The sequence below is a fragment of the Myotis yumanensis genome, unplaced genomic scaffold (assembly GCF_028538775.1).
Source record: "Myotis yumanensis isolate MYYU_CA2020_CCGP unplaced genomic scaffold, mMyoYum1.0.hap1 SCAF_6, whole genome shotgun sequence".
NCBI lineage: Eukaryota > Metazoa > Chordata > Mammalia > Chiroptera > Vespertilionidae > Myotis > Myotis yumanensis.
Window position 1 is genome coordinate 97156 of NW_027223757.1, and position 69091 is coordinate 166246.

The 69091-nt window shown below is 55.6% G+C and overlaps 2 protein-coding genes across 10 annotated transcripts; one reads left to right on the plus strand and one right to left on the minus strand.

The window, feature by feature from the left end:
- Positions 1–368: 368 nt before the first annotated feature.
- On the minus strand, positions 369–33445 carry FAM120B (family with sequence similarity 120 member B). 7 transcript variants are annotated; one of them, XR_011471790.1, is made up of 12 exons: positions 33387–33445; positions 23365–24689; positions 20362–20542; positions 16471–16569; positions 14999–15171; positions 12730–12822; positions 9518–9724; positions 8265–8373; positions 6664–6756; positions 3938–3986; positions 2789–3763; positions 369–1145 (listed from the first exon to the last, which is right to left on the minus strand). XR_011471790.1 is itself a non-coding variant. In XM_070417299.1 (11 exons), exons 2-11 carry the CDS (start codon positions 24667–24669, stop codon positions 1133–1135), a joined length of 2322 nt encoding a protein of 773 aa, XP_070273400.1. In that variant the 5' UTR covers positions 24670–24689; positions 33387–33445; the 3' UTR covers positions 369–1132. The 7 variants fall into 7 exon arrangements, 5 of the variants coding, with proteins under 5 accessions (XP_070273400.1, XP_070273401.1, XP_070273399.1 ...); XR_011471789.1 differs by having other exon boundaries at positions 2763–3763; XM_070417299.1 differs by lacking the exon at positions 2789–3763.
- A 12543-nt stretch (positions 33446–45988) lies between these two features.
- On the plus strand, positions 45989–54071 carry DLL1 (delta like canonical Notch ligand 1). Of its 3 annotated transcripts, none has more exons than XM_070417305.1 (11): positions 45989–46820; positions 46941–47234; positions 47706–47766; positions 47953–48210; positions 49949–50009; positions 50450–50580; positions 50691–50860; positions 50968–51184; positions 52056–52833; positions 53212–53326; positions 53417–54071. In XM_070417305.1, the coding sequence occupies exons 1-11, from the start codon at positions 46767–46769 to the stop codon at positions 53420–53422; spliced, it is 2145 nt and encodes a 714-aa protein (XP_070273406.1). In that variant the 5' UTR covers positions 45989–46766; the 3' UTR covers positions 53423–54071. The 3 variants fall into 3 exon arrangements, with proteins under 3 accessions (XP_070273406.1, XP_070273404.1, XP_070273405.1); XM_070417303.1 differs by having other exon boundaries at positions 53469–54071; XM_070417304.1 differs by having other exon boundaries at positions 53215–53326; positions 53469–54071.
- The last annotated feature ends 15020 nt before the right edge of the window (positions 54072–69091 follow it).

The following is a 69091-nucleotide window of genomic DNA, read 5'->3' on the forward strand; positions in this document are numbered from 1 at the left end:
GAGATATATACACATGGCACACACACACACACGGCACACACACACACACACACTCACATGGCAGAGATATATACACATGGCACACACCATCCTTGTTCTTTTCGGGTCTAGAACGTGAGCAAATGGCCCAAACGAAAAACAGAAGCAACGAAGCCGGTCAGTTTCTCACTGGTAACAGCTGACTGTTTATATTTGGCAACGCACCAGACCTTCCTCACAGCACAGCCGGGAGACGCTAGACCCAGTCGGGCTGCTTGTGCCGGACAACGCAGGGGACGCGTGGCCTCCTGGGCCTTGTCGCCACGAGCAAGGTCTGGGCAAACGGTGGCCACAACCAGGCATCTCCTTCCCCAGTGGAAACGCGACCCTTGTGACCAATGGCATTTCTTTTTATTTAAAAAAATATTTTTATTGATTTCAGAGGGAGAGAGAGAAACATCAACAACGGAGAGAGAATCATGGATCAGCTGCCTCCTACACGCCCCACAGTGGGGACTGAGCCTACAACCCGGGCATGTGCTCTTGACCGGAACCGAACCCAGGATTCTTCAGTCCACAGGCCGATGCTCTGTCCACTGAGCCAAACCAGCTAAGGCGACTAACAGCATTTCTGACAAATGTGAACAAGGAATCCAGCAGAGTGCTGTGTGTGCCCCAATAAACCCGGACGAGGGCCCTGGGCCAGGGCCTGGGCCGCCTCTGAGATGAGCCACCGTGGAGCCGCAGCTCTAACCTCAGTGCGACGAGCCCGAGGCCGCTGGCGGGACACTCCTATCCGTGGCCTGTGGCTGCAGGTTTCTCTCCAGGCCGGTCAGACCAGCAGCTGTAACGACTGCCCTGCAACCACCCCCGTGGCATCTCACACATACAACCACCCTCATCCAAGGCAGGCCGTGTGGGTGAGGCTGCGGGGATGCCACGCGCCAGCAGGCCGTCCACCCGAGTTCCCGAGTTCCCCTCTGACCGCTGGCGGGGGAAGGAGCCGGAACAGCTCTGTCCCCGGTGCCAAGTGCTGGCGATGTGAGAACCTCGGTGCCCGATGGTCCATAAGCAGGATGTGTCCGCTTCCTGTCGCACGTCCAAGTCTGAAGGGATCGTCTCCAGCTGAGAGGGCCTGGGGTCCAGCAGAGGGTCAGTTGGACCACCTGCAACACAGGGATTCATGGTGTGAGTGCCTGCACCTCAGCCAGTCTGGGGCAGTGAGGCCACACCTCCCCGCAGCCCCCGAGGGGCAAGTCCCCAAGGGAGGGGGGCGCCTGAGGAAGTGAGGGGACTGGCAGCTGCAGCTCCGACTGACATGGCCCAACCTAGGGTGTGTGTAGGGGTGCACATGTAGGGGTGTGTGGCTATGTGTGTGTGTGTGGGGGGGTATGTGTTGTGTGTGGTGGGGGTGTGCACACAGCAGCTGACCTGTGGATCTGAACCGGAGGCTGGAGAAGGTCTCCCAGGAGCACTCACTGCCTGACTGGCAGGAGCTGCAGTCTCCCGCCTTCAGATGCCCTTACCAAATGCCATGCTTCACGTGTCCAGCCGTGTTCACCTGGCCTGGCCTCACTCACCAGGTGCTCTCAGGGCTGTGGCACGTGGCCCAGTGCTCAGTGCCACCCCAGCCTTGGGTTCTCTCCCGCCCGTGTTTCCTGGGATAGTCTCTCCTCCTCACTCTGCGACAGCGTGTATCTGCGTGAGGCAGCGCGCGCCCCTCTGCTCAGTCCTTCCTGCCACTTCGTTTCTCTGGTTCACTCACTGCCCCGTCTCCGTCTCTGAGCGGGTTTTCCTGGCTGCTGAGACCTGTCTTTGAACCCAAGTGAATCTTTCATTCCAGCACCACAACCTCTTTTTGGTTCTATTTCTGTGAAAAAGGCCACTGGAATTTTGATTGCTTTGGGTAGCCTGGGCACTTTAACAATATTAATTCTTCCTACTATGAGTATGAGATATCTTCCCATTTATAGGTGTCGTCTTCCGTTTCTTTAATCAATGTTTTATAGTTTTCAGCATACAGATCTTTCACCTCCTTAGTAACATTTACTTCTAAGTATTTTATTCTTTTGGATGCTATTGTAAATAGGATTGTTTTTCTTAGTTTCTTTTTTAAGAGTCTTTTGTTAGTATATAGAAACGCAATTGGTATTTGTATGTTGGTTTTGTATCCTGCAACTTTACTGAATTCATTTGTTGTTCTGACAGTTTTGGGGGGCGTCCTTAGGATTTTTTCTATGTGAGGTCACGTCATCTGCAAACAGAGATATTTCCCCTCCTTGCACTGTGAATGCCTTTTATTTATTTTACTGCCCAATTGCTCTGGTTAGAATTTCCAGAACGATGGCGACTGGGACTGGTGAGAGCTGGCACCCGTCTTACTCCTTGGAGGGAGTTTCCCACCTTTCCATGTTGAACATGACGCTAGCTGTGGCCTCTGCACATCACTTGCTTTATTTATTTATTTTTCAGTCCTCACCTCCACTGGGGAGCGACCAAACACTGGAAATGAGTGCAGAGACCCGCCCCCCACCTTCCCTCGGCCGACAGCTACGCTTGCTGACGGCACAGACAGCTCCCTGACCCGCGAGAACTGAGCTGTTAGGAAGGAAGAGGATCACCCTGGGGCCGACCAATGTCTAGGGGACGAGAGCTTACTTCAAAGTTGTGCAAAGGAGCAGCAAAAAGACAACACTTTGAGGCAGCAGAAACAAAAGGAATAAAATGTTAGGATTTAGACAGAAAACACCCCTAAGAAAAATGAAAAGGGGGCATTTCCAAACCTGGGAAGTCAGGTTGTAGGTCCTACCAGATGTGCCTGAAGAGCAGCCAGATCTGCTAACGTCTGTACAGAGGAGCCGCAGGAAGCGAGGCTACTTCACACTTCAGAAACACAAATGCATGACACCCCTGGAGACGGCGCCCACGTCCGGGAAATGCCAGGTGGGGGCTCAGGACAAGACAGGCCGGGGCTCCACGCCCTGAGCCGCCCACAGGGCTCTTGCTTGGAGGAGGGCAGCCGGGGCGGGGGGTGGGGGGGCCGTGCAAGAGCCCTTCTGGGAGCTGGGGGTCAGTCAGGCAGTCACCCCTCCCCCAGGTTTAGGCCACGGCTGCTGTGAAGGGCCTGGCTTTCAACTTCTAGTCGTTACCAAGGCTCCAGAAGTCACCGGGCTCAGCATGCCACCTCTGGGGTTTCCTGGAAAGCCTGTCAGCGAGGACTGCTTGGGACTCGGTTCCTTTTAAATGTCTTTAATGCTAAGAGCTCTCCGGTGCCCAACGACGAAGAGCAGCAGACACCCCTCACTGGTGGACCCCGATCAGGCTCCTGACACTCACTGCGGGCGCCCTCCTCTCTAAGAGGGAACCCCCGCTGGAGGCCTGCAGCCTGGGCCGACCAGCCCGTCGGCACACGCCCGAGAGCACACACTCCCAGTAGAGTAAAGGGAGGGCGCCCAGCAGACACGGCCGAGCCCACCCAGAGTGAACCCTCCCGCCAGGAAGGGAGGAAGCGAGGACCCAAGCAGACAGTCGGGAGCGTGACCTGTGAGGACTGTGGTCAGAATCTGAGAGAGGACACGGGAGGAGCGACACCTCTGAGCACCAGCCCCCAGGCCCCCGAGCCTGCGGAGGAGCTAGGCAGGATCCCCCCCCCCCCCCCCGCGGGAAGGGAGGGCTGGACCCCGAGCCCTTCTCCTCCAGGCGGAGCAGCCATGGCTCCGATGACAAGGAAGGTGCTGCTGGGGTTTCAAGTCCAGACTCGCCATCCGTTCTCACCAACCTTTTTCTAGAGAAAAGAGACTTTTCTAGAAACCAAGTTAGCTTAGGGAGGGGCCTGTCCGCAGACCTAACACCTGGCTCCCTTTCATGTCTGGCCCCGGGCGTGGTCTATGCTGTAGCTGTGTGTCTCACGTCGGTGTCTGGTGGACGGCGCACTCCGAGGATGGAAGGGGTGACTTACCCAGAGGAGGAGCCCCTTCTCCACGGGTCCGGCTCCTGCTGTCTGCTTCCTGCACAGACAGGAAACCGTAGTGAGAATGGAATCTGTCTAAGGTGCACACGGGAGAAACCACCATCTCTAAGCAGGCGCCAGGCAATGCGTGGGCGTCTGGGGCTCGGCTCGCCTCCCCTGGGCCCGCCTCCCACTGCACTTTCGCCCACACTGACTCCATGATGGTGATAGAGGCAGCCTCGCGTGGAAAGTGAGCGTCAGCGCCACTCCCAACGCCAGGCACCCCCTGCCCGCGCCCCCCTCGCCACATTGGAGCTTCCCAGGGAGATGTTCCTGCCAAGTCCAGGGAAGACAGCACGGAGCTCTTCCTACTGCAGGGCCCAGGTGCCCGTCCGGTGTGGCTGCCCACCTCTGCCTCCCCCCCGACACGGCAGCCACAGGTGATCGGCCCCACACTCAACAGTTCATGCTTTTCCCACACAATCTGCCAGGCTCCTGAGGTGATGGCGCCCCGGGGGCCGGGGGTCTTTGTTGCTCAGGCCTCTCCAGAGTGTGAGGCTCTGGGCTGGGGCCTGGCCCCGCCCTTGTGATCCCAGGGGATCAGAGGCAGTTTTACAGCAGCCGCCTCCCTCAGAAGCACCCGGAGAAGGACAACCTGAAGAAATCACAGGCCAGTTGGTAGCTGCTGGCTGTGGAATTTCACACCTCACCCCTCACACCAGCAAGAAGGTTCAAAGGTCCTGGAGCTTTGATGCCCGCACCTCCCTGTCCCCTCCCTGCCCCCGCCCTGCCCTCTCTGCCCTGCAGAGCTTCCCAGGCAGGAGGAGCCCTGGGACTTCCCATGTGGCCAAAGGGAGACAAAACCCAGCAAAAACGTGCTGGCCGAGTAAAGATGTAATTCAATCTTGGCGATTAAAACGGAACAACTGGATGACCCGACCTGAAAAACAATGTCCCGGTCACAGTACGAGGCTGTGTGTGCACAGAGCACGTTTCACATAGAAACACCCAATGTTAGAAAACATGGGCACTGCCACATGCACTGAGCAATGCAGCCCCTGTACGTGCCACCTGGGTGTCCGCTTGCACATTGCCTGCAGCAACGGTCTCCCGGGCCAGCACCCAGCCTCACACTCGGCCAGGGAAGGACACGCGACCGAGCTGGCCCAGCTCTGCTGGAGTTGGACTCCTCTTGCCCTGCGGCAGGTACCCAGGTCCTATGACACGCACACGGCACCCGCAGGAGGTTGGCACTGAACACAGTGGGAGCTAAGGGCAGGGGCTGGAGGAGTGTGGCAGGACAGACAGCTTTCCCCAGGTGAGGGTGCCGTGGACAGGCGGGGTGCTCATGCATGGCCTCTGTGGGCGGGCAGTGATGGCCAGGGTGACCAGGCCAGCACCACGGTCAGGTTGTTTGCTTTACTGATTTTTAAAAACATAGCTTCATCCTGGCTATTTCGGTACAACTAACACTGTTTGCTTTTTAATAGAAAAAACTCTACTGAGCCCTCGCTGGTGTGGCTCAGTGGACAGAGCGTCAGCCTGCAGACTGAAGGGACTCAGGTTCGATTCCTGGTCAAGGGCACATGCCTTGGTTGCAGGCTCAATCCCCAGTAGGAGGCGTGCAGAAGGCAGCCGATCTACGATTCTCTCTCATCATTGATGTTTCTCTCTCTCCCCCTTCTCTGAAATCAATAAAAATATATTTAAATTAAAAAAAAAAACCTCTACTGAAACAGTTCAGCTTCTAACTATGAAGGGAAAAGCCAGGAAACTAACAGTGAAAACACCTCGGGAAAGACCTGGAGGACATGGTCACTGCGCTAGCGGCACCCACGGTCCTCTGGGCGCAGGATGCCGCCCGCGCAGACAGGCTGAGTCTGTGTCTCCGTGGGAAACCCTGACTGCCTGGGGAGGGGGTGGAATGCCTCCTATTCTGAGAGGCTGCAAACACAGGGGCCTAGAGGCACCTCCACCTGGCCTGGGCCACATGCAAACTGTTCACACTCAAGTTTTATTTTTCGATCACAGCTGACGTTCAATGGGCTGTTTTCATTGCTAAGTGTTTCTTTTCCATCATGAAAGAGCAGAACCAGAGAACCACAGTGTGCCCCAGGCTGGGCGAACTCCAGGGGGCACGGATGCTGCACGAGTCCGTGTAGGAACCCCGTGCCCAGAGGTGGTGTCCACGCGAACAGGGCCCGCCCACTCCGGGCCCATCCTCGCCTGCAGCCCTCTCCACCCAGACTGGCATCATCTCGTCCTCCCTGACTTCCTAAGACCCAGAGGGGAGGGAAATGACAGCCCCAGCCGGGGTCACTGTGCTTGCCACAACTGCCACGTGTGGGGGACACGGAGCGGAAGATGGAGAAGAGGTGCGTTCTGAAGGACGGATGTGGCCCCTGACTCCAGCCTGGCCCAGGTCGGCCTGGGTCTCCCGTCAGGCGCTCGGGCTCTGCTGTCCTGGGCAAGCAGATGCACTGAGCCTCAGCCAGAGGCCCAGGGCCTGGGCTGCCCGACACCTTCCCTGCAAGGTGACGAGGTCTGCAGGGTCTGGGGCCCTGACCAGGTGAATGACGGGTGGAAAACTGACCAGGAACAGACAGACCAGCTTGTGCAGTGAGCAGGGCTCTCGTGCGCCTACTACCCGCTCCCTGGCAAGCACACCCGTCTCTGACGCAGGCACTGACACTGTGGGCGGCGCTGACCGAGCCGTGTGGGCAGCGCCCTCTTACCTGGGCCCTGCTCTCTCCAGTGCTGTCCTTGGTCTGACCGGCTGTTTCCGAAGCTCGTCCTATGGGCGCCAGATCCCGGTCTTCCCCGCCTCCCTGTGGGGACACCAGGACGTGAGCAGGCACCAATGCCTGATCCATGACAGGCCACATGCAGTGTCCAACTTCTGTGTCTTTACAATCGAAGGGAGAGCCCGTGAAAACGCAGACGGGGGGCCCTGTGCCAGTGCTGGGGGGACGGAGGCCTGTGGTTGGACATGCGCCCCGGGGCCTGTGCTGGTGACGGGAGCAGACGGAGGGCACGCGCCTGTGAGGACCCGCGTCTGTGAGGACCAGTACAGGGCCTCGGTCGCCAGACCCAATGCTCCAGACACACATCCTCACCTACCCCCACTCCTCCCCCAGCTCCTCGCCATCTGTCCCGACCAGACTTTAACACGGGAGGTCTGACGAGGCCCGACGTACGTGTGTTAGAAACGTGTGGGGTTTCACGAGGACCCACAGAAGGAAGGTGCCTGCTAGCATGACCAGGCTTTGCACACGCAGAGGCTCCCCTAGCAGCCAACTCACTGGGCAGAGCCCTGCAGTCCCGGGACGCCCGAGGGCAGCCTGCCTGTGCTGGCAGGAGAAGCTCACCGGGAAGAGGAGGGTGAGGTCAGAGCCTGCCCCTGCCCTCAGTCCCTTTACTCCCCAGGCTCTGCCCTGCATCAGATCCCACACGGCACCTGGTAGGAGCTGGACGTGCCCCCAGGTGCTGTCCTGACCTCGTAACATAACGGCTCTAGGAAGGATGTGTGCGAGGTTGTGCCAAGCAGAACAAGGACAGCCCCCTGGGGAGGAGGCTGGGGTGGGCTCTTATCCACCGAGAAAGAAGGGGCTGCTCTAGCCACAAGCGTGGATGCTGATGAAACGAGGCCACGAAATCACTGAGATACGCTGATGAACAAGAGGCCCATCCACTGGTAGACACTGAGCAGCCAGAGGATGCTCTGGCTCCTCCACCTATCGGTCAGTGAGGGCGCGCGCGCTAGAGCTCTCCACCGCTGCTGGCGGAGGTTAGTAACGTTGACCCAAAATCCAATCACATGTTCATCTATAATTCTGTAAAAACTATCGTACTCTACGGAAACGACCAGATACAAGTAGGATGTATGAGAAATGAAAGCAACCTCAGAGCTGAGGTGGGGGAGCTAAGTGGGTGGGAGCCAGCTGTGCTGCTGGTGATATGCGCCCACCCTGCTGGCCGGTGCTGAGGGGACACCAGCCGCAGAGAACAGCACAGAGATGGGAGCACAGGTACCGCAAGACGTGTGACGGTCCACAGCCACCGACAGCTACGTGATTGAAGTAGCTGTTTCCTGTTTAACTGTCTTCTCTGCATCTGCTTTTGCTGTGTGCACGCTCAGTGTGGGGAAACATAAACTCGTGTCAAGCACACGCCACCCAGCAGGGCCTGTGCCCCAGACCCCAGAAGGGCTCCCACCCAAAGCAGCTCTGAATCACGAAGTCACCAAGGAACCCTACGACATGCCCTTTCCTAACAGAACCGAAGTCGAAGCCATGCCATCAGCCCGGCCTTCCTCCTGAGACCTGCGGCGACTCACCTGAGTGGAGTGGCTGCCAGAGCTGCCGGCTGGCGATGCGCCGGTCCTCCCGTAGGCAGGCCTTGCACACCACGGACTTCAGCTGGTGGAACTGGGTGAGCCGCGCCCTCTGCAAACAGACCAGCGTCAGACACATGGGCTGGGGACACTGCGGGATGTCCTTCGGCCCCTGACCTGGCCGCTCTCCCAAGTCCCAGCAGTAACCAGCAGTGATGTCTTCTCTTCTGCAGGTCGGACACTCTAACGCCTTCACGTCCTGTTGTGATACCTGGGTCACCCACCAGAAGCTGACCTAAAAGTCTGTCGGCCGAAGTGGTACGACTGCACGTGTGCGAGCAGCCGATAGAGGAATGAACCCCCGTCTCCTAGCCCACTTCACGAACATCCCGTCCTGCCGCCTGTTCTAAGCCAGAGGCTGTGCACTCAGCCACTCTGCACGGGGTCGAGATGCTAGAGAGAGCAGACAGAGCCATGGTGCAGACTCACAGCTCCGCCCCTCGTCCCTGCTGTGGTAACCAGCCCCGTGGGAGCAACCTCTTCCCTCGTGATCCTGCTCCTGTCCTCCACACTTGACGTTCTGGCGGCTTCTAAATTCTGAACTTAAATTCCCGAGACGCCCTGCTATGCGTGAGACACGACCGCGGGAGCTCCGAGTCGCCTCACTGCCAGGCCCATGCGAGCCTGGCCGAACCTCGTAGGAGACTTTGCACTCATGAGGCTGGACTGCAGCCTGCGCCCCAACCTCCCCTCCAGCCTCAGAATCTTTCCAGGTAGTAAGGGGCCACGACTCCTGCCTGGCATCCACAGAGGCACCTCTGCAGGAAACATCTGTTCTCACACGAAAGGGGGGCGGAGGTAAGCGCCTGAGAGTTAAACACGCGAGGCCCAGCTCTGCCACCTCAGGATGGGAGGGGCAGCACCAGCACCTCAAGGACGCTTTTAATTCTGCTTCCGAGGAAGGCTTGCTTTCGCCACTGTACACGAGGGGGGACCCAGCAGGAGCTGCGGGCGCACGTTGCCCCTCCCAACAGACGTCTGGGGTCCTAGGCCAGGAGACATGTGTGACAGAAGCTGGACGCTCTAGCTCCTGAGCGCCAGGCAGTGTGTCTGCGGCTCAGGGCCGGCGCTGGGGTCTCTGTGCCCGCCCTCCACATGAGGGGCGTGAGGACACAGCAATGGCACCCCTGTGCCAGGCCACGGACTTGGGAGTTTCACGAGCCACTGGCCCAGCCTGTGGGACAACCGGAACTCACGTTCTGCTCCACGAGGGCCTCCACCGTGTATCCCTTCTCGGTCTGCAGGTACTTCTCGTGAAACAGCTTCCCGTCAAAGACGTTCCAAGGCATGAGGTCGCTTGTGCTCCAGGGGAAGCCGCACGCGCTGTTGACCAGCAGTAGCATGGTCAGGCCGCGGACCAGGAGGGAGCCCAGTTGCACGGCTCTGGGGTCCACGTGATCGAGCTGTGGAGACCAGACCACAGAGGAGGTGACACGCAGCCCACCTGGGGACAGACCCGAGCCTGCGCTCACAACACAACCGCACCACCCGGGACCGAGGCTCGGAGGCAGGGCCTGTGGAAGAGCCGACACACCCACATCACACGCCCGCCCGCCCAGACGCCCTGTGAGCGGCCCCTTCCCCCGCAAAGCTGAGCCCTCGGGCAAGCTCTGGGGTGCACTCTGCGCCAAGAGCCTCATGTAGGTACCGACGGGCTCCCTGTGATGGAAACGTGACCCTCGGTTGTTCTAACCGTGAGTGTGATTACTGAAAATATCATTTTAAATAAATACTTATCACTGAGGATACAATGGCTTACAGGGTTGATGGGCTTTTACAATGAAGACTACCTTTCCAACACAAAGTACGTTGTTGCTGGCGAGTCTCCCTGATGGGAAACGTCCTGACTGCCCTGAGACAGAGCTAACCTGCCACCGGGGGGACCTGCTGGGCGACAGCCTTCGCCTCCCTCTGGCCTGTGTGGCACACGGGCCACCGCCACCCAGCAGGCGTCCACGGTTCTGGCCGTGTGCACGTCTGCTCAGCCGCCGAGGAACTCAAGTTCAGCAGCTGCCACCTGGATGTCACTGCCTGTCTGATTCAGTCACAAAACCAGGATAAGGCAGGAAATGTGACACTTTATCCCCTTCATAAGTAAGGTTTCACTTCACTGACCGACATAAAAAACACTTGATCTTGGGAAATTCACCATAAGCTGGTATTACCGGGCGATCTAACGTTGAGTAAAGGCGTCTGCTGTCCAGGACTGCTTTCCAAATTGTCCTAAAACCATGGCCTGCTGATGTCCTCTAGAGCCAGTCCAAGGTCAAGCTCCCTCCCTGCTGAAGAGGTAACCCAGGGGCGGGGCGGGGCGGGGCCACCTGTGCCCAGGTCCTCTGGCCTGAGCAGCTCTCCACAGGCAGGCTCCCATCAAGGGGGAGATGACACTGGTTTTTAAACTGGAAAGTTTGTTCTTGAGAAACAACGAACCTAAGTGACAGACAGTGTTTGCTCTTAGAGATCTTCAGTGAACATAAAGCCTCGGTGAGTCAACAGCAAGCGACCTGACCAGGCGGCACCCGTCAGCTCTGGCACAGGAAGCAGCGCTGGGCAGCCTTCAGAGCCGCCACCCTCCTCCCCGCGGCAGAGCCACAGCCCCCGCCACACGGTGTTCCCGCTGCAGGCTTCTCGCTGCCCCAGGAGTCCCAAGTGGGAAAGGGATGCACGACCTGGTCTCGGGCAGGTGTCAGGGCTGCAGGGAACGTGGGCCCAGCTCTGCCACCTCGGGACGGGAGGGGCAGCACCAGCACCTCCGATTCCTAGCATGGCTTTCCTTGGCCACTGTACGAGGGGGGCCTAGCAGGGGTGGTGGGCACACTGGGCGTGGCCCTCGGCTGTCCTCTGGCTCTACACCGGCCACACCACCAGCAGCAGTGATGTGCTCACCCCAGAACCACCCGCATGTCCAGGGTGCTCTCCTGAGCTTCCCTATGTCTGCAGGCGAGGGTCCTGTGTGGTTAAAACCGGTGTGGTTATATATTTTCAATTTCCAGAATATCTTTTCCCTAGAAAAGTATTTCTCAGCCACATTTGCCTTGTTTTGTTTTTCTAATTACGATGTCAGGTTTTGGAAAATAAGCTCAGCGTTCCTCCTTGACAAGCCGCTCAGGAAGAGAACCACACCGAACAGCTGACGAGGACTGAAACCAGTGGAGAAGCGGGGCTGGTGGGAGCTGGCTGAGCAGGCCCGGGCTCCAGCTGCTTATCAGACAGAAATCTCCTCATCGAAGCCACGTGGGGACTTTCACAGGCCACAGCGTTAAAGTCGGAGGCTCTGAGGTCACCTTTCTGGTCCGATGTTGCAGGTTCCACATGGAAGCTGCTGTGGCAGGGCCTCCGGGTGGCAGTGGCACAGCCGTCTAAGACGGCCCTCAGGGAAACTCCCCGAGCCTTGCTGGGCAGGCGCTGAGGACAGCGGGTGCAGGTCTGGCCTGGGGCTACTCCTCAGCCTCCTGGGTCTGGCGGAGTTGTCTGCAGAGAGCTTGTCAGGAGCGTGTGTGAGGGCAGAGGCTGCCCACCTGCTTAGCTGCGTCTGTCTGTCCTCTTGATTCTTTCATTCTGAAAGGAGAACTTCCATCTGGAAGGAGGCTGGAGTCAAAGCCAGTGGGGGGAAGAGGGGGGCGGGATGGTCTTGCTGCTTAAAAAGGGGGACCCTGGAAGCTACGTGTGCTCTCTAGTTAAGTCTGTTACTTTGATGACTTTCCCTCCTAACTCTGCAGATTCTACCCTAAATCCCATCTCCCTCCGCGTGTCTCTACACGAGCTGCATGAGGCACGGGGAGCCCTTACAGAACAAGGAACACGCTCCGTGCTCTGGAGCTGTCGGCTGAGCACTACGGACAGCTGCAGCTGGTCCAGGAAAAGCCACGTCGGAGCACTGAGCACCCCTGAGAGGAGCCCGGCCTGCTCAGCTCCTCCCTGTGCTGTGTCGGTGAGACCAGCGCCTCCTCACCTGTGGCTGCCCTTTCAGCATCACCACAGAGAGCTGGTTTTTCTTTCTTTAAATTGAACACCTTCCCTCACTCACAGCTTCCCTCAGCCTGCTGTCCAGGGCATTTTCCCAAACCGCCTCACTCCTGGGCACAGGGTCTTTCTCATGGAAAGGGAAGAGGCAAGAAGCTGGCTGGACATGAGGGCCCTGACTCCACTTCAACTCCGCCAGTAACAGGGTGGTGGGAGGCGACCCAGTGTCAACAGACAAGGAAAGTCCCACTTGGCGTCAACGTCCCCTTCATTTCATGAGAAGCTGCGTTCAGCCTCCCACTCCACCTCAGCTCCCCACCTGTAAACAGAGCAGGAGAGGGCATGGTGCCTTGAGCTCTTTCTACTCTGCTTGGCTGTTTAACGTCGCTGGGTCCCAACCACAGACAGGTGTCCTCAACACTGAGAAAGTCACCTGGGCCAGTACCTGTAAGTCTGCGAGATGCCCAGCTGACTTCCCTGGGAGGCACAGGGCCTGAGCGATGAAAGCATGCAGGTCCTCCAAGCACAGTGTGTCCACCTGCGAGGGAAGGAGAGCCAGCGTTAGCTCTTCCAGACACGGTTGCAAGGACTGGCTACAGGCACACGGTGTTCAGATCTCAAGCAGCAGAGGAGACGCAAGTGGAAGTGAGTAGGGCCTCTCTCCCACTGCCCAGGCCAAGCTGGACCGAGAGCCTGCAGACAGCACAGGGTCACATGGAGGATATGGCCTCACTGGGTGGCTAGGGCTGAGATGAGAACGCACCCTCAATAGCCCCAGGGGAAGCTTGTGTCTTCGAACCCCAATTGAAAGGAAATCAGGACCCCCCAAATATGAGTCCCCGCCAATCCTTCATGGAACGAAAGGTCTAGGAAGAGTGTGAGGGAGAAACAAGGAGGCAGAGATGTGGAGAAGAGCCAGGCAGGGAAGCAGGGAGGGGAGCCAGGAGCCATGATGGATGCAGACTCCATGGGCCTCCTACTCAAGGGAGGGGAAGGACTGGGACCAGCTGAATGACCCCCTCAGAGGGACCCGGGAGCTCCTCCAAACAGGACGTGCACCCTGTGGGAAGTCCCGGCGTGGGGAGACTGACGCTGCTAAGCTCTGAACATTCTGACCTACCCGTCACCTCTCTATTCCATTTTTACTCCAAAGTAGCTGTTGCCTTTGTATAAATAACAACTTGCTTATCTCAGGGGGGAAACACCGTCTACAAAGGAGTGGTTCTCATGACCAAGAAAAAAGGGTCCCCTCTGCAGACGCAGGTCCCAGCAGAGGAAGTAGTTTCAAAGCCACAACCCGCCCCTGCATTTCACCTGGGCTTGTTGGCAGTGATGCCACCTCCTGCCCTGAGCTGCGTTTGAAGAAGGTGCTTTAAAAAGGGCCCGTGGGGCACTGTTCCTGCCCTGCTTTCTCACCGCCCACATTGGCCGCCAGTTACAGCGGACACGTCTACACTGCAGACTCCTAGTGACACGACACTGCAGAGCGTCACGGGGAGAGCACTGGCTCTGCTAGCGGAGGGTTAAGCGCCCTTTCTGGGATGCACGTGCCCTCCCGGAGGCTCTTCCCAGACTAGTTTCTGTGCAGGTTTGTACACTGAACAGAATGTACTTTTATCCCAAATCACACCCAAAAGCATTTAATTTAAGCACAGCTCCATGGAAGTGTGAGAATTCTACAAGTGCACCTCTTAGCAGACTGACCGAGGGCAATTACGATCCTGTGAGTGACAGTCAGGACCTGGCTATTCCAGGGACACCACCACGGGCACGGAGGCCGGGAAGCAGGGAGGTCCCTGAAATGCAACTCAGCTATTTGTGAAGTGAATTCAGATTGGAAACAGAATCACACAACTTCCCATTCCAGGCAAATAAAATGCATGGTTATGCCCAACAGACCCAAGATTAGAGCCAAAGACAGATGGCCTGGAGGGGAGGTGATGAGACAGTTCTGTGGCTGAAGACAGACCCTCTGCTCTTGTGGTTGGGACAACGGAGACAGAAGTGAAGGTAAAGTAGGACAGCTGGGGCAGGGAGGTGGGGCTGGGAATGGACACTGCTGTGCGTGCGGAAAACTACGAAAAAGGCCAATCTTTTCATTGGCTTTTGTAATTTTCCTATGTAAACTAAGTGTGAAATGAATGAGGAAGGAGCTGTCCAGCCTGCTGAAGGGTCTGACAGGGACCTGGGCTGTGCCTATACTGGTGGCCTGGCCCCGCACAGTGGGCTGAGGACTGATGGTGATGGGGACGGCGAGCGCAGCCTTCTCACATGCGCTCTGACAGAGCACTCCCCATGTTTTCTGCCCTGGGATTGTCCCAGGAGCCGCAGGAGGAAGCTGTTATCTCGTTCTCGGCCTAGAGCGTGAAGGGACATGCTCGACTGGTTAGAGGAACGGCTGGCTGTGACTTGGGAAAGCTGAAGCGGCACAGAGCTGGGCCCTCCCCACACCCCGTGCCCAGGAACAGGAAGGGCCACCCAGCAGTCACACAACAGAAGGGGTCTCTGCGTCCTCAAGCTCTGGACGCAGAACCAAAGGGCAGGCAGGGCTTCCCAAGCCCGTTCCTTGCGTGCACTTGAGTCTGAAGGCAGGCCCGGCAGAGAGCCAGTGCTCAAGGACCAGCACTGGACAGAGGGATGCAGCCACCGCCTGGCTGCACCCAGAGTGCTGCCTCTCACATGAGACGGAGGCCACAACAAGGAGCCCAGGTTACCTGCACAAACAGGTAGGCAAGGAGGCAGCACAGCCCTTGAAAGGGGCTCTCCACAGCCTGCAGCTCTTCGCTCGAGGAGGAGAGGTCGAAACAGGCGAGGAGCACCTCCACGCGCCGTGCTTGGGTTTCGGGCTCATGGTTCAGCCACAGCAGTTTCAAGCTAGGCGTTCCCCCTGCATAAAAAGTCCACGGAGTTCATTTACATCAGTCTCTGCACCAGCGAGTTACAACATGTTTCCTCTACAGTGGTTCTCAACCTTTCTAATGCCACGACCCTTTAATACAGTTCCTCATGTTGTGGTGACCCCAATTTCATTGTTACAAATGGAACATAATTAAAGCACAGTGATTAATCACAAAAACAATATGTAATTATATACGTGTTTTCCGAAGGTCTTAGGCGACCCCTGTGAAAGGGTCGTTCAACCACCAAAGGGGTCGTGACCCACAGGTTGAGAACCGCTGCTCTAGAAAGACGGTACCAGAGCAAAAGGATAGGAGCCTCTCCCTCCTGACACCTGGGGCTTTAAAGCTTAGAGGGACCAGAGGCAATGTCAGCAGAGTCCTGGTCTGAAGGCAGCGCACACGCATTTCCCGGACACACTGCGCTTCCGTGTTCCGAGGGCACGGCTCTTCCTCCCTGCGCGGTGCCCGTGGGGTCAGGAACGCTTTCTGGAGTCTGTTCCCAAGCGCTGCCCTCAGCAGCGCTGGGCTGAGACACCAGCTCACCTGGTCCCTCTCTCCACCCCGCCCGACAGCCTCCAAACTCCAGGGAGCAACAGGACCAGCTGCAGAGCTGACACTGCCCAGGCCGTTCTGCTGGCTGTGGAGCCACGATGAGCATGGCTCCCCTGGGCCCCACGCTTTGGGAAATAAATCCCTAACGTATAACTTTAGTGTTTCATTTCTGTCTGTTACGCATGCATTTCCATTATTAACGTCAGAGAAAGAAGCCCCTTGCTCGTTAACGTGGATCACAACAACGGCATGAGGAAGACACAGCAGACAGAGGTGCTGCAACTTGTAGGAAGCAAGGATTCGCTTCAGCTCATTGTAGGCGACGTGCTTTTCCTTCCCTCTCGTTATATGTCTGAAGATACCTCTCGTGGAAAAGAAACTTATTTCCCAGTTAAAATAACTTTCCATGCATTTAAACATGCTCTCAGCAGTGGGAAGAAGAGCAGATTTGTGCAGAGTATCAGGAACCCAACCCTGTAGGCTCAGTGGGTCGGGCTGGGGTCCGGCGGTGATGGGCTCTGTCTGAAACCGAGTGGAGCCCAGCAGCAGGCTGGCCACGCAGTTCCCTGTGCCGCCCTCCCTCTGCCGTGAGCAACAGAGGCCCTCCTTCGGGCCCACTGAACTGGCAACTAGTGCGTGTGCAGTTCTGGAAAATGCATCTCCAGGCGAATCCGTGGCTGCACTCTACCGCACGGGGAACAATCAGTGACCTGCTCGACCGAGGCCGTCTGTACCTGGGAGGCTCATCTGCAGAGGCCTGACGAGGTCCGGGTGTGTCAGCGGGTTCCCAGAGTACACAAACCACTCCTGGACAGGAGGGCAGCTGGCGCCATCTGAGTAAAGACAGTGGATCAGTAGATACGTGAGGTCCAAGCGTCCCCAAACCCAGCTCTGCCAGGGACCCTTCCAAGCAGAGGTAGTGCTTCCTCCTGTCTGGAGCCTGCTGCCCCCCGAGCTCCCCAGCCTCAGACACTCTCCTCCCGTCCTCAGGCGGAGGCAGGTAAAGAGCACCAGGCCCCTCTGCGGGTTCTTCTGTGTCACAGGAACAGGTCAGGTGGCTACACAGACCCTCAGGGTGCCTCCTCACCAGGATAGCTTGGCAGTGGGCGGACTGTCCTCACCTACCCAGAACATCCAGGCGGCACCATTTCCACTTTTAACCGGATCACCCTCCTCAGAAAAGCTCCAGCTCCACGCCTCCAAAACCCCGAGCCAGACGCAAAGTGTTACCTGAGATCCTCAATTAACAATAAACCCATTTTCCTAGAAAACCCTGGAGTTTGGCCATTCTCTGGGGCACCACTTCATTTCAGAGGTTTTGATCTGTCATCACTTTGAAATTATAGCAGACATGTTTGCAAATAATTTGGTTTGTCTGAATTAAGATGAAGTCATCTTAATGCCTATATACCAAGAAAAAGAGAAGAGGAAACAGCCCAGAAGTCCTAAAAGAAAAGGCTGCCTCTCCCCCTGGCTGGGTTCTGAGGTCCATGAGCGAAGGGAGGCCTCTCGGAAAAGCTCTGCGGTTCTCATCTCCCGCCCGCTTGGCCATGGAGATGGGAGGAGTCCAAACCTGCCCCTGTCACCCCGACACATGAGGCCACTCTGTCACATCCACGTGCAGCCAAGACATGTCTCCCTGGGAGCAGCATGGGTGACTGCGCACACTCCACCTCCCCCCGCACAAACCTGCCAGGTCACGTGCCCCTCCCCCCCCCACCCAGCACCGACTCCCTCCCGATCTGGGTCTGGGGGCAAATGTGGGGCATATGGGGCAAAAGAGAGCAAGAAGCAATGTGGACTTCAACCTCTCAATTTTGGGGATTGTCAAGTTTGTAACAATCTTCTAGGTTTTTTAAAAATATATTTGTCCTACGAAGTATCACCTCATGCCTGTCAGAATGGCTACCATCAATAAATCAACAAACAACAAGTGCTGGTGAGAAAAGGGAACCCTCGTGCACTGCTGGTGGGAAGGCAGACTGGTGCAGCCACTGTGGAAAACAGTATGGACTTACATCAAAATTAAAAAATGGATCTTCTGGCCCTAACCGGTTTGGCTCAGTGGATAGAGCGTAGGCCTGCAGACTAAAGGGTCCCAGGTTGGATTCCGGTCCAGGGCATGTACCTTGGTTGTGGGCACATCCCCAGTAGGGGGTGTGCAGGAGGCAGCTGATCAATGTTTCTCTCTCATCGATGCTTCTAACTCTCTATCCCTCTCCCTTCCTCTCTGTAGAAAATCAATAAAATATATTTTAAAAAATGGATCTTCTGTATGACCAAGTGATCCCACTTCTGGAACTATATCCTAAGAAACCCGAAACACCAATCAGAAAGAATATATGCATCCCTATGTTCATAGCAGCATTATTTACAGTAGCCAAGATCTGGAAACAGCCCAAGTGCCTATCATTAGATGAGTGGATAAAAAAGCTGTGGTACATTTATACCATGAAATACTATGCAGCTGTAAAAAAGGACCTCTTACCCTTAGAGACAGCATGGAGGGACCTGGAGAGTACTATGCTAAGCGAAACAAGCCAGTCAGAGAAAGACAAGTATCACATGATCTCACTTATAAGTGGATTCTAAAGAAAACAACAAAAAAAACCTGACAAACAAAATAGGTCCAGAGGTATGGATGCCTGGAACAGAATAACAGATCTCGGAGGGAGGGTTTGAGGGGAGGGGACAGGAAGAGATTAACCACAGAACATATCTGTATAACCCCAGGACACAGACAACAGCATGGGAAAGGCCTGGGGTGGGGCGGGGCAAAAGGGAGAAAATGGGAGACACCTGTAATACTGTCCACAATAAAATTAAAAACATATGCATATGTATATGTCCTTGTAGTTCTGCCATGTTTTTATACTGCTGTTTAATCTACAATTGTGTGTGTGCGCTCATGGTCCTTAAAAAAACAGAATAACTTTCCATTCTTTTTTATGTATTATTTTTAAAGTTACCTTTGAGGTCAGTATCTAGGATTTCAATGAGTGAATGGCCTGCAGGCACTTTGCAAAGGTGCCACGCCTGCTGGACACTATGTGCCACAGGGCTGAGCGCCCATAAGACTGGCAGCCCTGCCCAGCCCACTGGGCGAAGTGAGGAGGATGCCCAGCAACAGGACAGCTAATCCCGTCAGAGGCTGCTGCTCGCCTGGGCTCTGCACCAACATCGTGAGCCACCACGATGCGGAGGAGCAGCTTCTCCTACCTCCTCAGTGACGTCGCTAAGATGATCAGGGGAGACTAAAACTCAGAGACAGCGTCAGAATCCAGACAGAATGGCAGAGGCCAGGGAGGGCTAAGGGTGAGTGACTGCGGGTTCTTCCCACATCTGGCCACAGTGCTGTCTGGCCACCCAAACACCATGACTTCAACTACAACACACTAGTACATGCAGTTTTAGTAAGTGGACCCAGGCAGTTCAAACCCCCATTTTTCAAGGAATCTGAGGATGCAGGTCAAATGTAGTTGTAGGTGAATTTCTGACTCAGTGTGGGGTTGACACCCCTAACTGACCCTTGCATTGTTTTGTTCAAGGGCCAACTGTATTCTAAAAATAATTTGAGGCAAACATTATTCTATAATGTAAATTCTTTTCATGATGAAAATCTTTTTAAATCATCAATGTGTAATCATTCATGTTCAGAAAGACCCATATAAGAAAACAAATTAAACAGTATTTGTCCCCGAAGCATATTACATAGGTTCTTTTGTTCCTGTTTTTAAATCAGTTTCTTTCTCATCCCCTCATGTCAGACAGGAGGGTGCAGTCGGCCTCTCTCAGGTGACTGAGGTGACAGATACCACTGCATTAAGCACCACGCGTCTCTAGGAGAAGTGCCCTTCTCCTCCCCTCACTCCCCAAAACCATTCCTCAGAGAGGGTTTGGGGCCTGATGGACTCCTATCCCAGGTTACTGCCCTGGCCACTCATGTCCTCTCCCTATACTCGCTGCTACTGCACAATGGACAGAAAGATGCGGAGACACATAAACTTATGACAAATACCCTAAAGGAAAATTGTTTATATTTTAAAATATGATATACTAGGTTTTATATAATTATTTTATGAAAATCTCATTTTGAGGGACAGGAAGTAGACACTGTCTCCTAATAGTAAACAGCTACTCTCTGCAGAGGAAAGGGTTTTCACATTCGAAAAAACAGTCCTCTAAGGCATAAATAGGTAACATTTCATAGAAACAATGCTCTTTTTTTTTTTTTTCAGAGAGGAAGGGAGATGGATAGAGAGTTAGAAACATCGATGAGAGAGAAACATCGATCAACTGCCTCCTGCACACCTCCTACTGGAGATGTGCCCGCAACCCAGGTACATACCCTTGACCGGGATCGAACCTGGGACCTTTCAGTCCGCAGGCCGACGCTCTATCCACTGAGCCACACCGGTCAGGGCAACAATGCTCTTTTTTAATGACTGCGGGCAACTGCTGGCTGAGTAGACTCAGAGGCCTGTGGCCTCCACCTCACTTTAAGTGGATGTCGGTGGTATCCCATCACAGCCTCCACCAAGGAACAAACCCTGTTTAACTGCATCTGTGTCTTCAGCGGCCAGTGTCAGAAACCGCCTGTGCCCTGCACGGTCACGAGGACTCACCATGGCCATCCGCCAGCAGGAGGGAGTAGACATGCTGCCGCACCGGGCGGTAGGCGAAGGCCTGGCTGGGCAGGGCCTGGTCCAGGGCATCCTCCAAGGTGTTGCTGCACTCGATCTCCCCACTGGCCATGATGTTGTACACCAGGTAGCTCTCCGCCTGCACGTGCTGGGCTCTAGCAACCTGCTCAAAATTTAGACACAATGAAACTCTCCTTGCAAACACAAGGACGTTCAAACAGAAAAAGTCAGCACCTTTATGTCACACACCAGTGTTTTAAGGCACACAGCAAGGAATAACAGGAATGCTCAACCCTCTCCCACCTGCACCTGAGCTCCCAGCTGCCCACTTCACCAGCAACTCTCCCTTGTGGGCTCACCTCAGTGTCGCCCTCTCCATAAACAAACCTCTGCTCCCCTCCTCACGGGGCTCGACTCACACTGACCCTGTCTGATCTCCCCACTGAACTATAAACTCCTTGGGCTGAGATGCTGTCACATTCATTCCTTTGCTCAGTAATCTGAAGGCAGGTGAAGAGATGGATGATTTAAATGATTCTACTTCTTATCAAATAAGAACTAAACTCAGAAGGGCTATAAATCTACAAACAAGTTGTATTTTCCTGTGAAGAACATTCTTATTACTGCAAGAAAAAATTCATCTACATTTCTACCCAAAATTTAAGTCTAAATAGTCTATAGCTAACGGCACTTAAAATGTGGCAGCAGGGTAACTTGGAATATCAAAACCTTGGTGAATCCGATTGTCTCACTGTTCATACACACTAGTTATGTTGATTCATTAATGCAGACTTGAGTCTTAATCTCTTTATTCCTCACTTTCTTCATATATAAAACTAGAGGTCCGGTGCAAGGGGTCTGGGACCCCTCGGGAGATAACGACCTGCTGGCTTAGGCCTGCTCTCGGGTGGCAGAGGGCACGCCCAATCCCTAGGTGCAGCCCCTGGTCAGGCTCAGAGCACGGCCGATTGGGGAGTTGGGGCACTGCCCCCTGTCATGCACAGAGCAGGGCGTATCGGGAGGTTGCGATGCCACCCTCAGTCACGCTCAGGGTAGGGCCGATTGGGGGTTGGGGCACCGCCCCCTGTCACACTCAAGGCAGGGTCGATGGGGAGGTTGCGGCGCCACCTCGTCACGCACAGAGCAGGGCCGATCAGGGGGTTGGGGCGCTGCCCCCTGTCACTCACAGAGCAGGTTCGATCAGGGGGTTGGGGAGCTCCCCCAGTCACGCACAGAGCAGGGCCCATCAGGGGGTCGAGGAGCTCCCCCCTGTCACTCACAGAGTAGGGCCGATAGGGGAGTTGGGGCACCGCCTCCTGTCACACACAGAGCAGGGCGGATCAGGGGGTTGGGGCGCTGCACCGTCACACTCAGGGCAGGGCCAATGGAGAGGTTATGGCTCTACCCTGTCACACACAGAGCAGGGCCGATAGGGGAGTTGGTGCGCCGCACCCTGTCAAACACAGAGCAGGGCCGATCAGGGGAATGGGGAGCTCCCCCCTATCAGGCACAGAGCAGGGCTGATCAGGGTGTTGGGGCGCCTTCCCGTCATGAACAGAGCAGGGCGGATAGGGAGGTTGTGGCCCCACCCCCTGTCACTCACAGAGCCGCAGGGCAATCAGGGGGTTTGGGTGCTGCCCCCTGTCACGCTGATCCCGGTGCCGGGAGGCATATTACCCTTTTACCATATAGGACAGAGGCCTGGTGCATGGGTGGGGGCCAGCTGGTTTGCCCTGAAGGGGGTCCTGGATCAGGGTGGGGGTCCCCACTGGGGTGCCTGGCCAGCCTGGGTGAGGGGCTGAGGGCCGTTTTCAGGCTGGCGGGTGACTGAAGCTCCCAACCGCTCCTTTTTTTCTTTTTCCTTTTTTCTATTCTGGGCCAGCTTTAGCTCTGAGGCCGCTGCTGAAAGCCGGTTCCTGGCCTTTACCTTCTGTATTTGATACAATGTTGCGGTCTGGCTGGCTGAAGTCCGGCTGACTGAAAGCCGGTTTCTGGGGTTTTGTTTAGCTTCTATATTTGCAACATAGTTGCAGCTTAGAGTTGCAGCTGAGAGGCCGGCAACTCAGATGGGGAACGTTGGAGTCCGCAGTCACTCGAGCAAGCAAGCCTCCCTGTTCGCTTCAGTGCATGGCTGCCGGCCGCCATCTTGGCTGACAGTTAATTTGCATAAGGATATGCTGATTAGCCAATGGGAAGGGTAGCGGTCGTATGCTAATTACCATGTTTCTCTTTTATTACTGTAGATAGGTTTAATAAAAGTGGCAACCTATCTAAGCAATAAAGCAAAATTTAAAAAAAAAGTGGCAACCTCACGAAACTACTGAAGATTGAGGTAACACAGGAAACGCATCTGGCTGACACATCCTGTGTGCTCAGTTAGTGTCAACTGTTGTTATAAGGCTAGACAGACTACAAAAATGTCCATTTCATTGCTAAAATGTCTTTTTAAAAAATTTATCTTTATTGTTCAAAGTATTACATATGCCCTCCTTTCCCCCACTTTAATCCTTCACCTCGTGCCAGCCCCCACAAAAATGTCTTTAAATCACAACAGAGAACAGGCTAGCAGCTTTAAGATTTAAAAAAGAAAAAAAGTATTTTAAAGAGCTACGACTTGATACTCTAGCCAACTGAAGATCATCAGAAGTGACCCATTTCCCTACGTGCCTGCTTGAAGCACATCAGCTCCACTGAGGTCTGGCTCCACATCCACCTCTTCTGGGAGCTTCTCTCTATCCCTTAACCTACAGGGATCTCTCTCCTTCAGAGGCCTCTTCTGGAACAGCCATGAGACAATGTCAAATGTGGTTTACAATGTGAGTGTTCAGGGCTTATGTCACACTTCCTAACTAAACTCCTGGGTCCTATTCTGCGTCCCCACAGCACCTTACCTACTGCAGGTGGTCAATATTCACTGACGAGTAGTGCCTTGATGGATGCGTTTCCATCAGGCCGTCATGGATAAGGGTGGGCTTATCTACCTACCTTTAAGATTTCAGTGTCTGAAACCATGGTTACTTGTCGCTTGATTTCAGGCTCCATATTCATTGGGTCTTCCTCCTTGAATTCAGGGTCTGTACACATGGGAACTTCCTGCTTGGATTCAGGGTCTGTACACATTGGATCTTCCTGTTTAGACTCAGGGTCTGTACACATGGGACTTTCTTGCTTGGATTCAGGGTCTGTACACACAGGACTTTCTTGCTTGGATCCAGAATCTGTACTCTCAGGACTTTCTTGCTTGGATTCAGGGTCTGAACTCTCAGGACTTTCTTGCTTGGATTCAGGGTCTGAACTCACTGATACTATCTGCTTGTCCAAAGTTGTTATAGCGTTGGCTTTTGGGGGAATCCATGGAGATTTCTGTCCTGGTAAAAGATATGATGCCATCCCCTTATAAAAAAGAGCTTTGTTTGGTCCCAAAGGTAACATCTCTTCCAGCTTTTTCTCACCTTGATATAAGCGAAGGACTTTAGCTATGTGGTCTGCTACAGCGAAGATGACGTTGCCTCTCCTGTCACAGTTCTCTCTCACAGAGGTATAGAAGGACAAGCACTTGTACCGAAAGGTTTCAAACATGCCTTCCGGGATGACGTCGTTGCCCAGCAGGCAGGCCAGAAGGGGAAGGTCTGCCAGGCAGAGGCCCAGACTCGCACAGAGCTTCTCCCTACAGAGCATGACAGTGCTGAGGCTGTCCAGGCAGAGCTCACTGATGGAAAAGTAGGGACAGGAGTCATAAATTAAGTAGTCGGTGTCTTCTCCGAGGATCCCCAGACAGTTGTTCTGGAGGCCGTAAGAAGCCACCTCATAGTCAGCCTCCTGTAAGGAGCACAGGGTTTCCTGACCCAGCGTCTTCAGAGCAAACCGCGTGAATATGGCCAGCCCCGAGGGGATGAAGAACATGCTCCTGCTGGGCTGCTCCCTGTGCGTCTTGATATAATGGAAAATCCTGGCAATCTCCCTGTTGTTCTTGAGTCTCCGTTTCACCCAAACATCTCTCTTCTCCTTCTCCACCATGCCATCAAAGAAGAATACCAACTTGATGCCCACGTCTGTAAAAGTTCTCACAAAATCTCGCAGGACAGAAAAGTATTCCTTCCACTGGCCGCCGCAAACCCATGACTCAGGGGTGTACCAGTACCTGAGACAGCACATGGCGTCCACCACGATGGTGGGCGTGCATCCGGGATGCTTGCTTTGGTGCTGCTCGGCCAGCTCTTTGAAATTCACTGCTGTACATACATGTGGGCAGCTGCTTGCCACAAACCCCTGCAAGCCTCTCACACCCATGACTGACCTCCCAGAAGGATCTGGAAAGGAAAGGAAACCAGTTATTATGGCACCTTACAAAGCCCACACAGACAATGGTGAATAGCCATTCTCTATCAGGAGCCTAAAGTTTTACATAAAAACACGTGAGGAACTTTAGCTAAGTGTAAATTACTTGAGTTGGACTTTTCAAAGATAACATAGTGTAGCTTCTTTTTAAGATTTTTAGCTAAGACTATTATTCAAGAGATTTCTCAAATGGATTCAAAACAGGCTAACAGTTTTCAAAAAAGTAATATTTTCCATCTAGGAACCCAAATAGAAATTAACTCTGAAATCCTAAAAACAAAAACGGCTATTTCTCAAAATAATTTTGCTGAGTGAAAGAAGCCAGATTTAAAAAAAAAAAAAAAAGTACACACTATGATTCCATTTGAATATAAATTTTTGGTTCATTGAGAGCTGAGCTCATTTGAAGTGGCAGAGAGCATCTGGGTCGGGGCAAGTTAGAGGGCGGGATTTACGAAGGGGACTTTTGGGGTGATGGTTTCATTCATTACCTTGATTGTGTGATGATATTATGGGTAAACACGTGTTACCTGTAAACTCAGCCTGTGCAGTTTCCTGTATGTCAACTACACCTCAATAAAGGGGCTGAAAAGAGAACTAGCTGACCCTGAACAACACTGGTGTCAGGGGCACTGCCCACCTGCAGTCAGAAATCCACATATAAGTTAAGTCAGCCTCCTCCAACCTCAAGTAAAGAAATACAGTACAAAAAGTTCACCATGGCCCAGCCGACGTGGCTCAGTGGTTGAGCATTGGCCCAGGAGCCAGGAAGTCACAGTTCAACTCCTGGTCAAGGCACATGCCTGGGTTGTGGGCTCGGTCTCCTGTAGGCGGCGTGCAGGAGGCAGCCGATCTATGTTTCTCTCTCATCAATGTTTCTATCCCTCTCCCTTCCTCTCTCTAAAATCAATAAAAAAATATATTTTTTAAAAGTTCACTAAGGCAAATGTGTATAACATCTGAGATGGTGAATAACTCTGAATGGAAAATTGCCCTTTCTAAAATGTGAAAACATACAATGTAGTTAGTTCAAAGAGTTAGAATTCAAAATCTAAAACAACAACAAGCAGAGCATTGTGTCCTAAGTTGCCCTTCTATTAAAAAAGACGTAATATAAGGCATGACTTGAGGTCAGAAAAACTCCATGATGACATCTTTATCTTAACGGCCTGTTCTTTTCACTTGGTTTTCTCTAAGTCATCAGGGCTTAGTGTCCTTTGATAAAACAAAACAAAAATCCTCATTATGCAAAAGCAGCACAAGGCGAGGCGAGCCCCTCCGGGGCTGAAGACAGCACAGTGGCCACCACTGGCTGCAACCCATCCGCCACGATGGCTCCTCACAGGGCGCTCGCTCCCACCACACAGCTGCGCACGCCCCATACACCTCCATCTCCACAACAACCTGACACTGACAAGGCTAGCTCTTCGTCACAACTGAAGACGCTGCGTGTAAGTAAATTATCAGGGAAAAAGCACGGGCACTGATGATGGTTTGAGAACTGCCTGTTGGTGGGCAGTGGCCCCATCAGAATCTGAAGTTACCTGTTTAATAGCCATTAAGTGAGAAATACATAAAAACTGAATGGATATAACACACATTTATGTTGAAATGTAGAGGTCTTGCTCATTAAGTTATTAAATATAATGGAACACATGCATCCACACACCAAGACCACTGTAGAGCTCTTACTAGACAAACAGGCATTTATCTTGGGAGCATTATCAAGTAATGCAACTTTTGATCATTATCTCAATAAGAAGGTGGTTGCAGTTTGGACCTCCGGGCATGGATCCCACATCTAGGAAGGTTACACCATATTTCTGAAGCAGAGGGGTTTTTCTTATGACACTCCAGCAGTAGCTAGGTACAAGTCTGGAAAGGGTGTTAAAAGACTTCTCCAATTCCAGGCCATTATTCTAGGCCTAGCTTTGAAAAGAGCAGGCTTGTCAGGTTTGTTGACAATGAGGAAGCAAAAGTAAATTACAAACTGAGTGTGACTAGGTTTCCATTCTTTCATCAGGCTCCAGGCCTCCTCAGGCCCGCCAGCAGCCAGGAGCACAGCAGACCCTTCCCTCACCCCAGCTCCCACAGGCGGGGCCCCCATCTGTGCAGCCGCCCACCATGCTTGGGCTGGCTGCCTTCCCTCACCAACAAAAAGGATTTTTGTTTCCAGCATTTTTCTACTAAAACTGCAAGTGACAACACTGAGTTTCCAGAAACACTCTCCTCTTTATTTTACAGAGTTGGGCTCAGCTCTGCTTTGATTTCATTCAAATGTTTTTCCTCCTTTCTCACCCCAGCAATGAAAAGCTCACTATTTTAATTAAACACACACAGTTTTTTCCTGTTTTTCACACTGCCAATCTCTCCCACTCTGAATCACAAACTACCTCAGGAATGTACCTTACAATGTGCTCTTGTGTGGCATTTGCAAAGAAAGATTCAGAGACACAAAGATCTGCGAACCTGTGACAGCAGAGGGGCCTTCCATTTTCAGCTCAATGTCACACACCACACCACCACCTGTCAACACAGGCAGAGTGGTGGGAAATGAAATGCTCAGGAGAGAACTTTGTGGCCCTGGCCGCAGGGTGGCTTGAGTAGTTGGAGCGTACCCCGTACATCAAAGGTTGCAGGTTTGATTCCTGGGCCGGGCACACACCAGGTTGCAGGTTCATTCCCTGGTTGGGGTGTATAGGAGGTAACCAATGGATATTTCTTTCTCTCTCTCCCTTCTTCTCTAAAATCAATAAAAAACATATCCTCCTCTGGTGAGAATTAAAAAACATTTTTTAAAAAGATTATTTTGTGGCCATTACCTTTTTAACAATTTTTTTGTTTTTAAATTGGTAAGAGTAATACTGAGGTGTTTTTCAGTCTCTACCATTAAAGATTATTTAAATACATACATGGCCGAAACCGGTTTGGCTCAGTGGATAGAGCGTCGGCCTGCGGACTGAAAGGTTCCGGGTTCGATTCCAGTCAAGGGCATGTACCTGGGTTGCGGGCACATCCCCACTGGGAGATGTGCAGGAGTCAGCTGATCGATGTTTCTCTCTCATTGATGTTTCTAACTCTCTATCTCTCTCCCTTCCTCTCTGTAAAAAATCAATAAAATATATATTTAAAAAATAAAAATAAATAAATACATACATGTATGTATAATTTCATTGATTCTACCTGTAAACTATAAGGAAATTTTCACTGCCAAGAAAGAAAATAGAAGTTATATCTCCTTTGGTAGGAATCATATTGCCCAAAACACAGCCTGGGAGACAGTTCTCTCCATGTGGGCCCCTCCAGGGCAGACGTCACTGTCACACCCGGCACCAGCAGTGTCTGCTGTGCGAGGGCCAGTATTTGTGAATGAATAAATGAAGGCATCAAAGGGCAGGTGTGTAAAGAGAGGTCAGGAATCACCAAGTGTGGGCAGAGGGAGAGTAACCAGTAGGCCCATGTCCTCAAGCAGCACTAGTGCCGGACATCTCACAGAAGAGCAGCCACAGGCACACAGGGAGCCATCCCAGAGGCGGCTTCACCGCCAGGAACAGCCTCATTGTCCTGACAGCCAGACCAATCCCAGGTACTGGGTTGCAGTAAATGAAGAAGTGGACAGAAGACAAGTCCAGAAGCTCCTTTATTCACAATCTTTCAGCAGACAGAGAAATGGAGAGAGGCGTGCCTCAGCAAAAACGTATCAGCCCAACCTGCATCAACAGGTGCGGAGCCAATCCAGACATAGGGACAAATGGACTCAGAGCCAGGCACTGGACACATCCAATCTGCAGAGCAGCATCTGCAGGACACCCAGTCCCAGTGGTTGTAGCCCCTTAGGACATGGACAGTGTTTCCCCTCTGCCCCCCGCCCCCCGTGTCAGAGCCCCACCGTGCAGAGGGCATCGGAAGAGCTGGAGCTGACTAAATCAAGCCTTTCAATTTGGAGACAAAGCAGGTTCATGTTCTACAGAGCAATCGAACCATAACCTTGGACTTATCTTTATCAAATAATTTGTCTCCACAAGCCAAAAATCTACAAACAAGCAACACCAGTGTCTGGTCTCTGATCAGGAGTGAAGAGGAAAGCCAGAGGCACACCCTGGTGCCAGGTGGATGTTCACCAGTGGCCCTGGATGACTAGGACGATCAGTCCTTTCGTTCCAGGCTTCGTTTCTGCGTCTTCAATGACCACATGCTGGCTGGGCCTTGGTCACCTAGGGAGGCCCCTCAGGGCTGATGTGGGGCATCGACAGTCTGCTTTCTTCAGAAGCTCCTTTCCTCCCCGCTCACCCCACCAAAATAAAAGCAACTGATGGGGAATCCGTACACCGAAGGTGTGAACAGGGATCGAGGGTTCCAGGAGGACTGTCCCAGGGCAGCTTGTGGGACAGTGTTGGCTCGATGTCTCCCGGGCATTTATGGATCCACAGACAACCAGGCGAGCAAGTCAGCTAAGGGCAGCTGCCACTCAGGTGGTCTCCACCTGTCTGAGGGCTGTCCACAGGCTCACTGGGCACTGACAGACACTCTCCTGGACCAACGCCAAGCAGGCTCCCCAGGGCCCTCTTCTCCACAAGGCACAACCCTAGGCTTCCTGCTGGCCCTGCCCAGTCCAGTTGACTCAAGAATGCTGCTGAGTCAGTGTAGAGAGAGAATCCCCTGCCTGATTCTTGCTGCTCCTTCACTCTGCCTGTTGGCAGATGCCTCTGCCCTATTTGAAGTTGAGCCCTACCTCTACCTCCTATGACAAGTCTGGAATAAAGTCTTCCTTACTTTTTTAATTGTCAGAGTAAGAAGCTTACTCACACAAGAAATGGGAAGCCTGAAGTTACCACGATGTACTTGACTATGCCCAGGTACGTCCAGACTTGGATGCCCTGGAAGACCTCCCACAGCTGCCATGACCACTGGTGCCAAGAAGATGCAGACGCTCAGGAGCTGGTGGCAGACCCCTGCACACTGTATCCTGGGAAGACGGGGCAGGCACTGGGCAGTACTGACGACAGAAGGAAAAGCTCTGGAATAAAACCACTCTAAGCCCAACCTCCACTTCCTTGCAATGAAACTCTGAGCAAGTCGCCTTATTCTATATGCTTCATTTTTCTTATCTGCAAAGTGAGCTCTACAAGACCGACTTCATAAATTGGTGTGATGTGATTTCATTTAAATTATAAATTTATTCATTAAACATTTCTCATTAGTTGCCTCAGGTTTAGTAAAATCTGCCCAGTCCAAAATTCTTAAATTATCTTAAAATAAAGCCATATAAATATGAGGATTTATTATACTTATGATTTTTATAAGCTAGATTACTTTTTAATATTGGAAATAAAATTTTTTCTGAAAAAGTAGCCGTGAGAAATAAAGTAGCCATGTTCTTTGTAGAAACTCATAGAACAAAGAAAAAAAACCACTCATAGCCTCATCTTCCAAAAATAAGGACAATAAACATTTTAGAGTATATATTTCTAAAAACTGGGATCATACTTCTCTATAACCTATTTTGTGTCTTAATTTATTAGGTGATACATGTTGCCAAGTCAGAAGGCTGACCTGTTATGGTGTAATTTTAATGGGTGCACAGTGTGGTGTGAGTGAGTTTTCAACCCTACTGCTGGACGTTTATGCCATCTCCTATACTGCAAGCCATAAATAAGAATGTGAGTCACATCCATGCACAAAAATCTCATTTCCTTGGGATGAATCTTAGATGTGAAACTGCTGAGGCGAAGGAAAAGCACATCCTGGTCATTCTTCGCCAACAGGCTGTCAGTCTGTAGTTGTAACTCGTTAGCACTCAGCTCTCCTCACCACCACTAGGGCAGCTATCTGAACATAAATCTGGTTTACTCAGTCAGCAAGACAGACAGCCCTGCCCTCCAGTGGCTTACACTCTGGCAGGAAAATGTCCAACAGGCAACAAGCACTTGACTTAACTGTAGGGCAGAGAAGGGCAAAGCATGTGAATGGGGGGAACACGCAGTAGGAAGACCCAGCCCAGGTCCGGGACCCACGATGGCCATCCTGAGGGTCCAGATGGAGACAGGTGAGCAGGCGAGGCCTGAAGCAAGAGTGGTAAGGGATGAATTCTTTGAAGTCCATAAGGTGTCTTTTTATTATTAAACTAGAGGCCCGGTGCACGGATTCGTGCACTGGTGGGGTCCCTCAGCCTGGTCTGCTCTTTCTCGAAATCTGGAACCCCTTGGGTGTTGTCAGACTGCTGGTTTCTGTCGATCCGAGAGCTGTAGCAGTGTGCGAAGTGACAGGCGGCCAGGGAGGAACCCAAGCTGGGGCCGAGCACCTCGCCGCTGTTCATCCTGGCCCGCTGTGCCTGCCATTGCTGCCGCTCAGTGGCGCTGCCGCGGTGGGCGGGAGAGGCTCCTGCTGCCACAGCTGCACTTGCCAGCCATGAGCTTGGCTTCTGGCTGAGCAGCGGAGTGCTCCTGCTGTAGGAGCGCATTGACCACCAGGGGGCAGCTCCTGCATTGAGCATCTGCCCCCTGGTGGTCTGTGTGCATCATAGCAACTGGTCAACCGGTTGAGTAGTCGACTGGTCTTAACGGTTGCTTAGGCTTTTATTATATAGATGGGTGTTTCTAAGGTGCTTAAAACATCTGTTCTATTAAATAGTTTAACCTGCAACTTTATGTGTTTTCCTCAAACATGGAACATGGCGGGGGGGGGGGGGGGGGGGGACGGGGGACGGACGACGGACGGACGGACAAACCCAAAAGCTAAGTGTGGCTAGAAGCTCTGTTTAAGGGAACAGGAGTGAGCTGAGGCTGAGTGGCAGGGCCAAGAGCAAAGGGGCGCAGACCACACAGGCGCTTACACTTCCCCTGAGGGGAAAGCACCTGCATCTCAGAAACACTGCCCTGCCTGCATGGAGAAGGGATGGAGGCAGGCGAGACCGAGACAGATGAGGGGCTATTGTGGATGCTGGTGGACTGGCTGCCGGTATCCCACAGCCTCCCCATTTTGGAAGAACCCCAAGACTAGAGGGTACAGAGTCCTACTTCCTACTGCGAAAGACTAGGGAGGGTAGAGAGACCATATGGTCCCCCAGATGAACCGAAGGCATGGGGTCCACATTCCCGCATGTGCTCAGTGTGCGTGCAGCTCGGGCTTACTGTGCTCTGGGCCGTGTGCGAGCAGCTGCGGATGAGGCAGTGAACGGGACAGAGTCCCTGTCTCAGATCTGGATCTTTAAGAGGGAAGCAAAGGCTCAGAGTCGTTCAAGAAGAAGAAACACAGGTGTGTGTGTACATATGTCAAGATGCATAAAATCGTACACTTGAAATGTTTCTTTGTTCTATGAATTTTCTGCAAAGAACATGGCTACTTTCTACAATCAGAAGGCCCCATAGCAAACACCCCCTGCAGTCCCTCTGGCACTTACCAGTATTGTGCAGACTCTCGGAAAAGGCACTTCTGCCCGCAAAGGCAGGCAGAGCTGGCCGGGCCAGCAGTGTCACAGGCAGTAGCGGTGGAGCTGGACTGGAACCCACCTGCCTCTGAGTCTGTATTCCTTTCACTAGGACTCTAACACCTAACACTCTGCATGTCAGTCCAGAGATCTGTCCTTCCAGAAGGTTCTCCCAGTCCCTGGGGCTCTGACAGAATGATCAAGAGGGCGGGGCAACCCAGATTTGGGTCCCTGGGGGGCCCCCACCCCCGAGTTCCCCAATCCCCTTCAAGGGCCAATGACCCACAACCACTGTCACAGAAGAGGAACATGTGTGCAGACCTGTCACCACGGAGGCCTCGTTTATCCCGATTTCAGGATAAGAATCCACTGTGAGCTTTTACATTCAGGAGCTAGAGCTAAAACACTGATTCATCAGAGACTTCCGCAGGCTCTGGCTTGCCGTCTGCGGACTGGGTGTCAGTTCTAACAACTCGCTCTAAGCCCACAGGAGAGAAGTGTGGACGGGCACGCGAGGGGGCACACCGGGCCCGGGGAATGGGGACGCTGGCCTGGGAGAAGCAAAAGGATAGGAAAACTTTAAAAAAAAGGAAGCTGACAGCCACACAATCTCCGCACAGCTGCTCGGGAAACCGCGGGGTGGCTAGAGCTCTGCACGCCCTCTCCGGGGGGCACCTCGCCCCCAGCCCCCCTCCCCCCTCCCCCCTCCCCCCTCCCCGGTTTTTCCCGGTTCTACCCGCGACCACACGTCTTCCTGAGTGTCCGCGCCTCAACCTGACACCCCCACTCGCCTCCGCGGGGCGGGATGGTCCCCCTTCCCCTCCCACCCCCACACCGACTATCCAAACGCGGCCCAAAGCCCCTCCCGGACGACGGAGACGCCGCCCTCGTGCACGTTCCTGGGCGGCGAGCCCGTCACCCTTCGGTACCCGAGGGTCCAGGGCTGGAGGGCGGAGGTTCGGGCCCGACCGGGGAGGTGCACCAGCGGCGGCGCAGAGGGTGACGCGACAGCCGGGCCGCGAGGACACCCGCACCGGTCGCCCCAGGGGCCGGAGCACGGCGGCGGGGGGGGGGGGGGGGCGACGGACGGCGGGCCCGGGAGGGGAACGGCGGGGCCGAGGGCGGCGGGGCCGCGGGGACTTGGACCCGGCCTGGGCCCGCCGTCGGGCTCACGGCAGGGGCGGCCGCAACGGCGCAGAACCGTGGACGCCGCACGGCGAGGGCCCCGCAGGCCCGGCCCTACCTAGAGACGCGCCAGCTCAGCCGGAGACTGGCCAGCGAAGCCGCGATCCCGCCGCGGCCGCTCGCGCACTTCCGCTTCCGCTCGGAGACTTCCGCTCCAGGGACCGCCCGGGCGTGGTGCGGGGCCGAGGCGCGGGGGAAGCGAGGTGCGCAGGCGCCGCCCCGGTTGCCTGGGAGACCGCGCGGCGCGGCGGAGAGCGGCGTCTGTGGTCCCGGCTTTCCGCGGGCGCTGCCGGGGCGCCGCGCCTCCGCTCAGCCCGCAGTCGGGCCGCCGCGTGGAGCAGGGCTGTGGGTCACGCGCGGGCCGCGCTGTGACAGCTCCCGGCGCGGGTTGGGGGCTCCGTGACTGGGGCGGGCGCCGAGGTGAGCGGGACCCTGGTCCTGCAGCGCGTTGTCTGAAGAGGCGGAGTGCGGACTCCAGGCCACGTGTCTCGGCCTCATTTCACCTTCGGGACGAGCTCCCTGGGGCTCCGAGGCCAGGCAGCCTTCGCATTGTGCACAGCCCCCCTCCTGCGCCTGCAAGGCCACCCATTTCCCTACAGCCAAGAGAACATCCTGGTAGCCAAGCGTGATGGCAGAAAAATAGCCTTGAAACCAATCTCATTTATTTTGACAAACCAGCTATCAATAGCACCAAGTTAGGCTCGTGCGCGGTGTCAGGAACGCGAGCCCCAGGGAGCAGGAAACGGTGGAATGTTGCTCCTGCGGAGTCCAAAGCACTCGCAGATCCAGCACTCAAGGAACTAGCGAATGGAAATGACACCACATGCAGGCATTATACAATTTGGGAAGAGACCTCTCCATTTGGCATACCAGGCTTTCATTTCCTGTTGATATATTTTGTTCTAAGTAAAATCAAATCGTGCGCCACACTTATTACTGGTTGGGTGCCTAGGGTTACACGAAGAAGTGTGTGAGATGGTCTCTAGTCCTACGGAGCGCACAGGGTGGTTGGGGAGACAAATATTAAGTTTAGAAAACAAGGAACAAGCGAAGCCTAGAATAAGGCCTGTAACGTGTGATGAAGAAGGTGGTAAGGAAATAACGTGTGAACTGAGCCAGGAGGAAGGATGGAACCGGAGACGGGATGAGAAGAGGACTTCTAGACAGACAGAGCAAACCTAGGAGAGAGATGGAAGTAGGGACTCAGTGACGACGTGAGGGAGGATCCAGACTTCGGGAGCAGGAGGTTTGAACTCATAGATAGTGGAGGCAAGGGAGGCAGGTGCCCAACACCCCTCACATTGCTAAGTGAGTCCTGCCACTTTGCAGAGCTTCCACAAAACCTTTCTGCCTCCCTCCTCACTATACACAGATGACCAAAGGTCAACAGACATTCGAGGAAGACAGGGGGAAAATGAAAAAAAAAAAAACTGGAAGAAAAAATGTTATGGAAAACTTAATTATCTAGTCTCTGAAGACAATATTACATCAATAAGTAAAGATATATAAAAGCACTCAGAAAATAAGAGCTCTTGAAAATTCAGGAAGTAATAACCTAAGTGTAAAAGTTGATAAAAATAAGATAAAATTGATATATGTTAGACGATAAAAGAAAAAGACATGGGAAAAGAGAAAACATAAGAAAATTACAAGATTAAGAAGTTCAACATCTGAAAATAGCAATTACAGGAAAGAGAACAGAGAAAATGAGGAAATTACTTATGAAATAATTCAAGAAAACTTGCCAGATGTAAAGACATGTTCTTATGTAGAAAGGTCAAACCATATGCCCAGCACAGCAAACCTGAAAAGGTCCACACCAGGGCACATCATCACAAACTGTCAGACCTAGAAAGCTTCCATAGAAGAAATAAAAGGGCCGCACTTAAGGCATTGGACATCAGAAAGGCATGGAAATTCTCCATAGACTCTCAGGAAGCTGAAATTCAATGAGGCATTTTCTTCAAATTCTGAAGAAATTAATTTTAATATGGAATTCTACTCTCAATGAGACTATTAGTTAAGTGTGAGTGAGAATAAAGATGTTTTCAGGCATGCAGCTCAAAAATATTACCCACCAAATACTTCATTCCAGAGACATGCTGGAGGACATGCTCCAACATGAAGAAGTCAAGAAAGGACCCTCTGGGGCCTGGAGAGCAGGAACCGGATGGAGAAGGAGCAGGAGGCCCCAGGATGCAGGCTGAGGACCATCTAGATGGGAGCAGGAGGCCCTGGAGACATGACTCCAGGAAAAGTGTGACCCAGCAAATACTTGCTGTGTTTGACTATTTCAAAAGATCTGTAGAGTTTGGTGACAATAAGTAATAGACACATAAATAGCATAGGTCTCAGTTATCAATAATGATTACGCAATTTAATAAGGTAAATAGCGAATGGTAAGTTAATCAAAAGGATGCTATAAGTATTTTTTGAGAAATGGGAGGTGATTTTATCTGTATTCATAAACGTGTATTGAGGGGGACCAAAGTTTTGCCACCCCAAAATATGCTTTCTGGGATGTTGATTTTAAGCCATTTGTTAAGGAACAAAAGACCCAGAAAGAACTTCTGGCCCTCCCCTTCGCTGCCTGAAGGGATCCAGGTAGAAAAACCTGCTCAGAGCAGAAGAGCACCCCCTCAGCACCCTAATAAAGAATGTGTTTACCACGTTCGTTCTTTCTCCTCTACCGGTGAATGACCAGCTTCCCCTTTGAAATCCCACACCCCTGCCTTCTCCTTTGTTCAAAATGGCAAATAAACCTCAACTACCCAATGCACCTTTGGGTCTCCTGTTCTTATGGCACCCCCACATCATCCACTCTGCGTATTAATCCGCCTCACGAGAATTTGACTAGTAGCTCAGCCAGAAGAACTTAGACGGTGGAGAAAGTGATTTTCCTTTGACCTAACAGTGTCTAGGAAAAGGGGCGTGTGAGGGGGAACCTAGCCCTAATCTGCTAGGTTAGGATGTCCACAGGCAATCCCTACAACTGGAAAAGAAAGACACCACATCAGAAACTTCATAGTTAAGGAAGGAATTTGGGGTGGGAATGTATGGTGTGGCAAGTTGCTATTTTTTTGTTAGAAATCTAGAAATACTATTTGAATTTTGAAATTGTAAGTATGTTACTCTGATAAAAGGAAAACATTGTAAATGTAAGTTTAAAGAACTGGGTAGCTAGTGCAAGTGGTTGTAAGTGGAACAATTGTTACTTTCTAAAGGCTTTTTAATTTGTTTTAATGCTATAATACACTACAGTGAAGGAAAGGAAAACCCAAACATTGCTTGCAGATCTCTTTCCTGGGAGACTAACAGAAAAATGCACATAGAAATCAGTGTAACAGGAGAAAAAAAATTATGTGTGATTATTCACATATTTTACGACACACACAGACACTTCCGTGTGCCCTATTGTACACAGCAGCTTTACCAGTGGGGAGAGAGCCTAAAACAGGAGATAAAGAATTTATGTAAAAGAGGAAAACAGCGGAGACAAGAGAGGAAATGAAAACTGTAGGTTGAAAATAGGGAGAAGTTGGAACATGGAGAGATGAGGGGACCTGGGGGAAGGGTGGGTGCAGGACAGATTTCTCTAGGTAACCAATTGACCCTTTACATAGCCTTCAAGGCTTATTTGGAATTAGCTTTAAATTTATTTTAATCCTGAACTGAAGTTCTTTGAATGCAGCAACCACATGGGCCCTGGATTTTATTTAAATACTAGCTCACCATCTGAAAATTGGGAGAGAAAAAAGGCACATAAAAACATACTGACTTCTACATGGTTGATTCATGTCAAACATGACAAGTGTTTTACTGCTGATAAAAAGTGTCATATAGAGAGAACATGCCCTCTTCCTCTGAGAGCCAACCCATGTCTGGCTGTGGCTTCTAGGCGGTGCAGGCATGGTGGGCGGGAGTGGGCAAAGCCTGAACCCACAAGCCACAAGTGTAGAGCAGAGGGAGCACACCTCCTGTGCCCTGGTGATGAGGTGGAACTAAAATTTACTAAGACCACGCTACCCCCTAAGGCAGCGGTTCTCAACCTGTGGGTCGCGACCCCTTTGGGGGTCGAACGACCCTTTCACAGGGGTCGCCTAAGACCATCGGAAAACACATATATAATTACATATTATTTTGTGATTAATCACTATGCTTTAATTATGTTCAGTTTGTAACCGTGAAATTGGGGGTCACCACAACATGAGGAGCTGTATTAAAGGGTCGCGGCGTTAGGAAGGTTGAGAGCCGCTGTCCTATTGCGATAAGCTCTAGGAGACAATGTCTTTTCAATACTTGAACGCCAAACTTAACTGCTCTAATGGTTAAGAGGACTGAGTGAGGGTGCAGCTGAAAGTCTGTTTCGGCTTCTGCCCATGAAGGAATAATTCCTACAGAACTCATTCTTCCACTCTAAACCACTAGAAAACTAGACAAAGTATATGAGTTTACTATTTTCAGCTGGGAGACAACAGGGAGTGAAGGATGCAGATTCTTGAAAGGAAAGAACCATGGGATAAGCCCAAGGACTTCCCTGATGTTCTGCCCAGGTCAGCAGCGAACATCCATGACACAGAAGGCTGGTCCTTTGATAAGAGCAGTGAAACTGATAAACCTGCAGCTGTACTGATGGGGATCAAAGCACAGATGACAAACTACCCAGGCTCACCTTGGAAAGTGGTGTTGGCTTTCCCTGTCCTGAGGGTAAGCAGGAGACTATTGGAGCAACTAAAGTTGAGATGGAGAAATTCCTTGAACCTTACCAATGACCAAACCTGACCAAAGAACAAATAAAAAATCCAAGTAACCCTATATTCCTTAAATGCTATCCTTATTTATTATATGGAATTTGAAAGTAAAAACTTTTCACAAAAAACACTCCAGACACAGTTGGATTCATCAGTGAATTCTCTCAAGCATGTAAGGAAGACATATTAATCCTAGGGCACACTCTCCAAAAATACAAGAGCAGGCAGACTTCTCTACCGCTGTATAGTTTAGATAACGGTCAAAAGTGTTACCCAGAAAGGCTTGCTGCTCTGTTTTTGAGGAAACAGGAGGCGAGGCTCAAATCTGTTTCCTGGATGCAGGGCTTGAGGCAAGACTTAAGGGTTCCAGCCCTGTCTTCCTGGACAGTGAACCTCGGCTCTGAGAGGGTTCTGGTGTTCAGAACCCAGGCCTTGGGTTCTTCACGGTTCCTTGCCGAGGGGGGGGGGGGGGGAGAGAAGGGGGGGAAGTGGGGGGGGACTTTGTTTCTGGGCTTGGTTAGACACAGGAGAGGACCAGTTGGAGCTGGTCCTGCAGTTACCAAAGCAGCCCCCATGACCAGTGAGTGGATGAAGAAGAAGTGAGAACAGGAAGCGGCCTTCTCGCTGCCCTGCGCAGGGTGCTGCCGGGTCTGGCTCAGCCCCAGCTTGGAAAGGTGACCGCCATTAGGGGCCTGGTTCCCCCATTTGCTAGACTGTGGGGGTTCAACGACGGCCTATGCCTTAGTTCTAGCCACTGAGAAACACTATCGCTGGGCCCTTGGGAATCTGAAAACAGCCCCATTTCTTGCCTCGATTAACTTACTGCTGTTCACAGGAGCAGTTCCAAGTGCCGCCAAAACGAATGATAGTTTGTGATTGTTCTTCCCTAGCGACACAATCAGTTATTAGTGGTGATGACTGAGAAACAGCCCTTGCTCATTCCCATTTTCCTAAAGAAAATAGCATTTTGAAAACAAATCTTGATGGTGAGCCAGTGCCGTCCACATTCTGTGTCCCCTGGGAGGAGGCACAGGGGCGGGGGAGGGGGGTTAGGACCTAAAGTGCAGAGAAGGAAGGAGACCGTGGAACAGCAAGCACGCAGCTAGAAAGTAGGTCCTGCTTCTGAGATGAGGAAAATGTGTGGGTCGGAAGGTGGAAAACATGTGCCTGCGTGTCCTCCCCCTTTTTTCTCCAATACTTGGGCTGTTTATTGGGGTCCCTTTCTCTCCAGTCCATTGACTGGAGCAGGGCTTTGCAAAGCCGGTCGCCTAGCAGCGAATGCAGAAGGCCCATTCATATGACAATGGCTGGAGAGGAAAGAAAGAGCGTGGTTTGTTTAAACGGCCTCTGTCTTCATTCACAGCCTGATGTCCGTCGGCTTTGTGACACCCACAATGGCACTAAAGGACTCATTGTGGCTGAAAACAAATCAAAACAGAAGAAGGGATGCTAAGATAAAAGAGTCATGCAGCAAAATTGCTAAAAAAGTCCAAGTCTTACATCTGAGATTTATGTTACCTCTTGGCTGTGTGGCCTAGTGACCGGTGTTGATAAAAACCCCTAGAGTTTAATAAACAAAAAGATAAATGGGAACTTTATGTACATTTTTAAAGGCACCCACACAGAGGGATGGGTCTGCCGGGTTGCTGTGGGAGCTGATTCATAATTACCGTTTTTTGTTTGCACAACATTTGGGGAGCCACGCTCAGCACTTGGCGTGTCCTTTCCCGACAAACATACCCAGGCTCTGCCTGTGGAGCCCAATAGCGTCCCCCGCCCAGTGGCCCCGACCCCCACCGCGGCCCCGACCAACATCAGATGTTGCAGGAACCCACGCCCAGTTCAGCGGCAACAGGTGGAAGGTTGAATAGCTTCACACGTTTTTTCGGGAGAGGGGGTGGGGAGAGAGAGGAAGAGGGGGGCGGAGGGCGGGCTTTTGGGAGCCGATTTAAGGATTAGATCAGATGTTATTGCTGGTGAAAAATTAAACAGCCCGGTGCTCTGGGAGCGCAGATTAATATATTTAGTGACCGCGCACAAAGGCCGCCCATTGTGGCCGCGTCTGAATGCCTGTGAATGGGACGGAGCATATGCAGCCTGTCGCCGCAGGTGCCCACATCTGTTCTCTCCGGGCAGATGCTCGCAGGAAGGGGGTGGGGAGGCCGGGAGGACGGCGCTGCCGAAGCCCCGCCTCCCCCAGGCTCCCGGGTCCGGCGGGGACACTCCACCCGGAGGGCGGTCGGAGAGCCGCGCGCCGGGTTAGCGCTGGGGGCGCGCGTCTCCCTGGCGACTGCGCTTCAGAGCCCCGGGCGCCGGCGGGTGATTGACGGGCCGCCCGGGGACCGGCGACAGGTGCCCGCGACCTCCCGGGTGGGGCGCGTCCCGGAGAGCGAGGCCTGGGGCAGGCCAGCCGCGGCGCCCCTCCTCTCCCTCCTCCATTGTCCTAGTCACAGGCCTTCTGTGTCCAGGTCCAAGCCTGATGCAGGTGACCCGGCGGTGCGTCCAGGAGTCGGGGTCCGGGGGCACACGGAGGTTCCGCCGCGCACTAGCGGATCCCACGAGCAGTGCGCACAGCAGCCCCTCGGGTCGCTGTGGGCTCCCCTAGAGCCCCCCCCCCCATCCCCCCGCCGCAGGGGTGCCCGACGCGACACCGACACTGGGCCGACAGGGTACGGGGGGAGGCCCCCGCAGGTCCCAGCCAACCTGGCCCCTCCCCCGTCAGCAGAGACGCCCTTCCGAGCGGGCACCCGGTCCGGTGCGCCACCGCCTCCAGGAAGCCCTCCGGAGCGCTGCAGTGCAGGGTCGGGGGTACAGCAGCTCCCCCATAACGCCCCCCGCTGGTCCGGCACGTTCTGTCTCGGGAGGGACCCAGGGCCGCGGGGGAGGGTGGGGTGGGGAGCGCGGCCGAGCAGCTGCGCGGTCATCTGATCCGGGACAAAGGCGCGCCGCGGGGCCCGGGCCAGGTAAACACGCGCTTTGTCATGGAGATGGGCGCGCGGCCCCGAGCAGATGATCCGCGGTTTCGGGGAGTGACGGCCGCGGCCGAGGGTAGGGGACGGGGTTCTGGGGGCAGTGGGGACGCGAGGAGACAGGGGACCCGCGAGGGGAGGGGGGGCGCGGAGCAGTGGGTGCGGGAGGGGGCCGCAGGGAGGGAGGGGGCGCGGGAGGAGGGGCAGAGCGGTCCTGCCCCGGCCGCGCGGAGCCACGCGACCGGCCCTTTCTCATGCAAATGCGCACATGCCTTCGCTGTGCTCCGCAGCCCGCGGCCTCCACGCCGGGCTCCGCGCACCCGCTCAGGTGGCGACGCCCCAAAAGCACCGCACCCCAAACAACAAAACCAACCCCGTGCGTCTGAGGCCTTCCTTCCTCCCTCGCCCCCGCCGGTGCCCCCTGAGGAGAGGAGAGGTTATGAAACACGCGGGACCCTCCACGGGGCAGTCCGGGCCGCGGCCCCACGCGCGGGTCTTCGCGGCCCAGCCTGCGGTTATGCAACGGAGAAGGCTTCGGAGGAGCTGTCAGGGGGACTGTGTCCTCCCCACACTCACCTCCGGGTCGCCGTCCTGGGTGTGGGTGTGGGTGTGGGTGTGGGTGGGGGTGGGGGGTCCCTGGAGGGCGTGCCGCCCGCGGGGCAGAAAGGTCGGCCCTGGGGATGCTGTGCTGTTTACTCCCAGCCAGAGGGAAGCCTCGGGGTCTAAATATACGCTAGATGCGCCCCTTCTCTTTCTGGCTGTGGCTGGCTGGCTGGCTTAGGTCAGCGATTTCAACCATTTCCATCTCATGCCACATACACTAATTACTAAAATGCTGCAGCACACACACACACAAAAATTTTTTTGCCTACCTGACAAAAAAGGTATAATTTGGATTCATTCTCACCAGACAGCTATTGTGTTACCTGCTGTCATTTTTTAAAATTTTATTTGGCAATCTAAGGGAAAAGAGGGTCAGTGCCCCTGACTGAAGAGTGAGGAATTGCGTGCTTTAAAACTCCTGGTTGAACATCGCTGGCTTAGGGTAGAAGGCGTCCTCAGCCAGTGAGGTCCAGGCATGAGTCAAGTGTCAGCATGTCTCCACTACATTTGGGCCCGTGTTCCCCTTAGCAGTGCACGGGCTCTGGGACTGGGTCCTGGAGAGGAAGGGAGGAAAGGCCATGACACCTGCAGGCGCAGACAGAGGCTTTCCTCGACCCGCTCCCTCCTCTGCTGCTGGAACCGCCTGACTGTGGCTGGAGAAGAGCCGCAGAGGGTGTGTGGTGGAGATGTGAGGCTCATACTAATTAATACACATGCTGTGGGCTCCTTCCTTTCCTCCTTCCCTTTCAAGTAAGCTGGCATGTTTGACCAACACCAGATTTGCTTCCTGGAAGTTTTTTATTTTGTTGTTCTGAACAAGGACCCTAATTCTTCTTTGGAATAAGAGAACCTCTCTGTTGGGTATACAGCGTTCAGTGGGCCTCTGAAAACACAAACCCCACTCCAGTCTCCAGACTTGTTGACACAGAAAACTGAACGTGTGGCCGCCTAGAGTCGGAAGCCCAATCCGGGCATTGTTTACTGCAGTCTGCCCTGTCCTCCCACGCCCACCGCCAGCCACCACACACACACCTGAGAAGAGAACCTTCCTTTGGGTGGCCACGGGCGCAGGTCACACTCACTGCTGAGGGTGGGCACGTTTCATGTGATAACTGGCCTAATAGCACAGTTGATAAAATAACCAGGGTGTCTGGCAAGCAGAGAACTCGCTGTGGTGGTTGTGCCAGGTCCTGCCCTAGCCACTGGGCCATCCGGGCTCTGAGCTACGTGTGCCTGGTGGGAACAAACCACCCAGCGGGGAGTCCCTGTCCTCTCCTGTGTCTGATGTATTGGTGCCTTCTCAGCCCTAATGAGCCTCACTTTGTACAGTGAATTTGCTGAGACATCAAAAAGTATTTAAAAGAAAGTTTCCTGCTTTTTCCTAATGAGCAAGGTGAGGATTTATAGTGTGTGGGGAGGGAGACTGGGTGTGAGGGCTGACACAGAGTGAGTCTATTTAACATACGGTAGCTTAAGCTCCCGGCTGCATTTGGGGGGCTCAGAGCGCTGGGTTGTGGGAGTATAGAGACATGCAGTTAGGGAGTGAAAAAACGCCATTTGGTTCGGAGCAGATGGCTGGCTAGGGGGCTGATGGCGTCTAAAGGCGTGTCATCCCCTTCAGCCCGAGTCCCCAAGGGCTCCCCTTGTCTTCCCAATCAATGAAAATTAAAGTGCAAAGAAAGGGTGAATAGTTGGACCTCGAGTCTCTCCTTTGTTCATCTCAGCCACTGGTGTGCAGGAGTTAAACTACAACAGGCTCCCATAGAAACACCAAGTTAAACAGTCTCCTCAGCTCAGCTTCCAAAGGCAGGGGGAGCCCACGTGGAGTGGGAGGAGGAGGAGGAGGAGAGAGAAGGGGAAGAAGAAAGGAGGAAAGAAGAGCAGGCGAGGAGGAAGGAGAAAGACCCGTTCTGCTTGATTTCCCCAATACAGAATCGCGTGGCATAAATTAAGTGGGAAAAGAATGAACGCTTTGGGCAGGATTCTGATGGATTTTACGATGCCTTTCAGTTCCGCTTTGCTGTTGTAATCGAGAAATCTGTGCCGTGTCAATTTAACAAATACTTGGTGCTGAGGGGGGTTTGTTAAAGATTTGGGGCAAGTCTCCCCCCCCATCCAAGGTTTAAGCCCTTGCGCGTGGGACATATTTCCAGTTTTCTAAACTGCATTCAAACCAGCCTGTTTCCTATTCCATTTTCTAATTAAAAGGTTCCTGATATTTCATTTCTGACTGCGTCTACTCCCAGCCTCTGAAGCACAGAGCATTCAGAGTCCACGCTTCTCTTCCTCTTGTCTCTCCTGCTCCTGGGAGCCTCCCCCCCCCCCCCCCCCCCACACACGCATACCCACCCACACCCACACCCCCACATGCTCACACACACACACACCCACACCTCACCCATACACACATGCATGCACCCCCCCCCCCCCGCCACTCCCCCGCCAAGTACACCAGTTTCCATGCTGTGGAGAGCAGAGTTGCAGAGGAAACATGGATGTCATGAAAAAAAAGCTGCTGACACTAGGTGGCAAGATTAAATTAGGATTGGCCAGTCCGCCAGGGTGGTGAGTCCTTGCAAAGTCCCCCAGGCTGGCTGGGCTGGGAGTCCCTCTGTCCGTCTCTGGCACTTTTGAAGCTCCCATTTGTTCAGAACCAAACAGCAGGGGGTTCTGGTGGGGTCCTAGCCTGCCTTCCTCACCTCAGCCTTAAACGTGACTTCCGATGAACTCTTCGCTCCTCTAACAAGGCAGCAGTGGGGAGACTCGGTGGACAACGTCACCAAGTGATTCTCAGGTTGCTGTGTACAGTGGTCTGACTTAGCATCCACGAGACTGTGATCTTGACGTGGGTTGCAGTGAAAGTCCACTTGGCCAGGACGTGCGTGCGGTTCCCACCAATAAGGGGCTGGAGTGAGGCCACCGTGGCCGCTCCTGGCTGTGCTGTGGTCCAAGGGACACCTCCAGCGCTCACACCTTCTGGCCGGAGGAAGCTGCTGCGGCTGCTGCTGGTGTGTGTGTGTGTGTGTGTGTGTGTGTGTGTGCGCGCGCGCCCGGGTTGGGGATGTGAAGGCGGAGCAGAGTAGCGGAGGGAAAGGGACCTCGGACTGCGCCCCGCACAAAGCTGGGTGCCAGGGTAGGAGTGTGCGCCCCACCTTCCTTCTGGCTCGCGCCTGCGAGCAGGAGAGCAATTTAGAGAATTCATTGTGTGATACGTGTTCTCGGCCCTCCCAATAAACTCATTTCCCTTAAAAAAAAAATGAAAACAAAAGTTCCAGTGTTTGATGGACGTGAAAAACCTCATAAGGTGATGGTTGAGCAGAGGTTGCGGGTGGGGGCCGGGCGAGGTCCCCGGAGCCTGTGCCGGACATTGTCGCGGCGGCCGGGCGCGCGAAGGGAGCTCTCCCCGCATTGTGCGGAGCAGGTGCGGCCGCATTACCATACAGCTGAGCGCACAAAGAGCCACTGATTCCGGCTGCACAATAACAGGCCGCCCTAATGACAGCCACGCGAGCGACACACACCGAACTCACTTTTTACCAGGCGGAGGGAGGCCGAGGGGGAGACACCGGGAGAGAGGGCTGGAGCCCCGGAAAGGCGGCGGTGGCCGGGAAGCGCGCAAGGAGGGTGTGCGTGAGCACAGGGGCGGAGGGGCTGTCGTTGACGGCGTCGGTATCTCTGGGCGGGGGGACACCCTACCGGACCCCGCCCCTCCAGCGGCCGCGGGGATCCCGGGTGCCGGGCCACCGCGCTCGCCCCCGGGGCCCCTTTTCGCGGGCCCTGTGTTCCCGGACGCAAAGTCGCCGTCCTCGGCCGGGAGGTGGATGAGGTCAGACCTTCCCAAACTTCTCGAAACTGCCGCGGTGCTCCCGCCACCTTCTGCCGCGGCGCCCGCTCCTGTCCTGCGGTGCCCCCGGCCCCCTCCCCCGGAGACTCCGCCTTCGGAAGAGGCCGCCTCGGGAAGGCGGTCCGCGGGGAGCGGAGCCTCTAACTTCGCCCCCCCTCCCTTCCCCGGAGCCCCGGACGCGGCCGCGCGGGGAGACGGGGGCGGGCGCCGCGGCAGGGACTGTCTCCGGTTGCGTCCAGCGCACAAGGCCGGTGGCGCTCGGCGGGCGGGAGGCGCGCGCCCCTCTGTCCCCGGGGCCTCCGCGCGCCCGTGGCCGGGAGGCAGCCGCGGAGGCCGGGCCGCGGCACCGGCGCCGGATCCGAGGGGATCCTCGCGGCGAGCGTTTCGCCGGAATGTAAATGAGCGCCCTGCGCGGAGGCGGGGGCGGGCTCGGTGGCCGGGAGGCGGAGGGAGTTGCACATTTTACAGCTCACTGACCATTTGGCGAGCCATTGAGAGGAGGGTTTGGAAAAGTGGCTCCTTTGTGACAGCTCTCGCCAGATTGGGGGGCCGCTCATTTGCATCTCATTAGCCATGCGGACGGACGGCGGGATATAAGGGCGCGGCGCCGGCGGAGCCAGACCCTCGGCGCGCACCCGCGGGACCGGCGGCCGGCGGCTCGGCTCGCTACGAGGACGGGCTGCGGCTCGGAGCCTCCTCCCACGGCCTCCCCGCCCCACGCGTGTGGACTCGGATGGCACCGGCTGGGCTCCTCGGAGCGACGCGACTCTCCGCGGCGGCCCAGGCGGCTCTGGGGGCCCGGGCTGCTTCCCGAGCGCCCGCCGCAGCCGAGTGAGCGGCGCGGCCCGGATCACCGACGCGCCGTGGAGTCCCGGACCGCGCCTCCCACCCGGCTCAGAGCAGCCTCCGCCGTTCCCGGGGAGCCGAACCGACCGACCGGACGCGTCCTCCCGCCCTCCTTCTCGCCTTTTGCCTGCGAAGACGCCTGAGACAAAACCAGGAAGCGGGCGACCCTCGCCCACTCGTGGGCTGAAAGCACGAGGAGGAAACCGAAAGTTGCCGCCGCAGGAGCGACCTCCCGAGCGAGCCTGTCCGCGCGCGTCGCCCAGTGCCGCAGCCGCAGGGCGACCGGGAGCCGCGGCCTGGCCCCAGCCGGGCCGGCCCCGGGGGAGTCCGGGTCTCCGGCAGGCCAGGCGGCCTCGCACCCCGCCGCTGCGTGGAGCGGGGAACCGGCGGGACGCCAGGGGGGCCGGCGAGTCGGGCGGTGCGCCATGGGCCGCCGGGGCGCCCTGGCCCTCGCCGTGGTCGCGGCCCTGCTGTGCCAGGTGAGTGTCCGGAGCCCGCGGGGCCAGGGGGCAGGACGCGCGGCGCGGGCCGGAGCGAAGGCGAACCGGAGGGACGCCCCGCGCCCCCGCGCGCCGCGCTCAACGCCGCTCCCCCCGCAGGTCTGGAGCTCGGGGGTGTTCGAGCTGAAGCTGCAGGAGTTCGTCAACCGGAAGGGGCTGTCGGGCGACCGCAGCTGCTGCCGCGGGGCCGCGGGCCCGCCGTGCGCCTGCCGGACCTTCTTCCGCGTGTGCCTCAAGCACTACCAGGCCAGCGTGTCGCCCGAGCCGCCCTGCACCTACGGCAGCGCCGTCACGCCGGTGCTGGGCGTCGGCTCCTTCAGCCTCCCCGACGGCGCGGGCGCCCACCCCTCCTTCAGCAACCCCATCCGCTTCCCGCTGGGCTTCACCTGGCCGGTGAGCGCACCTGCACGGGCGGGGCGCGGGCCGGGCGGCGGCGGGTGACAGCGGGGGCGGGTGAGGCCCAGAGGGGGGGACGGACCCTCCCCTGTCGGATCTCTGTGCCCAGCCCCGGTCCCACGAGCCCTTCCGTGGGAAGGCCCGAGGCCCCTGCTGAGTTGGGCTGGTCGCGGCCAGCCTTGCGCGTGGCACCCCAGGCCCTCCGCGTGGGTCCACCGCCTGCAGACCAGGACAGCCCCGCCTGCTGCGCGCAGTCTTTTTTTTCCCTTTTTTTTTTTTAAGTGATATCCTGTACTAACAGGCTGAAAAAACACGCCAGGAAATCACTCTTTAAAAAGTTCTTCCATTTCCTTGAGGAAAGTGAAAACACCACCCAGGTCGCTAGCAGCCACAGGCCTCCCTGATGTGTCCCCAAAGCTCAGTGTTTAAGAGAAGGTTCTAGTTTTCCTTGTCTCCCGCTTCTCCCAGGGCACCTTCTCTCTGATCATCGAAGCTCTGCACACAGATTCTCCCGACGACCTCGCCACAGGTAAACACAACCCCCCAAGCCCCAGCACTCTGTGAACCCCTGTGCCTGTGGCTGAGTCCTGGACCCTTACTCTGCACAGAGCCACCGGGCAGCCGGGTCTCGCCCCCCCCCCCCCCCGCAGGGTGGTCCTCCCTGCCCTGTCCAGCCTCCAGGTGCAGTCAGCACTCACAGGCACCTCTCCCGCAGAAAACCCCGAGCGGCTCATCAGCCGGCTGGCCACACAGAGGCACCTGACGGTGGGTGAGGAGTGGTCCCAGGACCTGCACAGCAGCGGCCGTGCTGACCTCAAGTACTCCTATCGCTTCGTGTGCGACGAGCACTACTACGGGGAGGGCTGCTCAGTCTTCTGCCGCCCCCGGGATGATGCCTTCGGCCACTTCACCTGTGGGGAGCGGGGCGAGAAGGTGTGCAACCCTGGCTGGAGGGGCCAGTACTGCACCGAAGGTGGGTCCAGGGTCGGAGGGCTGCTCCCCTCAGCTTACTCCCTTCCCAGGGAGCGGAGGGGCGTTCTGTGCACCGGGATCCAGGCTGTTAGCACTAGAGAGGGGTTCCGCGGGGAGACCGAGTCTGGGGAGCCCTGGAGACCTGCCAAAACTTCAGTCAGCTGGTCTCGGGGTTGGGGTCAACTGAGACATTTTAACTTCCGCTATGGGAAGCTGCCCTTCTTAATCAGGGAGGATTTTGGAGACAGGCCAGGGGTCAGGAAGTCAGTGAGGGAAAGGGGGGAGGAAGGAAGGGAGGAACAGAGGGCAGCATGGGGTGTTGGCGTTGGTGTGTTGGCGGCCGTGAGCCAGTTCTCTGCTGGGGCAGCATCTCAGTGGAAAGTGTTAATTCTTCTCTGAAGTTGGGGCACTTGGCCTCTCCCCAGAGCTCCTGTGTTTGCAAACACCCATGTGATGTGCGCAGGCTGTCTGGCGTTGTCACCCGTCGGGTGGGTGCATGCGGAGGCCGGGGGTACCAGGCTTGGGTGGGGGGGGGGGGGACCTGCTGGGGGTGAGGGGACCCGCCCGGCACCTCGTCTAGGAAAGAAATGCCTTTACAAGGGACCTAGGCCTCCTGCCCTGCATTCGGTTCTCCTGGCAGCCAGGGCAGACCAGCAGCTGCTCTGCAGCACAGGGAACCAGAGCTGGGGAGTGGGGGCTGTGAGGACCCTGTAGGCTCCTGGGCCTGGTTCAGCTGGACCCTGGCAGGCCTCTCCCCAGCCTGCTAGTACCCCCTGCTGCCTGCACAGCCAGGGATCGGGTTTCCCTGCAGTCAGGGTGGGTCCTGGAGCTCCCAGACCCCAGGGAACCGTCCTTCTCCTGCCCTGGGGCAGGCAGCCTAGCGGGAGGTGCACTCTCGAGTGGGTCTGTGCCTGGGGCGTGCGTGCCCTTCACTCTCCACCAGCTCCTTAAGCACTTGGAGTTCCACTCTGGCCCGAGTGGCTCTGTTGTCCTAAAAACTTGTGGAGCGGCTTGTTAATGAGTTTCATAACCAGGCATAACCAGACCAGGAAGCCAGCCAGCCCCCGCCTCCCCGCCCCCCCGGGCCAGGCCTGCTGCTCCCTTCCCCACTGTCCTCTCTCTTCTTCACTGTGGGGTAGCCACAAACTCAAACTTTTTTCTTCTTATTCAAACACTGGAGTCTCTCCCCGCCCCCAGCCCGCGCGTGCCATCCATTAGATCCCGGCAGGGATAGGCGCAGGGACGCACGCCGGCTCCCATTGGCGGAAAGGGCGCGCGTGCATGTGTGTGTGTGGTGTGTACACGCCGGGGTGTGTGGGGTGGGGGCCGGGTGAGGGCCGTATTGTTGCACGGGGCAGCTGCTGGGAGAGAGCAGACAATGGAGCAGCTGTCCTGCCCTGGTCCCTGCAGACCAGCTGTCCACCCTTATCGACACACACACTTTCTGGGTATTAAGAGGTGGAGCTTTGTGCATAGAATTGGGAAGTGGGGGAGGAGATGGGGAAGGACTTCTGACCCTCTCTCAGAAGAAAAGGGGATGGGGTGGGGGTGGGGGCTTCCTCCATCTTTTGTCCCTGAGCGGCTGTGTTAAGAAGAATGCTCGCCCGCCCGGCTGAGTAAAGTCCATGGTTACCAGGCAGGACGGAGATTAGTTCAGGGGCCAGAGGGAGCCAGGCGAGTGCGGCCGCGGCCCTGTGGCCCTGGGAGCGCAGCTTGACCCCGTATTTTCTCTGCTGCAGCAATCTGCCTGCCTGGATGCGATGAGCAGCATGGGTTTTGTGACAAGCCAGGGGAATGCAAGTAAGTCTGCAAAAAGCCGTTTTCTCTGTCTCGTTGTCCTTGTACAGCGAGTGTTTGTGTAGACTTTCCAGGTGATCACTTGTAAAACGCGTGAGACTAGCTGGTGGGGCTGTTATTTGGGTGTTTCTACCTCCTACGTGTATGGAAGTGTAAGGCCACGGCTTGTCAGTCTGCTCGGCTCCCTGGTTGTGGGAACTTACAGACAGCAGCTGAAAAATGACAGTTTACTTGGGGTCAGACTTGGGGTGCATTAGAATCCCCTGGGGAGCTGCCAGATGACCCCAGGAGGCAGACCCTGGGGGCCCTAGGAGAGTCCCCTTCTTGTCTGTTTGAGAACCAGGTGCAGGTGCTGCTGGGAGGAAGTTTCCTGTGAGCGGGAAATGCTTTGTCCCCCTGGGCAAAGGTCGATGCCCCCCTGACCCTGTCCTCTCTCCCCTCAGGTGCCGAGTGGGCTGGCAGGGCCGCTACTGTGACCAGTGCATTCGGTACCCGGGCTGTCTCCATGGCACCTGCCAGCAGCCCTGGCAGTGCACCTGCCAGGAGGGCTGGGGGGGACTCTTCTGCAACCAGGGTGAGCCTCCTGTTCCCTGCAGGCGGCCAGGGCTCCAGCTCCTCCCTGGGAAGGTGCGGACTTCCCGGCCTGACCTTGGACTTCCCTCCTCTTCCTGTCCCACCCCTCAGACCTCAACTACTGCACACACCACAAGCCCTGCAGGAACGGGGCCACCTGCACCAACACGGGCCAGGGGAGCTACACCTGCTCCTGCCGGCCTGGGTACACCGGGACCACCTGCGAGGACGAGGTGGACGAGTGCGGGCCCAGCCCCTGCAGGAATGGGGGCAGCTGCACGGTGAGTCTGGGCGCACGGGTCGGGCGCCGTGTAGGCCCTGGCTGGACACGGACCCCACGGGTCTGCGGAGCAGCTTTAAGGAGCTTTTCATCTTCCCCGTCACGTAGGATCTCGAGAACGGCTTCTCCTGCACCTGTGCACCCGGCTTCTACGGCAGCGTCTGCGAGCTGAGCGCCATGGCCTGTGCGGACGGGCCTTGCTTCAATGGGGGGCGCTGCTCCGACAACCCCGAGGGAGGCTACACCTGCCACTGCCCCGCAGGCTTTTCCGGCTTCAACTGCGAGAAGAAGGTGGACGCCTGCAGTTCCTCGCCCTGTGCCAATGGTAAGGGCAGCCCACGGAGGCCTCGTCGCGGGCTCACATTTAACCTCAGGCCAGGCCCGTGACTTTGCGAGCCACCTTGAGCTTACGGAGCCCTTAAATCTGAACACAGAGACACACTGTAGGGATGTTGCAGGGGGAGCCTGGGGGGAGGGCACAGAGCTCGCTTGGGTCCCACGCCCCTCCCCGGAGTGCCTGGGAGCAGGCCCCGCTGCCCAGGCGGCGTGCCACCCTCCAGCCAGCCACCTGGTTTGGAGGGAAGCCCAGCCCTGCACTGTCACCCAGGTAGCCGTCTTGTGTTGGTGTGTCTGCGGGGAAATGTGGGTGGGACACCCTAAGCACCTCACAGGGAGGGCAGCAGGCCCCCGACAGGCCGGCCTTTCTGGAAGCTTCCAGAGCTTCACCCTTAGGACAGCCCCGGGAGCCTCCCGATGGAGGAGGCGTGTCAGTCGCTCGGATGGTGAGCCGTCCTGTGGCCACGCTCTGGTCCTGTGGACCCAGGAGGCCCGATGCCCCACTCTCAGCAGCAGCGGGCTCCGTGAGGACACGGCCCTGCTTCCCCCTCTCACCCTGCTCCCGCCTGGGCTCGTAGCTGGGCTGCTCGTCGTCTCTGTGACCTGGTCCCTCGTTGGGCGGCTGTTGGGCGCCGGGAGGCAGGTGGGGTTGTGCACCCGCCCAACACAGCAGAGCCACTCTGGGGCCACGAGTGGCGTTGTCATCAGTCACGGAGCCAGCGGCTCTCCCCCGTGGATCTGAGGGAGGCAGAGGGTTCCTTGCCTTGAGCTGCAACCCCCTTCAGGCCACAGGCTGTCTGTCCTGGTCTCTCCTGTGGGTCCCGCCACGGCGGACACAGCCCGTGCTCCCTCTGTTTCAGGTGCGCAGTGTGTGGACCTGGGCGACGCCTACATGTGCCGCTGCCGGGCCGGTTTCTCGGGGCGGCACTGCCAGGACAACGTGGACGACTGCGCCTCCTCCCCGTGTGCCCACGGCGGCACCTGCCGGGACGGTGTGAACGAGTTCTCTTGCACCTGCCCGCCCGGCTACAGCGGCAGGAACTGCAGCACGCCCATCAGCCGGTGCGAGCACGCGCCCTGCCACAACGGCGCCACCTGCCACGAGAGGGCCCGCCGCTACCTGTGCGAGTGCGCCCGGGGCTACGGGGGCCCCAACTGCCAGTTCCTGCTCCCTGAGCCGCCGCCCCCGGCCCCCGAGGAGTACATGGAGGCCGGGCCCTTCCCCTGGGTAGCCGTCTGTGCGGGCGCGATCCTGGTGCTCGTGCTGCTGCTGGGCTGTGCGGCCGCAGGGGTCTGCGTGCGGCTGAGGCTGCAGAAGGGCCTGCCCCTGGCCGACCCCTGCCACGGGGAGACGGAGACCATGAACAATCTGGCCAGCTGCCAGCGGGAGAAAGACGTGTCCGTCAGCATCATCGGGGCCACGCAGATCAAGAACACCAACAAGAAGGTGGACTTCCACGGGGACCACGGCAGCGGCAAGAACGGCCCCAAGGCCCGCTACCCCGGCGTGGACTATAACCTGGTGCCCGAGCCCAAGGGCGAGGATGCCGCCTCCAGGGACCCCCACAGCAAGCGTGATGCCAAGTGCCAGCTGCAGGGCTCTCCTGGGGAGGAGAAGAGCACCCCGACACTCAGGGGGTGAGTGCTGTGCGTCAGGAGGGTCGTCTGGGAGGCCACCTGGGGAGGGCTCGCCGACACTCCGGCGTGCTTTGAGCCAAGCTGGGCGAGGGTGTTCTCTGAGCTCTGGTTCAAACATGTTTGCCCGGCCTGTGTGGCTCAGTGGATTGAGCATCGACCTATGAACCAGGAGGTCACAGTTTGATTCCCGGTCAGGGCACATGCCCGGGTTGTGGGCTCCATCCCCAGGGTGGGTCATGCAGGAGCCGATTCATGATTCTCTCTCATCATTGATGTTTCTATCTATCTCTCCCATTCTCACTTCCTCTCTGGAATCAATAGATTTAAAAAGAAATGTTCGCACATGCTTACTGTGGTTCTGTTTTATTTTCCTTTCAGTAGGGATGCATCTGAAAGGAAAAGGCGGGACTCTGTGTACTCTACTTCAAAAGACACCAAGTACCAGTCGGTGTTCGTGATATCGGAGAAGGACGAGTGTGTCATAGCCACTGAGGTGGGTGTGGGCACGGCCCTTGAAGGCAGGTACGGACTGCCAATCTGGACTTTGAGCTAACTTCTCGTTCTGTCTTGTTGGCCCCTCTAGGTGTAAAATTGAGGTGATATGGCAAAATTCCCGTTTCTCTTAAACTACATAGAATTCCAAGGATCTATGCCCCAACGGATGCTGCTGAGAGGGAAAAGGAGGCCTTCGAGACGGCGGTGGGACGAGGCCCCAGAGGTCCGCCAGCGGGGGGCTGCAGGCTCGGGCTGCTCCAGGACGCCTGTTGCACTCTGCTTTTCGCGACGTCTCCATTGCACTATGGACAGTTGCTTCTAAGAAATATATATTTAAATGAGTGGATTAATGACGACATGAGACGCATGCACTGCCCGGAGTGTATATTTTGGATTCTTATGAGCCAGTCTTTCTTGAATTAGAACCACAAACACTGCCTTTATCGTCCTTTTTGATACTAAAATGTGTTTTTTTTTTCTAGGTGGGAAAAGATGTGTGTTATTTTTTGGACTTGTAAAAATATTTTTCATGATATCTGTAAAGCTTGAGTATTTTGTGATGTTCATTTTTTTATAATTTAAATTTTTGGTAAATATGTACAAAGGCACTTCGGGTCTATGTGACTATATTTTTTGTATATAAATGTATTTATGGAATATTGTGCAAATGTTATTTGAGTTTTTTACTGTTTTGTTAATGAAGAAATTCCTTTTTAAAATATTTTTCCAAAATAAATATTATGAATGGCGGCCTGTGGCGTGCTGGCTTTCTGCGCGAGGCCCCGAGAACAGACACAGCGGGGCCCCTGGTGCTCCGTTTCTAACATCTGTTCTGGTTCCCTTGGATCGAGCGAAAGCCACCTTCCCGGCTCCTGGGCCCATTCAGAGGACAGCCGAGGAGCAGCCCTGACGGAAGCAGCCCCAGCTACTTGGCGACCCGGCCACCCTCCTTCCATCTTCCTTCCTAAGGACGGAACAGACATCGTGAGGAACGTTCATGGCAAAGACTCTGACTTAGAGAGATACCGATTCTCGGTTGGCTTGTGGGTTCATTTCCAGTTAATTCAAAAGAGTTAGTTGCCTTCTAATTCAATCCAGTTGTGATGGGTTAGCCGACAGTAATAAGATCACCAGCGCTTGCTGCAGGCCAGGCCCCCGTTACGCCCTCTGTGAGCCATCAAGCTGGTCCTGAGAGTGATGTCATTGCTGGTCATGCAGAGGGAACAGGTGTGGGGAGTGAAGTGACTTGTGCAGGTTTTTTCCCCCAAAAAATGTATTTTTATTGATTTCAGAGATGAAGGGAGGGAGGGGTAGAGAGAGAGAGAGAGAAACATCAATGATGAGAGAATCATTGATCGGCTGCCTCCTGCATGCCCCACACTGGGGATCGAGCTGGCAACCTGGGCCTGTGCCCTGACTGGGAATTGAACCAGGGACCTCTTGGTTCATAGATCGATGCTCAGCCCCTGAGCCACGCCGGCCGGGCTTGGGCAGGGTCTGTCAGTGGCAGTGTCAACCTTGAAGTCTGGGAAGCTGGCTCCATGCGCCCGAGTGACCCTTAGTCATTGTCAGAAACGCCGCTGCTTCGAGAGCGAGACCCACCGCTGGTGTCTTAGGTGGTTCCAAGGACGGGTGCGGGTGTCGGCCCTCAGACTCGGGTGTATTTCTGGGTTGGAGGGAACCGACCGGCAGACTCCCTGGTCCCAGGGACAGGAGGTCTTTGCACTGGTCCTGACTGTACAATCAGAAGTTCAGGGATCCTCCTGAGGAGGAGAGGCCGGTGTGTGTGTGTGTGTGTGTGTGTGTGGTGGAGATGGTAGGCTGAGACCAACAGAGCCCCTGCACGCTAGGTGGCTGGTGCTTTTGTATCTGAAGCAGAACCTGACCCTCCAGCCACCTGGCTTTGGCTTTGAATAAGCTTCTAAGTCAAGGACTCTGCAGACGACTTGGCCATGGGAGGAAAGACCAAGGGAGGGAGGATGTCAGCAGCAGGCTCCCAGCCCCTCCTCCCCCACCTGCCCCTCGCTGACCCGGTTCTCTCTGTCGTCGGGCTCTGGCGAAGGGTGGGTGAGCTCGTGTATGACCGTTAACCTGGAGCAATGGTTGAGCACTTCCTTTTACTTTCAGAAGTGACAGATATGGGAAATAAAGTAAGTGGCTCATCTATTTCCAAGACTATGGGCTCTGCTGGGACTCCTGTCACGTCCATTCTGTGAAAGAGGAAGAACCTCCAAGTTCTATCAGGTAACCTCCCTTTCATCCTCCCGGCCTCCTGCCAATCAGAGATACGCTTGTCTTTCCTCCAGGGCCCACAAGGACCTGCCTGAGGAGCAAAGTGAGAACCCCCGGCAGCATGGGGGTCCCAGCACTCTGTGGACGAGGCTCCCACGTCCTGGCAACGACGCTTTAACTGGACGTGTAATCAGTTGGTCTCTCCGTTTCTGGGTTTATGTCATTTGTGGCAGGAAATCCAGGTACCAGTCCCGTACGGGCGTTAGGGACCAGCTGTGCCCATCACGCCAGGCAGTGCCCAGCGTGGTCAGCCTTGGGTCATGTGCTCCCAGTGCCAAGTGTGCTACTGGGAGTGAGAAAGGAAAGCACAGCCACGTGCTCACAGCCCAAGTTAAAAATAGCCCAGGAGCCAGGCCGAGCTCCGGGTCCAGTTCTGGGAAGTGGCTGGCCTCTCCCAGCTGCCTGGCTCCGCGCTCCGGGCTCCACAGCCGGGCCTTCGGGGAAACCAGTGGGGAAGGTGAAGTTCCTTTTCCTTGTTTTTTTTCTTCTTTAACTTTTCACTTGGTCGTACGTTTGAACCTCCAGAAACGTTGTGAGAATACTACAAAGGATTCTCGCCATCACCACGGCTGTCTGTCGGTCACCCTGTGTCTGTCGGCTTTCTGCGGCTAGGATGCTGAACCTCCAGTGTGGACATCTAAACCACTTCTAGTCACGTGAACGACTCAACCGTGTGGCGTGCGGGTCAACGCCCCAACCCACCGAGCCCACGGGCCAAGGCCGACATCACTGCTCACGCGTGGGTCACGGTCGCTCTGTGGCTGTCCTGGCGCTGCCTGGCCTCTGCGCTGCCTGACCGCCCGAGCACCTCACTCTCAGGCTACCGCCCTGCTCTGCCTGCGAAGCTGTCTTCTCAGCGGTGGCGGCAGCAACTGTGTTTCTAACTTTGTGGCTCCGTGAACCTCGATGCCACGAGCAGTCCCCGAGATGTACACGGGATGACCTATGTCAGAGCCGCAGAGAGAGGCTCCGTGTCAATCCCGAATTCTGACGTGCCTCCACACGCGTGCTTCCCACGGTGGATTCCGGGCACATTGAACAGACAGGCCCACAGAACCACTGAGGAGGGAGTTTTGCAAAGAAAATGGAACTTGAATCTGATCAGACCGGCCAATCTTCCTAGTTTACAGAAGGACAGGGGACAAGGAACACGGTCAGGACACTGCTGGGGTCTGCCCAGCGAGTCCAGGCAGCGGTACGAGGAGAAGGAAAGGCCTGGGGACTCACGGACTAGGAGACGTGGCGATTAAAAACGGTTAAAGCAAACCCTTCAAGCCAATTGGAGAAATGTGAGCTGATAATATTATACATTTGAATGATATTAAAGTATATTTAAATGTTTTAGATGTGAAGTTATTACTGCTGAGCTAAACAAAAAAGAGTCCTTCACTTTTAGAGAAAATTTCTAAATACATATGGATGAAACATTGCCATGTCTGGATCTGCTTTGAAGTAGCCTGAGACGGGGTATGTTGGCCAGTGGGCTGCGGGTGGTGGTCCTGGAGCCGGCATTGAAAGAACGTACCTCGGGGAGACACTCAGACACGTGCCAGGAATTACTGCTCTGTCCAATAGAGATTTGGGGAGTTTTCCATCTTTGCACATGAATTCTCAGATCAGAAATCTTGCAAGACTGAAAGCCAAACAAATCAAATGGTTGAGATGCAGGGCTCTGGTTCAGACCCAGGCTCTGTCCGCGTGGCCAGGCACTCGTGACTGCTCACTCTCCTCATCCACGGAGCCACCAAAGGCTCCCCAAAGCCCAGCCTAAGGGAGCCATTCCCTGCTCAGAACCAGCCAACAGCTTCCCACGGCTTTGAGCGCAGAGTTCAAAACCCTTAATGTGGTTGGGCAGGCCTCTGCTTTATGTTATCCCCTCACTGCCCCGTTAGCCACCAGCGGCAGCCACATGGGCTGCTGGCACGTGGCTCTCCACCCTCCCAGTCCTGAGACTCCCACGTGACCTTCCATCCACTGTGCTCTCACTTGGAGATGCCGGCCCAGGGAAGCCCTTGCTGGACCTCCCTGACCCGGTACCTGCCCTGCCTTCCCATGCCCTCCTGGCTGGGTCAGCAGGTGTGTTATTTGTTTCAGGGCCGTGTCCTGGGAGACGGCTAAGCAGGGCCAGCAGCTTGTTAGCTGCACCCAGTCCCAGCGGTTGTGCCTGAGCCAGAGAGGGCCAACCCCCGGGAGCGTGCGTGTGCACACACACACTCACACATGCACACACTCACACACACACACTCATACACGCACACACACACATTCGCACACACACACGCACACACTCACTCATACACACACACATTCGCACATACACACATGCACACTCACGCTTGCACACACTTACACACACTCATACACACACATACTCTCACACATACATATACACTCTCATACACACTCACATACACACGGGGGACATGTGTAAAAGTGTGCAAGGACGCTGATCACAAAGGAAGTTTTATTCTGTGTTCACCCTTCTCAAAGTCACTCCTAGTTTGAAGCCATAAACATAACATGAAGCTGGATACTGGTATCATCTGGGGGGAGGACCATGTCACTTTGCTCTTATTCTAATAAATACACGGTCACCTGGACGCAGTGTAGGCCGTGAGGGCATTTGCTTGGCCTCCAGCAAACAAAGTGTATGCAGCCCGCATTTCCTCAACGTGAGCTTCACAGAGAAGCTACGAGGAGGTTAAATGGTCTTTCTGCCGAGCTGAGCGTCTGCAGAAGGTCGAAGTGGAAGCCAGCACTTCGAGGGACCTGAGAGCAGGTGTGGGGGCCAGGCCTCAGCACCCGTGGGCAGGGGCGTCTCACGCCGGCCGGGCGTGAATATTCCCATTTTAGGGAACCTCTCTGACCCACCTCACTTTCCTCCTGGGAGGTGGAAAGTTGTCCTCTGTGATTTCTTGGCAAGAAGCCTTGAAAAACAACACGCCCTCCCTCTCATCGTCCTTGCTTCTGAAGGAAACAGCAACTGCTCCGGCAAACGTTGCGTGGTAACTCCGGCCGACGCGGGCACGAGGACCTGGAAGTTAAGCCATCTCGTTTGTGGCCTCTGACACCTCCTTCCTCTCGGACAGCCAAGTCTGTGCCGTGGGCACTGGCTTTACCGCTATCACCCGGAATCAGTGTTAACAAAAGGTCTATTTCTAAGTTACCTTGAACTTGGAAGGAGTGGAGCAAAGGAGCGGGTCTGCGTGCAGCCCCGGGCACCACGACTGGGCTCCGTGAGCGCTCATCTGTGCAGGCGGAACTGGGCCTGAGGCTTTCTGCCTTTGAACCCAGCGACCACAACCCGGGATGGGAAAGGCAGGGCACGCTGCGTGAGATCTGTGGCCGGGACGGGGGCAGGTCCTTTAAGACTGAGAATGAGTTTGTTTGACTGAATTTCAGCCTTTTCTTAGAAAAAAAAAACTTTGTCATAAAAAATCAAGTTATATGCAGTATTAAAAGGGGCATATTTATAAGGGGAAAACATCCTATATTTGGGTCTTTCACTTAAGATGAAAAAGCAATGCTAGGTGCCTTTCTGTTTCTCAAAGTCAGGTTCTTTTCTTAAAAAATATATTTTTATTGATTTTAGAGAGAAAGGAAGGGAAAGGGATAGAGAGATAGAAATATCAATGAGAGAAACATCGATTGGCTGCCTCCTGCATGCCCCGTACAAGGGATTGAGCCCACAACCCGGGCATGTGACCTAGAACCAGTGACCTCTTGATCCATAGGTCGACGCTCAATCACTGAGCCACACCAGCTGGGCTAAGGTCAAGTTCTTTTGACCCAGGATGTGGCTTGTCCAGCCGCCCAACACCTGGTCAGTCCTTCTGTGGCTGGACGTCCTTTCCCATCAGGGGTGACGCTGCTCTGTGGTCCTCACTGGCCCCATATTAGTGCTGGGGCGGGAGGGGGGGCAGGCCAGCACGACCCTGAGGTGGATGCTGAGACTGCCCACAGCTCAGCGGAGCCGGAGGAGCAGGCCACGGCGGGCGTGGTGGGCGTGGGGTGTAGGCAGCACCCCCACGGGAAGCCTGCACTGTGCCGCTCCTTTGTGGCCAGTAGCCATGGTCCTTCTCCCCCGGGCAGCCGGCCCTGTGGCATCGCCCCAAACCCAACACCTGTTCTCAAGCTATTTCCACCTGACCGAGGCGAGACAGGCCTGGAGCAATTGTCCAACTAATTGGGAATATTTTAAAGTAATTCAGACCCTAAACCCAATATTCTGGCTCAAACGACCAGATCACCTGGGTTAAACGAACCTGTTCTAGAAGCCACCTTTGTGTCGTGAGGGAGACTCCCATAAGGACAGACACTGTTATGCCAGAAACAGAAGGCTCAGGGCTGGACCTGAGCCGCGTGGTCTTGTGCCCCTGACACCTGTCCCGGCCACAGGAGGCGGGGCCAGCACCACCACTGCTGGTCCCATCACGGCTGAGTCAGCGCGAGGCGGGCCTAGGCCACAGCTGCTCAGGAGCGGTCTCCTTCCTCCAGCTCCCAGGGACCCCACCACCCAGACGACCAGTGGCTGAGGCCTGGGACCCCCTTTGGGAGGAAGCCAGCCTCCTCTGAGCTCTTCTTGCGCGAGAGGCCAGCGTCACCCTGCTCTCGGAGGCCTGCTCTGCCGGCTCCCACCACGCCTGCCTCATTCAGTCCTCTTCTCAGACATGAGGTTGAAGCCCAAGGTCACACGGCAACAGAGGCTGACCCCCGGATGTCTGACGGTTCTCCCACAATGCAGGGCTCCATCTAAACATCTTTCCAAAAACGGTTTCTAACGCGTGACAATTATTCGGTCTCTGTGCTTGTGAGAATCTTGGATCTAGGTGGAAGGCACATTCCCATCCTATGGGCAGGGGAGCTGAGGCTGGGCCTGCGGTGGCTCTGCGTGCAGGCTCCATGCATCTGCTGGCTCACCCCTTCCAGAGTCTTCCGGAACTGTCCCAGGCAGGGGCTGCGGCTTTATAACTGCCCGGCGGCGGCCCTCCCTCCTGGGCTGAGCTCTCTGCAGACTCTCTGCTCCTTTCCCAAGTCTGTGCCTTCTCTCCGGTGACCCTATTTGGGGGGCAGGGGGGCGGGGAACGGAGAGCGTTGTCCTCCCAGGGTGTTGGCAGTGCCCTGAGGACACCCCGAGAATATCCCATGAGGCTGAGTCACAGCGGCTCCCATGTCCCAGCAGAGATGGGCCCTGCCAGGCTGCGGGTGAGGGGGCAAGAGAGGATGCGACGGGTGGCTCCCAGCGGTGTGGGGGGTGGCTCTGTTCTGCAACCTGCCTCTCAGGCCCATTGTTTCAGCAACAATGGGTGCCACCAACAGTGTCCTCAGAACCCGGAGAATTTCTGCAGGAAAAGCGCCCGTTCTCCCCTCCAGGCGAGAACAGGAACAGGTGTGGGGCAGCTGCCCTGACTCACGGCTCTTCTGCTTTCCACTGTGTTTCTGGGGGGAACCCAAGGCTTTCAGGGCATTTTGCTCTGAAATATTCAAAGAATGTTTCTTGCTTTTTCCAGTTACAGCCACGGTCTCATGGAATATTTCTTATAGAGACTGAGTCCTGAGACCTGCAGCAAACCAGGCACCAGTGAGGGGAGTGAAAGCCTGAGTCATGAGCCCACAGCTGCTTTGAAGTAGTGGCTGGTGGTGGCCGGTGGATCAGTGGTTAGAGCACCGGCCTGCGCACAGTAGGGTCGCTGGTTTGATTCCCTGTCAAGGACCTGAGCTGCAGGTTTCAGTCCCCACCCTGGTCCGGGCGGGTGCAGGAGGCAACCAATCGAAGTGTCTCTCACGATGATATTTCTCTCTCTCCCCCCCTCTTCCTCCCTTCCACTCTCTAAAGAATAAATGGAAGAACTATCCTCGGGTGAGGATTAACAAAACAGCAAAAGAAATAGCGTTCTGTTCTCCCTGGACCTTTCTGAGGCGAAGTGTTGACTCTTCAGAAGTCGAGGCTGAATGTCCCCGCAGACGGGGAAATGGTGTCGACTTCGCCCACAGGCTGGGTGGTGCCCGCTGCCTCCGAGGCCGGCGAGGGCACGCTCACACCGACGGCGTTTGCGCTGGGCCTGCGCTGGCGAGCAGAGCAAACAGGATTCTGTGCTCCGGGTTGGCTTTTATGGTCAGGAGACAGATGTGCAATGTGTTCTCTGGACAGGAGATAAAGCCAGGCTAGTGTTTGCCAAACTGGGGTCCCTGTTATCACCGGCTCCAGGGGCACCCACACCACCCGGCCTGGACTTTGAGCTGCACAAATACCAAGACTTTCCACTTGACTTGTCTGCATTTTCTGCAGGCCCTGAAGGTGTGACTCAGTCACGTACGCTCTTTCTTTACTTGCTGACTGCACGCCCCAGGCCCAGGGCTGGATTCAGGGCCAGATGCAGACACTGTGTTGGCAGAGCTGGGCCCGTGGAGGCGGTTCCGGGCTCTGCCTGTTTGTGGTGTGTCCTAACCTGCGGGCGAACGCCTGCCCTGCACCTGAGGCCTGGCGTGTGGGGTTAGGAACCTGGAGCTTGCTCACCCCGCCAGCACCTCCCTCCTCACATCCGGTGGGCCCTTCGGCTGCCGGTTCTGAACAAGCTTGTGGGTTGGGCTCTGCGTGCAGACACTGAACGGCCACCAGCCGGGCCCCCGACTTCGGGCGGATCTGCAGGCGCTTCTGAGGAGAAGGAGCGCTGGGCTTTCGCCTTTTTTGCTGGCTATCAGCTCCCGGCGCCACGGGAAACTCCCCTCGGTCCCCGGGCTGTGCCAAGGATGCCTCGTTTGGGGCACAAGGTAGTCGCGTGCCTGGCTCTCCCTGAGCTGTTGGCTGCAGCGAGGTCACCCCCAGGGCCTGAACGCAGGTGCTGCCTCCCCGGGTGGAGTCCGTGTGCAGAGAGGGTGCGGCTGGGCTGTGGGGCGGGTACCTGCTCTCTCGCCCAGCCCTGGGGCAGGCGGCCAGGCTGCCCGTGGAGCTCAGAACAGCCTTGCAGCCACCTCACTGGGGCAGCCAGGTCCCTCTGGGCGGCTGGCTTCTCTGGCTCTTATCTGGAGGTGGCTGCTCCTCGGAGCTGCTGGGGACTCTGTGTTTCTCAGGTGCCGCGTTAGTTTCTGGGGCTGCGTGATGTTGAGCAACAGGAACTTCCTCTCACAGTCCTTGTCCAGGTGTGGGCAGGGGGCTCCCGGGGGCTGGGGTCACAGAGCCGCGCTCTCCTGGCGGCTGGCGGTGGCAGGCCTAGCTGCTCTCTGGGTCGTGGCTACATCACCGTCTTGGGCTCCGTGTTCCCGTGGCCGACTCCCCGTGGCTCTCCCCTCCTGTTGTGATGAGGACACTAGTCGTGGTTTTAGGACCCACCCACACCAGTACCATCTCATCTCCGCTCCTAATTGTCTACAGAGACCCTCTTTCCAAACAAGGTCACGTTCTGGGCTCTGGGCCTGGGGGGCGCCATGTCCCCTACTCCAGGTACCCTCATTGCCATCAACCAATAGCTGCTGAAGCACCTCTGTCATACCTTTCCCTCCACAAGTGCTTTCCCAGGGCCCACTGTTCCCGCCCAGGGACGTAAATAACACACTGGCAGCCGGGGTGGCGCTGCCTCGGACCCAGCAGACCCCACGGCAGTCCGCGTGGGTGGACACGGGATGGACGTTCCAGAGGCGATGCCAAGTGCTCACGGGCACGGCACGTACAGACAGGACCGAGGGGACGGTAGCGACAGTCCCCTTCCCCGCACAGATGACTCGAGATTCTGGGACCTGCCGTGAGCGTGCGGGGCTGGCAGCGCCCGGACGCAGAGCTGGTGCCGAGTCTCAGAGCTCCCCCGTCTCCAGGCAGCGGGAAGAGGGAACTCACCTTTCTTTTGGTCTAGAATTTTCCATCCCACAGTTTTTACCACCCCTTTCTGACGAATAGGATTTCAAATCCCTTTCTCTGGAGGTAAATGGAAAGTGTGTTGTGGGGAATAATTTGAGCTGATGTTCTCGCCAGCTGTTAGGGGACACACACAAAAATAAAATAAAATAAGTAAAAGCCAGTGACATCTGGTCAGCATCGATGTTCTGTGACAGAGCATTTTCTCCTGGGAGGGTTGGCAAGCACATCTCCGCATCCCTGGCCTCCTGGTCCCACCCTTCCAACCCCCAACCTTTGACCTCTTCGAAAAACAAAACAGAAAGTGATGATATGGACCAAAGCACTGTAACCGACGGGGCAGCCGCATCAATGGACAGGGACTTTAGCTCAGATTGAATGATGGGAGAGCGGGTGCCCTCACGCCCTGAGCTTCGGTGGCGGAGCACTGAGGGCAGACCAGCTGGAGCCGCTCAGCCCTGGGTCCCCCACCCTGGGCTGGGGTGTCACCCCACTCCCTACGCCCACACCCTCTTCCTCCTCCTCCTCCCCAGCCACTTACCTTCACTTTTTAGAAAACTAAATAATGTCAAGTGGCTGCACTAATGGTCACTGTGAATCCCCCTGGAATTGTCTTCTTTGCCTGATTTTCCCAAGAGGCTAATGCAGTGGCCAGTGACGGGCCGGTCAAGAGGGTGGCGTCCCTCCTAAGGGGAGCGGGTGCTGGGGGATATTCCTTCTCCCCAGCTGCCTGCTGGCCATCTGGCGGCCGCTGTGGGCTGTGAGCCTGCTCCATGTCTGCAGGGACAGCCCCATGTTCAGAGGGCAGCACACCCTAACACACGAGGACTGGAGGCCCCTGGCTTTGCTCCATTCACTGCTCAGTCTCCCCGAGATGACAGACTTGCCCCGGCGTGTGGAGCCCTCACTGGACTCAGCCTTGAGGCTTCCCAGCGACACAGGTGGGTTGAGGGTCTGTCTGTGGTGCCAGGGGCCGTTTCCGTGGGTCCAGGTGGTTCTGTGTGGCTGGGACGTGAGCCTCCAATGACGGTGCTGACAGTCACAATGACAGCAGCCATCGCGTCGTCTCGACTTACCTTTCGTGACTCACTGAGGCCGATTTTATCCGATAATCTCAGGAAAACCAGGGTCTTCACGTCCTGAAAGCTGAAGAGAGCCGGTCATCGGAGATGCAGGCTTGGAAACACCTGCGAAGGACCCGTCTTCAGGAAGCTTGCTGGTGAACTTTTGGAAGGAAGAACAGGAAAAGGTCATGCACACTTTATGCTTGTGATTGTCTCTATGAAAGAGTAGCTGTTTCACGGAGTGATTTTTTCTGTGATCTGAGCCAAAACATTTGAAAAAACTGTTATATCGAAGAAGAGAAATACAGCTCTGACTTGTACATCGAATGCCATTGAACCTGCTCGGGTGGGTGTGGGCAGTCACCCACCAAGGTAACGGCATGTTATGAGCCTTTAAGCTTAAAGCAGGTGAGAGTGGACCAAGTTCGCATGGGCTTTCGCGAGGCATTATGTTTGCACTTTGCAACCTTTACTTTCTGTTATCGAGTTGTGGTGGGAAGTCTTGATGATGCTGGTCCTCAAACAGAAGAGTTCAACGAGAGGACCCGGGCATCCCGGAGGCCACTTCCAGGTGTGGGAGGGAGGGCGGCAACTGGGCCTGTTTGTTTGTTTGTTTGTTTGTTTATGTACTTGTATTGATTTCAGAGAGGACAGGAGAGGGAGAGAAACACAGAGGGAGGGAGACTCTGCCGGGAGCTCCCCTGGAGCTGGCTGGGTGCCGGCTGGGGTGGGGGGTGGGGGGCTGCACCCTGGGTCCCCGTCCCTGTCCCTGACCCCAGCCTACACACTGTGTTGGCTTGGAGCCATCTCTTAATACTCCCAAGAGGGAAAAACCCTGAACTCTTTGTTGTAAAAAGTACTTTTAAGCCTAAATTGATGACGCCGTGGTGCAGAAAGTGGGAAAACGGAGCCTCAGCCTGGAGTTGGTACCAGCATCCCCGTCACGTGCTGGGTTTCCTCGCGCCTCGTTTTCCCGCGTGCCCAAAGCTGTGATCAGTCTATGAGCCATTCCACACCCTCTATCTCTTCGCCAACACGATCTTGTCAGCAGTTCCACACGCTGCCGTCTTCAGACGCCACCTCTGGACGCTGACGGCTTTGCTCTCAGTGGTTGACCTGGTCAGGAGGGGCCGCCCCTCAATGCTGCTGGGAACCTTCGGCCCCTCAGGGCTGTCCGATTCAGCAAGAACAGGAGAGCCTCAGTCTTCTCTGACCAGAAACCCTTTATTACTTCCCATGAAGCCTGTGTTCATGTTGGCTTTGATATGTGTTACCTCTCTGTGGACCAAAGGCAGATTCAATCGCCAAAGAGGGTTGGACGACCGGTGCACCCATCTCCTTTGATTTAATTCCAGCCCAAATACAGACCCTCATTTTAGCCAATCTGTGCAGGTCCCCATGGCAGCGTCCCCTCCCCAGGTGGTTGGAATCCCGTGCCCCGACTTCCTGTGTTTTCTTGGGGTGCAGTTGCAGGCGGTGGAGCCATGCCCGGGCTTTGGGGTGGTGGAGGGCGGGCAGGAGACTCCCGTCTTCTTCCATCTGCCCCGGGGCCCCAGAGCGACAGGGAGGCGAACCTCGGTGCCCAGAATTTACTGTTTACAAAGTCACGTTAGGGCCCAGAGCTTAGGGGGACGCTTAGAAATTCCCTGAATACTCTCTCTGCCCCAAAGCCCTGAGAAAGCTGGATCCATGGAGACCGTCGCTGGCCCCTGAGAGCCCTGTGTGCCGTCCTGTGCTCACACGAGTCCTCGAAGACCCGCCCCTGCCTGCCTTCCAGGCAGACCCGTGGCTCCTCAGGGAAAACACCTCGGCGGGGCAGGCAGCGGGCCCCACGCACCTGTCTGACGGGCAGTTCATGCCCTGGCCACTGGGTCCACGGTCTCGGCCAGGTGTGGACTTTGCCAGGTTCAGACAAGATGCCTAGAGATTCTTTCTTTCTCTTTCTTTTCTTTTTTTCTTTTTTTGTAAGTAAAAGAGTTTCAACTGTAGCTGTGTCTCAGGAAGCACAGGGAATGCGTTCCACATCCCTACGAAGCAGGTGCTTCGCTCTTAAAGCCGTGGGCCCAGGCAGGAGGAACGGCTTCTCCCGAGGAAGCCCTATCAACGCGATGGGGTGGAATGACCGGCCACTTCCCCGGGGGCGGCCAGTTTCCCACAGCAGGGCCAGGCCCTGGGAGCCTGAAACCACTTTGGTTTTGTGATGTTCACGTGGTTCAAGGGCTTCACTTCTCTTAGGTCGTGGGCCTGGGCCCCGAGAGCCAGCCTTGCAGGCCAGTGGGGGCAGCGGGCCCTGCCCTTCGCAGCTCTTCTCGCCGGGTCCCCTTCATGAAGCTCCTAGATTCTCTGAGCCTCAGTTTCCCCATCTCAAGAAGGGGTGACAGTCCTCGTCCGCCGTGAATTTCAGTGCAACATACACACGCCACATGTTCAGTAGAAACACACAGTAGGATTCCAGCCGCTTCCTTTCTTCCATCCAGAAACAAGAGCGCCCCAGGCACACCTTCCACCCGGCCTTCGAGGCTCAGGCCTGACCCGCATGGTGAGTGAGCCCCCAGCACAGTGCGGACGCCCGGACACCCCGACAGGGACGCTCTCGCTTCTGCGGCGCTCGGTGGGCCAGTCCTTTTAGGCAGCGAGTGGGCAGGGACGGCCTGGCTGTGTGGCCAGGTGAGCAGCTCTTGGAGGCGCGAGCATCTCGGGACATTGGGGTGTTTTACGACGGGGCCAGGCTCCTGCAGACGCCTGTGTGCCCACTCAGCCGGGGAGCAGGCCTGACAACAGCAGGCGGCTTGGGATGGAGGGGGCCAGGAGGCTGCGGTCGAGTTATTGATTTTAAGCTGCTAATTAACCAAAGACTCAGAGAGGACTTTGGACCCCCCCACCCCCGCCCCCCACTTCCTGCCTGAGATTCAGGGGAAAGACCTGCCCTGGACCCCACCTGGGCAGCCTCGTTTGGATTGAGTGGTGGGTGGGAGGGCGGCAACTGGGCCTGTTTATTTATTTATATACTTTTATTGATTTCAGAGAGGACGGGAGAGGGAGACAGACATCAATGATGAGAGAGAATCATCGATCGGCTTCCTCCTGCACGCCCCCACTGGGGTTGGAGCCCGAAACCTAAGCATGTGCCCTGATTGGGAATCGAACTGTGGTCTCCTGCTCCCTAGGGTGAAGCTCAGTCCTTGAGCCATGAGGCCGGGCTGAATGGGCCTGGACACGAGGTACCTGGTCCCATCCTTTCCGAGTCGCCCTCAGGGACCTCTGCCACGTGTCCCGTTTTTCCTCGGCTCCGTGAGTCTCCCTCTCACTCCTGGTCCCTGGCTCTTCTGTCCAGAATGCCTCCCAGCTAACGCTGCCCCAGCCCTCGGAGTTGTCACGCTCCTGGGACGTCCCCAGGGGCGTGTGTTAAAATGAGGGCTTCTCCCGAGAATCAGCCTCGTAACTCAGAAGGGGGAGGACATGGGTTACTTTTAGCCCCAGGAAGGTGGTGGGTCCCACACTGGCCGACAGGGCACAGGCTGCCGGCAGCCTTTTGTTCCCCAGACGCTCAGGGGCCACGTGAGGGTGGCGTGGAGCTCTAGGCGTGGCACTCGGGAGCTCAGACGATAGTCTCTGTGTGGCTGCAAAGAACCCAGAAAAGAAGTTCTGTTTGGTTTGGTCACGTGTTGGCGGGAGGTTGCATTTTGCCACGCGTGGTGAGCGGACCGGCCTGTGCGACGGGCCCTTCTCGCCCTGACTCGGAGCGGCACTTTGGTTTCTGTTGAGCGAAGTCACCACCAACAAGCGCGTCACGGTCGACTGCTGGCCACCAGGGTCCTCAGGGCATTTGAAGGTGCCTTTAGGGAAGGTGTGGGCAGGGAGGGCCAGGGGGAGGGCGAGGTGATGCTTGCACACCTGTTTCCATAAAGGAAAACACAGGAGAAGGAAGAAAGATGGGGGTGGGGGGAGGGAAGATGGAGGGGCAGTGGCCTCACTGCTAATCGCTCTCTCTCACGCCTGGGCGGGTGGTGCTGGGGGCCAGGATGTTGGTGAATGGGACTAGCGGTTCTAGAATAGAATAGATCTCACAATGATGACGTCCGTTTGTCTTTCTTCAACGTGTGTAAAGTGCACACAGGATCGTATCAGGCCGGTGCTCCTGACGTGCAGGTGAGGGGGTGACAGGAGCTACTGTCCCGCTCGGGGGAGCTGAGGGTGCGTGAGTGCCAGTCGGTGGGCTCTCACCTGGGAGCTTGTCCCGCTGGGTGCGATCCCTGTCGTGCCCGGGGGGAGGGCACCCCTCCAGGTCCCCCGTCACACCTGGCGGAGGGCAGGCTTCCCTCTCAGGGGCCAGCAGCTTGTCCAGGTGCCCGCTGGGCCCGCAGAGGGAAGGGCTCCGGCAGGAAGCCCAGGTTCTCTCCCGAAGGCGCTCAGCGTGGAGGCCGGACCCCGGGCGCCGCAGCCTCGGAAAGTTGAGGGCAGGGGCTGGACCGCGTCTGAAGGGGTCTCGTCGATTCCGCAGGCAGCACCTCTTATTGGGAAAGGCTGTGCCTGTGGCCTTTGGTGGGTAAATGTCACC

Coding starts and splice junctions, on each gene's coding strand:
- FAM120B (XM_070417298.1), bottom strand. CDS start 24,669: ATGGGTGTGAGAGGCTTGCAGGGGTTTGTGGCAAGCAGCTGCCCACAT. Junction 9,725..12,729: donor GGCATCTCGCAGACTTACAG/GTACTGGCCCAG, acceptor TGGTCTCCACAG/CTCGATCACGTGGACCCCAG. Junction 8,374..9,517: donor AGGCCCTCGTGGAGCAGAAC/GTGAGTTCCGGT, acceptor GTCTGTTTGCAG/AGGGCGCGGCTCACCCAGTT.
- DLL1 (XM_070417303.1), top strand. CDS start 46,767: ATGGGCCGCCGGGGCGCCCTGGCCCTCGCCGTGGTCGCGGCCCTGCTG. Junction 50,010..50,449: donor GACAAGCCAGGGGAATGCAA/GTAAGTCTGCAA, acceptor CTCTCCCCTCAG/GTGCCGAGTGGGCTGGCAGG. Junction 51,185..52,055: donor TTCCTCGCCCTGTGCCAATG/GTAAGGGCAGCC, acceptor CCTCTGTTTCAG/GTGCGCAGTGTGTGGACCTG.